This window comes from Triticum aestivum, chromosome 6D (genome assembly GCF_018294505.1).
Source record: "Triticum aestivum cultivar Chinese Spring chromosome 6D, IWGSC CS RefSeq v2.1, whole genome shotgun sequence".
NCBI lineage: Eukaryota > Viridiplantae > Streptophyta > Magnoliopsida > Poales > Poaceae > Triticum > Triticum aestivum.
This window is the reverse complement of record NC_057811.1, coordinates 38,494,596-38,564,543: the sequence shown is the minus strand read 5'-3', so window position 1 is coordinate 38,564,543 and position 69,948 is coordinate 38,494,596. Positions and strand designations below refer to the sequence as shown.

The 69,948-nt window shown below is 45.9% G+C and overlaps 7 protein-coding genes across 9 annotated transcripts; 2 read left to right on the top strand and 5 right to left on the bottom strand.

Annotated features, from left to right (window-relative positions):
- Positions 1-10,620: 10,620 nt before the first annotated feature.
- Positions 10,621-14,648, bottom strand: LOC123143349 (F-box protein At5g03970). The gene is made up of 3 exons (XM_044562238.1): positions 13,388-14,648; positions 12,308-12,407; positions 10,621-10,879 (listed from the first exon to the last, which is right to left on the bottom strand). The coding sequence occupies exons 1-2, from the start codon at positions 14,532-14,534 to the stop codon at positions 12,355-12,357; spliced, it is 1,200 nt and encodes a 399-aa protein (XP_044418173.1). The 5' UTR covers positions 14,535-14,648; the 3' UTR covers positions 10,621-10,879; positions 12,308-12,354.
- Positions 14,649-36,128: 21,480 nt separating this feature from the next.
- Positions 36,129-39,844, bottom strand: LOC123140961 (uncharacterized). The gene is made up of 2 exons (XM_044560218.1): positions 38,641-39,844; positions 36,129-36,666 (listed from the first exon to the last, which is right to left on the bottom strand). Exons 1-2 carry the CDS (start codon positions 39,794-39,796, stop codon positions 36,623-36,625), a joined length of 1,200 nt encoding a protein of 399 aa, XP_044416153.1. The 5' UTR covers positions 39,797-39,844; the 3' UTR covers positions 36,129-36,622.
- Positions 39,845-44,086: 4,242 nt separating this feature from the next.
- LOC123143348 (histone H3.2) lies at positions 44,087-44,814 on the top strand. The gene has a single exon (XM_044562237.1). The coding sequence runs from the start codon at positions 44,180-44,182 to the stop codon at positions 44,588-44,590; it is 411 nt and encodes a 136-aa protein (XP_044418172.1). The 5' UTR covers positions 44,087-44,179; the 3' UTR covers positions 44,591-44,814.
- Positions 44,815-47,052: 2,238 nt separating this feature from the next.
- On the bottom strand, positions 47,053-49,253 carry LOC123140960 (uncharacterized). The gene is made up of 4 exons (XM_044560217.1): positions 49,044-49,253; positions 48,531-48,555; positions 47,832-48,213; positions 47,053-47,730 (listed from the first exon to the last, which is right to left on the bottom strand). Exons 3-4 carry the CDS (start codon positions 48,204-48,206, stop codon positions 47,293-47,295), a joined length of 813 nt encoding a protein of 270 aa, XP_044416152.1. The 5' UTR covers positions 48,207-48,213; positions 48,531-48,555; positions 49,044-49,253; the 3' UTR covers positions 47,053-47,292.
- A 2,762-nt stretch (positions 49,254-52,015) lies between these two features.
- Positions 52,016-56,478, top strand: LOC123143345 (serine/threonine-protein kinase Nek3). Of its 2 annotated transcripts, none has more exons than XM_044562233.1 (15): positions 52,016-52,404; positions 52,578-52,718; positions 52,803-52,869; positions 52,976-53,041; positions 53,234-53,280; positions 53,364-53,409; positions 53,508-53,588; positions 53,677-53,719; positions 53,815-53,864; positions 53,957-54,038; positions 54,124-54,173; positions 54,309-54,382; positions 54,475-54,526; positions 54,635-55,090; positions 55,491-56,478. In XM_044562233.1, exons 2-15 carry the CDS (start codon positions 52,633-52,635, stop codon positions 56,067-56,069), a joined length of 1,779 nt encoding a protein of 592 aa, XP_044418168.1. In that variant the 5' UTR covers positions 52,016-52,404; positions 52,578-52,632; the 3' UTR covers positions 56,070-56,478. The 2 variants fall into 2 exon arrangements, with proteins under 2 accessions (XP_044418168.1, XP_044418167.1); XM_044562232.1 differs by having other exon boundaries at positions 55,488-56,478.
- On the bottom strand, positions 54,766-57,944 carry LOC123143347 (probable ribose-5-phosphate isomerase 3, chloroplastic). 2 transcript variants are annotated; one of them, XM_044562235.1, is made up of 3 exons: positions 57,435-57,944; positions 56,851-57,284; positions 54,766-55,049 (listed from the first exon to the last, which is right to left on the bottom strand). In XM_044562235.1, exons 1-3 carry the CDS (start codon positions 57,825-57,827, stop codon positions 55,043-55,045), a joined length of 834 nt encoding a protein of 277 aa, XP_044418170.1. In that variant the 5' UTR covers positions 57,828-57,944; the 3' UTR covers positions 54,766-55,042. The 2 variants fall into 2 exon arrangements, with proteins under 2 accessions (XP_044418170.1, XP_044418169.1); XM_044562234.1 differs by lacking the exon at positions 54,766-55,049 and adding an exon at positions 56,666-56,699.
- Positions 57,945-63,610: 5,666 nt separating this feature from the next.
- LOC123143344 (histone H4) lies at positions 63,611-64,190 on the bottom strand. The gene has a single exon (XM_044562231.1). The coding sequence runs from the start codon at positions 64,113-64,115 to the stop codon at positions 63,804-63,806; it is 312 nt and encodes a 103-aa protein (XP_044418166.1). The 5' UTR covers positions 64,116-64,190; the 3' UTR covers positions 63,611-63,803.
- Between the last annotated feature and the right edge of the window lie 5,758 nt (positions 64,191-69,948).

Here is a 69,948-nt window from a genome sequence, read left to right as displayed (position 1 = left end):
AATGGCACGGCTTTAGTTTAAATGTCGAAACCACGGCACTTTTGCCGATTGGAGGGAGTAGTCGGTACGGTATATCGTTACCGGCAAGAACTTAAACGAAGGCGATGATGCGCTATTGTGTCCTTGTCAGCTAAACAGATACTGCTAGAGTTGCAGGTGAGATGAATTTGACAGCTCAAGCCTCAAGGTCACAAGAATACGACGGTTCTAGCGCATCCACGTCCCCCGGTTATGCAAGCATGAGTATGATATGCTTCCACGTCGAACATATACTCGTTAAAAAGAGTAATCTCGCACGCTTTTCACCTCCAACCCATCGTCACGCATGACCACCTTCGATAGACTGGTAAATATATCTCATATAATAAGATCAAGACGTGCCATATGCCGTCAGCAGCAAGGAATTAGTATTTCCTTCTCAGCTGACATCGCACTTGGAGTTGGACATATCAGGCACGACAGAGCACTGAAGCGTACGCTTGCTCGGATTTGACACACCGGTGGCATGATGACAAAACCGGATCTGCACACCATGCCGCAATTCCAGCCTAACTTCTTTGACATTAATTAATTTCTAGGACATCGCATCACACGTTGACATTAGAGCAAAAGCAAAGCCAGCAGATATGTGTGTATCACACATGCTTAATTAGGCTGTGGATGGGATATTAGGATGTCTCAAAAAGTGGCTTACTTATGATAGAATTAGAAAAAAAAGTGAGAGCCGTTCCGTATCTTCTTACTCCAAAGTCCACGATCACAACAGCTCCGAAGTGAAGATCATGATGGTTACGCCAGATTAAGTTATATGATGCAGAATACGTCAGGCATCGACCAAATTCTTCAAGTCCAATCCTTCACTGTACAAGGGCATTTCACTATAATACAAATATATCGACCAAAAGTCTAAGGTGGGAAGGCATATGTCCCGCCCATCCGGTAATGCTTCTCCGGCGGCGTGACTATTGGAAGATCGTTCATCACGATGTTGATTGGAGCAAGAACTCTTGTTCTGACCACATAAAAAAATGGTCTTATGAAACTATCACTTAATAATATTATTCTGAATAGAATTTAAGATCACACCATGTGAAGCTCAAACATCCCTCGCCGCACTGAAAACCCATGTCCACGTTGAGAAAGATAGTAGGAGGAGAGCAAAGACGTGCCACGTGTCATGCTGGAAGAGCTCCGCGAGAGAGAAAATGAGATTTGTGAGCACTAGCACCTAGGACATATCTTTATAAAAGAAGCCCATCCGGATGAGATCGCAGAAATTCGCCCCTGATAGGAGTCTAACTCCGGTCTGCAAGGTGTGCCACAATGACCTTGCCACTGGGCTACTATCTAGTCCTCTAGTGACCGCTAGAGAGATGTGCCCTCTTTCTAGGAAAAGCAGTAGATGTTTCCGTTGCAAAAATGTTCCAAAATCGCACTGGATTTGTTACATGAAAGCATCTAAAAAACTTCTATACGATCCAAAATAGATTGGGTTCTACTGTCATCAGATAACGGAATAGAAATGCAAAAACAATACTCCCTCCGTTTCTAAATATAAATATTTTTTAGAGATTTCAATATATGGACAACATACGGAGCAAAAAAAAGTGAATCCACACTCTAAAATATACTAGTAGACTGCCCGTGCGTTGCCACGGGCATTTAAAAAAATTACCGGTTGCATATATAAGCATAAGCACTTAAAATTTCACATGTATAGAAAAAATACCCACAACAATTCTTGCACGCAATTGTATGTGGCAGTATCACTAAAGTGGCTGTCCTGACCTCCTAGGCTATGGGGCGAGGAGTTGGCAGCATCAACTCCAAATAAGATGTCAGCAAAATCATTATGGTCATCGTCCTCGATCGATGATAACATTGACTCAGTGGTCACTCCTCCTGTGTGCCTTCTTCCCCATGGTTGGACTTTCTCAAATAGCTTGATCTTCTTCCTCCAATCTAACAATGATGCATGTTGGCACGCTTCGGGCCAACTGGACATATATTTAACCCGTGCGAGACATACATGGGGTCTTGAAGGGCATCCATGGCGCTTGTGTCAATGAAGAAGAGGAGGTTGGCCTTGTCATAGTGGTCGTTGGCATTGAATCAGTCGATGCGCTCGAACCACTGTGGTGATGACACATACGTAGCAGGCGTGATCTCCACCACAGCCGAGCATATAACGCATCCCTTCTCGAGAGTCACCTAGTTGTGCACATAGTGATCGGAGGAATCTAAACCATGCCAGTAATAGCACACTACCGTCCATCGCCTCAAACACTGCCGCCACAAGGCTGAAGCATAGTGCCGCCACCGATAGCTCCAGTTGGAGCACACCCAACCGATTAACCTCCTTCCTCCCCCACAACGTAGTACCCACTTCCGTCATGCTCTCAGTTACAAAGTGATGATGCAATCATTGTCCATGTTGTCTCTTCCTCCTCCAATTCCGCTAACACCTTCGGTTCCCCCGGCCTCGTCCCCATGGACGACGGCGCAGAGTAAATCTCCGAAGAGGCAGTTGTTGCCTTCTCCGCCAGCACTTTACCTTCACTATGGATAGCATCAATGGGTGAGGGAGGTCGGCGCCCATGAGCTCATGTTTCTGTAGGGCCTCGCGAGCGTGTCCCCATCCTCCTTTGCGACCTCCACACCTGCCTCCCGCACCATGCTCTTCATCCCTAGCCATGCCCAATCTTGATCAGGATGTATGACATACACTGTTTACGTAAACATCTAACACGCACCTTCCATGCAGACATAATAATTATGCTATTCTTCTCCTGCCCCAAAGTTGCAGAAGTGGAGTAAGTGAGTGCTCGTGTTTCCGATCCCCGCTGATCTAGCCAAGGATGGCCCGAAGGAGATGGAGGACAGATGCAACCGCTGGGTGGTTGAGGGAGAGGAAGGTGCCGCTGACAATGGCGGTCTTCTAGGTTTACGCCATGATGGAGGGGTTGCTCTCTCATGTGGGGGAGAGGTGAGAGAGAGAGAGAGGTGACTGACTAACATGTAAAAAAACCATGGATGTCCTTAAACATCAGGTTGTGCCAAATATCACATCCATAAGAACTCTAAATTAAACCTAGACCTGAAATAATATTGACAGTACACCAAACTGCACTTGATAATTCCAAACTGAAGATTTATATCTAGCATATCATATGTCATGTATCTGTTCTATTCCATATTCCAAAATGCAGGAACACGCTACAACTCTGCAGCACACGACGCCATGTATATGTTTTATTAGGCTCCATTGCCATTTACTCTTTACATGACCTTCCGTTCACCAATAAATAAACTGTGCTCAGAGGAACTCAATTCCTTTTAATTCACAGTAAAGCTTGCGATACTGAGAAAAAAAAAGCAAGCAAGCAAGCAACGACCTTAATTTATTATTAGTAGGACCTCAATCTGGCGCTTACAAGCTTTCATACTACGACAAAACAATTCAGCGAGCATGTTGTAGGCACAAAAGCAAGCAAACGGCCAGCTTAATTGAACAGTAGGACCTTGATCGCTTAGACTTGTTTTATTGCAGCTGGAAGACACAAGACCAATTACCTACAGGCTGCAGGTCCGTTGTTGCAGAGACATTTATAGCTCTCTTCAACATCATTTACAGATTTGCAGCTCGCGACATTGTCCTCATTTACAAAGTTCTCTCTTGAACATCAGAAACATTGTCTGCAAAAGTTCATCATGAGCTTCTTTAACTTTAGCAAGTCTATTGAAGCTTGACCATGGATGCCTCATTCAGCATATGTTCCGGGCTTCCGGCATGACCACCAATACCCCTAGATGGACAACTAAGCTACGCAAAAATAGCATATGAATAAGAGATTAGCAAGTGTTTTCTCGCTCGACTCGAAAACATATCAAGCAATTTTTGTTCAAAGTAGGTATACCTTCTTTTTTGTAAAAAAAAGGGGCAGACACCTTCATGTCTAATAAAAAGTTCTATAGCAAATCAATCGAATCAATCAGGCTTCTCTTAACATGCTTATATGCATGATAGTATATTCTAAATTGGAACTAAAACCGACTTCAATATACGCAAGTGTTCAGTAAACTACATCTTTGCCGAATTACTCAATATACACAAGGATTGAGAGATCATCATGCAACGTAAATGGTGCACTGAAACAAGATTTGTGGATATCTGGTTAGGAGCATGAACTGCTAATCCTTACTTTGCAAATATAGTCTGGTTACAACATCTCAATATACTTGATAAGCCGTGTGAGAAGTATATAAAAAAAAGATGCATGCCCATTGAAAACTTCGAGTCTTCTGAAATCACAATTTCCACCCTTGTTTTCCTAGATATCTGCTTAAAGTAAAATGACATTATATACACTTGCATGTATTTTTTTGCTCGTGATCTTTCTATATGCCAGTGTTTTATGCAACTACATATCTAAGGGGAAAGGCATTCCTAGCACCGCGTAGGAATACCATACATTTTGAAGTAGCCACTATTCACTACTGGTTGTTGTAATCTATGTTGCTACGTTAGGTCAGCAGTTATAAACATGGGAATGACAGACTACAAGTTCAGTACAAGGGTGATCTAAATATAGTTATGTTACAGCTTAGTCGCAACTGACTGGGTTAAGCATCTCCGACAGTTCTAGCGCAAGAAGAAAAATACCTACAAGGGCTACAAGGGCAATACAGTTTTCAGAAAATAAACATCGTACTGGCTAAATAAATGGCGATATAGTTTTCAGAAAAGTGAAATATACAAGATTCACCTTATGCTTGGAAAGAGGCTTTCCAATCATCTTTATCGGTCACCAAACACCATCATAAGTCTTGCATTTGAGTGCATATCAATCTTCACCAATGACTACAATGCCACATGATGCTTGTGCTTCTTCTACAGTGGACCATCCGTTCTAAAAAAACATATTTGATTTATCAGTGGAATTGATTTGAACGTGCAAAAGTAATAGTAATAATAAGCATATATGAGTTTCATACTATACTTATTTATTACTACAGGGAGGTAGCACTGCAGTGTTTTTAAGATATGCACAAATTTAGGAGCTTGGAGCTGATTCAGTTCAACCAAATTGCCATTTCCCAGTTCTCATCTGGACAGACTGCAAAAAGGAAAACTGCGCAATAGAGGCTAGAGAACATACACCTGGTTCATGTAATTCACAGGAAGTGCTCAGCGATGCAATACCAAAATTTAATCTAATGAACGCACTTATCTCCGAACCTGATAAGGACAAGAATAGGCGCCCAAGACATACATATATATATACATCAAACTTTCATTGCTTAGATAGATCTATCAAAAACAACAACCTCATACCAGCAAGTTCGAAGAGAATTTTCTTCAAACAGGTTGTGGGCAATGTGAGTAAATATACTCCACTATATCTACTGAAATCCAAATGTACAGCTTGGCTGGTGAGCTTACATATCAGGTACGAGCTTCTGGTAGAAAGTAGAAATCAAGGATTCTGAGTCTTTTTCCATTTGCCAACACAAACAATCTAAAAAAATTAACAAGAAAAATGCAAAGAGGAAAAAGAGGGCACCTTCTGTGCGAAAATATGAAGGATTAATGGATTGTGTGCCCAGCCACAAACATCCACGCAAATGAGCTGCCTCAAAGTCTTGTAGACTCATATGGTCATGCCATCACGATTGGAACAGCGATGCGTCCGAGGAAACACCAGCCGGCGAGCCTGCTAACCCTCGTCGATCCATCTGCATCAGCACCGCGATCGGACCAAGGAGCCGCCGCGCCTGGCAGGGAAGGCCACGCCGATGCCATGGTAGGGATGGTTGTGCCTGACTTCTATACAAATCACTTATTATATTATTTGACTCTAACTTCTATAACCTGTATGAATCCGCTTTAAAATCCTTTCTAAATTGGACAGACTTACACCAGAATGAGCTATACAAATGTTGTGATGAATGTGCTATTAGTGATACCTGGTAGGAGGCATCATTAGTCGAAAGACATGAAAGTGTCACATGTATACTAACAGATATGGTGTACATTTCCTTGTTTGAATATTCCCGCTCCACTCTAAATATGCTTGAATGAATTATGCGGCAAGCTACTAAAGGAAAACAATAATTATCTCCTTGGGCTTACTCTCCTTGAGCCATTGATTTCTCATTTGTCAAAAAGCATCTTGATCTAATCCCACTTCCCTAAGCACATATAACAATTCTGGTCTATTTTTACTCTAGCCCATTTATGAACTACACCAAAGATGTGGAATAGAACCTTTAGTCTGCCAATCCATGAATGATGTGTGTAGAAAGGGTGGTGCACTGGCTTTGTGCAAAAAACTTTCGTTCACAGTTTACTAAAATCTAAATGAGTAAATCAAATCATGTACCACAGATTCTTTAGTTTTTGAAACTTCCTATACAAAATTAGATCGATGGATATCATAATTCAGTATACTTCTATGGATTGCAGACCACAGAGTTGCTACCTTATAATCAAAGTACCATAACCACAAAAGTATATGAGGAGGAATGTAAAGAAGACATAATTGTTTATTGTTCATCGGCGTATAAAGGATTTGCATGTATCAATAGAAACTGTCGTGAATGTAAACATGGCAGGGAGGTTGGACTCCGTCCAAAAAAGTTCATCTAAAAAATGGAGAGAAGACTTTTAAGCCATGGACACTCATAGGTGTATGTGGCAGTATAGCTAAGTGTCCGTGCGTTCAAGAATAGATATTTCAGAAAGTCTATAAAACATGTGTGCTAGACTGGAATAACGAATTGAAATTGTAGTCGTCAAGACTAAGCTGCAATGATTTTTCTTGTGAAGTTGTCTATAACCTTTTGTATCACAGAACAAAACCTAATGGACTCGCTCATCATTGGTTTTATAAGAAAAAATGTACTTCAGATAGTTCCACACTGTTGCACAGAGTTATCTAAATGCGGTATATCAGCTCTGCTTGATCTCTGTAGGAAATATACCATAATATATTTTCTATAATTATATTATGACATCTCTAAGTTGTTCAACAGTATAATTAAAATCAAAATTAACAAACGAGTCATTGAACAATCTCAATGTAACAATCACAATGTAGCAGGTTCAATTAAGCCACTCCTTACCTCGCCATGAAGTAGTCATGTTTTCCTTTCCTCTTTGAAGTGCCAGAGTTGCAGCCTCAATTCTACCGCATGGGCCGTTGTTGAACTGAATAGTCAGTTAGCAAGTAAAGAAACCTTAGATGCACCGCCTTAGTAGAAGAACAGCAAGTCATCATCTAGAAAGGAATGGCAGGTTAACATCTAAATAAAGGACTGACATGAACATCGAGCTCTAGTCAGGTTAACAAAATCACAAACTTTTGTGTAGATTTCATAGCAATTATGAGCTCAGAACTTCCATGGGTTCAACCAGTACCACCGGCGCACCTGCACCCTCGCACAAACTCTCCTTCTACCCCCTATAAAATCTGTAAAAGAACAAATATTAACATTAGAACATGAAAATGCAGAAACTTACAAGATTCACAAGAAATAGCTTACTTACTACCTATTGCAAAATCGCTTCCCGACCCTAGTGCAAGAGAAACGCCCCAGCCACACGCCCCCATGTTCCTCCTTGCTGCCCTCCTCTTCTCTGCTCAAAGTAATTACTTTTCATTGGTACAATTTAGAGTTGGGGGGAAATAAGCATTACTCAAAGTGATTCTTTAGGGAACTCCAAAGAGATGAAAATCAGTGCAAGAAGATGCATAGTCCTAAATCAAACTATAAATTATGTTGATGTTCATTGATCAAACCTTACCATCAATCCAGCTATTGCAATCCACGTACAGTATAGATCCTACACCGCCCACAATTTCCTTCGCAACCACAAAATGCAGTCCAAAAATTCTCACCAAGACACGCACGGCTTGATTTAAACCTCACCGGCTCATGCATCGACGAGGCGGCGTGCTCCATCTCGTGTAGACATTACATTATGAGATGCTAAGAGTTAGTCCAGTCAGAGTTTGGAGTATCACGTCTCCAGTCAGAGTTTGGAGTATCACGTCACTCGTGTGCTCCACCTACTTACTCCTCAAAAAAACACTGTACACAAAGATTGTAAGAACCACATCAATTTTGGTATTGATTTGTCCATGTTCAAAGGACTTCTACCACCAGATCCAAACTTCTCGCTTCACACATTAGGCTGCACTGCAGAATTTGAAAAGTAACTGGAATAAATTGGGCATTTATTTATGCTAATTAACTCGCAAGATGGATGGACGCAATTGTTCACGTACCTGATCCGGCAGCCGGCAGCTTCCGTGGAGCTGATAATTTTGCGTTTTGAGGTGCCATGTGACGTCAACGGCGGAGGGGTCATGGCCGTACCTGCCGTCGATGGCGAAACGGAGGTTGGGGCTCACAGAGCCCAAGAAGTCGCGGAAGAAGGCCACAACCAAGTCCTACCCTATCATGAATCGCGCTGCCGGGGAAAACGCAAATTATCAGCTCCTCTTACACGCAGTACCTCAGCTTAGTCCGCTCCCGCCGCCGGCCTCCACAGCGCCTTCCGCCGACCGCCAGTGCCCGCCCCCGGCGCCCATCACCCCATTGTCTTTTCGCTGCAGCTGCATGAGCACGACACAGGGGACAGTAAGCAGCAGCAGCACGAACACACAGGGCGGCCAGCCACAGAACAACATCATCAGTACGGGCCGGCCACAAGCACACGGGGCCACGGCGGGTAATAGCAGCACCTGCAACATGACGGGGCGGCGGCGTCTCGCTGGTAACCCTAACCCTAGCTCGCCGGCCCAGGCAAATTGGGTGAGCCAGAGAAAGAGGACTGACCTAGTCGTCGCCTCCGCCGAGGACCACGGGGAATCGCTGGGAGGAGCCGCCCTCGTCTTCCGTCGAGCACCAGCAGAGACATAGGGGCGGCATGTTTCGACTTTCGATCCAGGTGGATGGGCGAAGAGGAGAGCGAGAGGGATCTGTAGAGAGGCACGGGATCTCGGCGGCGGCGAAGGGCGACTCCTCTCGGATATCGATGCCGGCTCCTCGATAGCCTCTCGGCGGCGGAGCGGGAGGCGGGGCGGCGACGGTGGAGTGGGAGAAAGAGGGAAAGAGAGAGGTCGCAGCGGGAGGGGGTGGATCGAGAGGAGGGGTCGCGGCGGTAGGGAGAGAGAGAGGGGGAGCGATCGTTGGGTTTTTTTTTTGGCACCGGTTTTTTTCGCAGAAGGATAGCGAGTTAACGGAGGTGGGAGGAATGACGAAAATAAAACGCAGATGGGAGGATGACGAAAAAAAAACAGCGAAAATAAATCGCGCGGACTATTCATCAAGTCGTCCATTAGAAGTAGAGATCTATATACATCCATAATCACCTTCTGCTGCATGCACCGCTAGCAGGAGAAAGTACCAGCAGAAAAATAAAAGGAAAGGCGACAAGACCACCCCATCGTGACCTGGAAAGCATCTAAAAATAAATAAAATGTTTACATTTTGTACACAACTGTGATCAACATGTACGCAAAAACATAATACTGTGGTAGTTTCCCTTATGTCCATGTTTCGATGGAGGTCCTGTCATACGATATACGATATGATTTGCCCTAAAAATGAAGGACGACCCTAACGAGGGGCAACCGATATATCCCTTTTCAAATAAAAGAGGCGATAATCAATAAGATTTGTGCCGTTTACTGGTGTCACCCGTGTCCGTGTGAGTATGATTTGTAGATGAGCCACGCTGTTAATTATCTCCTCTTTGCTCAATTTTACTGTAATTGTGTTTTTCTCTGGGTTACACTTACCAATACGATTTGAGTTTGCGCTGCCAGTGCCAGTGCAGAGGCAACTGGTCTCACACCTTGTGCAGGTAAAACCGGGGCTAATAATACTATTCCCACATAAATATGAAGAGCTGATTTTCTTAACAGAGTAGACCTGGATTACCATGGTAAGCGCGGAGCGTGAGTTGTAAAATGCGGCTTGCATCATCACACCCAGATTGCGGTCAGCGATGTGTAGAAGCAAATCCGCGCTAATGTCCCGTCACAATACCCAGATTAAGAGCCTTCCCAGCATCCAAACTAGCACTGAAACAGGAGTATTTATGTAAGGTGTAGTTCAACAAAGAGGAACTGGGAACCAGGTAGAAATACTGATGCGATTCAACATTCATTACTCAGAATCATGTTTCAAAACACCAAGCTCGAAACCAGAGGGAAATTCCACACACTGCACGCGCAATGTGACATCATGGAACACGAGCAAAATACAAGACGCAAGATAACCAAACGCAAGCACACTTGCGCATACACCAAATGCAAGCAGGATCAATTCATAGGTGAGCTTGCTAATCATGCTTGCTTGGAAAGCAGCAAACTAAAGAGCGACAAGTACGGAGTACTAATTAAACGAAGCAAGTCAATGTTCCCTTCAACCTTCGACTGGCAGAGCACGGGGGTTGTCAAATTAAGCAATTAATTCCTACAAATGAACTTCACAGCTGACCGGTGCATGCTACATAGAGAGTCAATCTGCTCGTCGAACATAGAAAATAGTAGAGCCTACAGCCAAAACCCATTTCCCAGGTAGAGTACACCAAATGCAAGCAGACAATTCATAGGTGAGCTTGCTTGAAAAGCAGCAAACTAAAGGAATGACAAGTGAAGTACAGAGTACTAATTAAACAAAGCAAGTCAATGTTCCCTTCATGAAGAGCATAGAAATTGTCAAATTAAGCAATTGATTCCTACAAATGGATTTCACAGCTGACCGGTGCATGCTACATAGAGAGCCAATATGCGCGTCGAACATACAAAATAGTAGACACTACAGCGAACAACCCATTCCTTCATTTCAGTCACCAGAATGTAACCTGCGGAGGAAGCAATATCATATCATCAGTCAAACAATTTTGCACCATTCTTCCAGGAAAAGCCATTGCAGTTACTCTCATAATTTTGTATGACACAAAACAGTAAACATTAGCTCCACCATTGTGGAAATTGTGTCAAAAAGCTTCAAAGGCGAATGATTCAGAATTATTAGACAAAATCAACACTTGAAACAGAGAATAACAGTAGGAAATTTGCAGTGTAGTGGCACACCTTCAACTTCTAATATTAGAAGTATTTGGTTATATTACTCTGAGTAGAGGCTAAAAGAAGAGAAGAGTGGGCACATGAGGGGCTCAATGGAGTAAGAAAGAAGAAGCATCTAGTTTCTAGCTCGCAGGCATAATTGCATAGACAGGACAACACGCAAGTTACACTTTGACTTGATACTCTTAACCACATAAAAAAGTTTCACGTCAATGTAGCAATCAGTAAAAGTTAAAAAATGAAGCATAGTAAAGTGTAAGTAGTACATTTGCGAATATCCAATTCTGAGCCCGGCCTCATCTGCACCCACTCAAGAAACAATTCAAAAAAAATCCAAATTTTTTGTGCAAGGTAGATAATTTGGTGCGTGAGGTGCGCTCCAAATTTCAGAGCATTTGGACATTTGAGCAGCTCTCAGCGAAAAAGACAAATTGGGTCAGAACAGTATATGAACAGTACACTATTTAACAGACCCTAAATTTGTCTTTTTTGCCGAGAGCTACTCAGATGCCCAAATGATTTGAAATTTGGAGCGGACATCACGCACCAAATTATCTACCATGCCAAAAAAAATTGGAATTGTTTGAAATTTTCTAGTATTTGTTTTGATTTTTGTATTGAGCACAGGTGCAGATGATCCTGGGAGGCAAAACACCTCACTCGTACATTTGCTACTACTTATCATAATAATATTCTCATCTCTGAGAAGGCACAAGCATATACATAATCAGGGGATGGGGAAGGGTCCTAGTTTATCAGTCATTGCAGGGGCTAGAGGGAGAAGAACCTGACACTACCAGAAGGAAATGGGGGAGTACTTACGAGGAGTTGAACTGAAAGCAAGTCAGCCGGATGGGTGTGGAAGCGAGTGAAAGAACACATCCAGTAGAGAGGGGTTAAATGTAAGTAAATAAAACTGAAGGCAGGTGGGTGGGTGGGTGGAGGCGAATGGAAGAGAACGGAAAACTGCTGAGGAAGGATGAGGAAAGGATGAGGAAACAGTGCATCGAGAAAAGATTCAAGATGCAGCTCAGAGCATAGGAGGTGACCAGGTGGGCAACAGACTAGCTCAGCAAAAAGTTGTAGAGTCCTCTCTTGCAATTTGGTACTTGAAATGGCAGTAAAAAGGAAATCGTTACATTTATTTGAAGGAACAGTTTGCATTCCTAACAAGTCAACATACATGCAGAAGATGCGATTACCTGCTCAGCCAGTACATCAGAACAGAGTATTTAACCAGACAATCGCCTTATTTATTGTGCATAACATCAGATGCATCATGTCTACCACCAATGCCTGTTACTGCAAGCATAAGAAGTTAAACAACCAATGTCATTCCAACAAAAAGCCAAACAGATATGAGGAGGCATCAAGGAGATATTTAGATAAACTCATAGCTGTATCTTGAAAAACAAGCATAGTTTTGATACAGCATTAGGACAAGTGATGTGTCTATTCAGATTTAGATTATCCACTCGCAACAGACTCTTTTGAAGTGTTAAGATTAACTGTGAACAATTATTTGAATTTTTCATTATTGATTTAAGATCATTGCAAGATTGGCAGACATAATAATATAGAATGAAAGAAATAGAACTAAGTTTGAAGCTTCCAAATGTACCTATTGAGCTGCCTATTTGACATTTCAGTTGGTTCAAGCTAGTTTTTCATGTTGTCTTCAACTTCCAACTGATAGGTATTTTATCTTGAGAAAAACTTCGCAGCAGTTATACACTAAAAGTAAGTTTATAAAATTCTTGCATATGTCAATAGGCAGGCAACGGTGAAATATAGTTCAGTGAATTTGCTAATCTTGGTGTTCAGTTTTATGTATAGATATTCATATAATGAACTGATAGAAACAGTTTGCTATTTCTGACTGGAACAACATAGTTCAATGATAATAATAATAATATGATAACATAAGAACATCGCCACATATATGTTGAATGCATCATCGATGACAGCCCATCACCTAGGTACGGAAGCCAAACTGGTGACATAAAAAACATAACAAACACTAGCTATAGCCTATAATAACTATAGGTAAAATATGTGAATCCATATATAACCATCACATAAAAAGCACACACATGAGCATCATAACAGAATCAAAATCGCTATACGCTGAAGAGGCCATGAAGCAGCGAAAGAAATAAATGATATGTGACACTACTTAAAATTGTTGGCTTAACACAAAATGATGTGACCATAATTTCATCAGCCAATTATCGACACATAACTTGGTTTTTTTCTAACCTTAGTGTAGGGCATGGTATTACCTGCAGTGTAGACACTTTCGAATGGAAAATAGCGAGAAACGGTCGTAGTGTTGGAAAGCCTCTTGAACTTCAGTGACTCAAGATGGATCATGAAGAGGCCGATAACCGTTCGCAACAACAACACATTATTGTCTTGAGCAAACCCTACCATCTCTATGCCCCCTTTCTCCTCTGGTTTCAGGGAAAGTAGCTTGTCCAGTTGAATAGTTCTTGCAAGCACCCATGAAGCAACACCATCACAACCAGTTATCCTCTTCCATAACTGTGGGGCACAGCAGTCTGAGTGTGATATGAAGAGGAAACCTAGCACACCACCCTCTGCCCGCACAAGCTTGAAGCCATTCCGCTCCCGCTCGCCCCACATATGCACCGGCACCCGTATCACAGCTAGCCTCTGCTTCTCCAGATCAAACTCGAGAATTCCATTCAATTTCCCGGCAAGCGGCCAGTAAAGGGAATCTCCAGCCAGCGCAGCGTCCTCGGCACAAACGATGGCGGAAAACTGAGATCCATGAGCCTGGTATGGGAGCGGTGTCGAGATGAGACTTCCCCATACGCCGGTCTTTGACGAGTAAACGCAGGCGAGCGCTCGTCTAGGTTGTGCGCCGTGGCCGTCTGTCACCGCCAAGACCACCTGGAAATGTTGGACGTCTCCCGGAGGGCGATACACCGCCCCGCCGACCCCAATCTCCGCCGCACGTTCCGCGACCACCGGGGGAATGGCCACCCGGTGCCGGTCGCCGGCGACGGGGTCCCACACAAGGACCTCGAGAATCCCCGGAAGGAAAACGAGTAGGAGGCCATGGCGGCATCCGAGGGAGACGAAGTAGTCGCCGTCATCGCGCTGAAAGGGGAAGGGCCCGAGAGGGACACGGTCGGGGGCATCCAGAGTGGGCTGGAAGGAGAGGCGATCGAATCGGTTGAAGAAGCCGAGGAGAGGAGGGTTGCGGCGGTGGCGGAGGCGGAAGCGGCGCCGGAATCGGGGGTCGGAGACGAGGCCGCGCCAGCGCCTGCAGACGGCCGATGCGCGCGGGAGGGCGGAGGGCTGCGGGGGGAGGCGGAGCAGGATCTCGGAGAGCAGGTCGTCGTCCTCCAGCGGGGACGCCGCCGGCGAGCGGCGGCAGTGGCGGCGGCGGGGGCTGCTCATCTCGCCCTACTCACTGGTGCGGGAGGATATTTTGTTTTCTCTCCGAAAGAGAAGATGGTGCGGGTGTGGTGTGGACTGTGGACTCGAATCAGAAGTTCAGAACGTGGTGAGAACCAAAACCCAAACTGGGCTGCAGACTGAAGCCCACATCAGTTGCTAGATAAAGGGAGGAAGTTTTATTGCAGACACCACAAAAAAGAACTCTTGATTCATTAATTAAAATGACTGTTTCTAAAAAAAAGAATATATTCAGGAACTCAAGCCTATTTTTTGTGACCCACTTTTTTTACGCACGGGGGAGAAGAGGTAAAGCAAAAAAGCGCACACACCGACAATACACCTAGCAGGGAAAACGAAGAGGGAAACACAACAAAAAGCACCACCAATGTAATCGAACGGCATCGGTCAGCCGAGACCAAAACCACGGCACTGCACCATCGACGTAATTGAAAGGCTTCACACATCCGAGACTGCACAACGCCGCGACACCACCTTTGTCACAAGGCACATTCGAAGGATCATGCGAGACCGAGACGCCACTCACATAGTCGAAGGGCATCGCCAAGCAGACCAAACCACGACATTGCACCGTCGACGCAATCAAAAGGCGCCTCGCATCCAAGACTGCACAACATCGCGACACCACCTATGTCGGGGGTATATTCGAAAGGACACGCGAGGCCGAGACGATGCCAGGGTACCTGTGTGCCACCGGCGTAGTCGCAGGGCATCGCCTAGCAGAAACACACCAAGAAGCACCCGAGCACGAACACCACCAAAGAAGAGCACAAAAACCACCGTCGACCCCAAGCCAGCCCCACCACCACCGACATCAGCCACACTCAGAGCAGGAAGATGGCGGTGGAGTGTGGCTGATGGCAGGCAAAAAAATGGCAGTGATATTTTACCAATTGATAATCCCCTCCCAAAGAAAAGAGGTACTGATGATAATCGTTTGTGTTCACCCAGAGTCGCCACCTGTGAACATCCGAAGAATAATAAAACCAGAGCTCTGCTCAGTTTTACTTAATCATAGCGTCATCAATTGATAATTCCTTCTTTTTTGTTGTCCCTGCCACTAACCTAATCGTTTGTGCCTGCGCTCTCATTGAAAATAAGGTAACCGGTGTTAATCCGCTTCTGAATGTTACAAAACATGTTTTGCTTAAACGAGCAAAAGTTTGCTAATCACAACAACACAATTATTCATCTTTTTTCCTCTTCGCCAGGAATAAGTGAGACCTTTTTCCTTCTTCACAAATGTTGGGACTCATCTACTCACAAAATGCACGGCCATCAAGGAAGCAAGCACCTACTAGTACTATTTAACTGAAGCAAGTAACTCTATCTTATCATGCCCATACACAAGACAACAGAGAGAAATTGTAAAACTAGGATATCATAGTCTGCTTCTATCAGTTGTAAAACTTATTCCATCAAACCACTCATGCAAAACCTTTTGCAGGCAGTTGTATACAGAAGCATCTTCCAACTCCCAGGTCACACTCAATTGGATTGAACATCCAATGTCAGGACAAAGCCTATAAATTCTGAGTCAAGAACCAGATGGAAATTCAAGAAAAACACACGAAAATGGGTCATCACGGAATATGTTTTGCAAAATCGCACCACTAATGCAAAAGGTTTGCTAATCTCAACACGCAACGGCAGATCCATGGTAACATTGCCCTCTCATTGGTTTACCTATCCCTGTTCCTGATCGCAAGAACCGAAACTATTCATCTTTTTTTTCCTTTTGCCAGGAATAATAAGTGAGACCTTTTAATTTCTTAAAAACCTACTCACAATATCTCAAATGTTGGCCAACTCATCAAATCCTACATCTCATCTCAAAGGGAAAAAGAAGAAGAAGCATGCCAGTAGCAAAATGACATTGCCGCCATCCTGGTTGAGTCCAGCTGTGCTACAACAAATAGCACCACACAGCCAGCTGCAGTTCACATTCACTAGACAGAATCAGATAACAAAATCAACAAAAAGATACAGAAAACTGGAACATACTTGCTTGCAAATTAAGCCAACCGAGAGGGACAAGTACTAATTAATGGAAGCAAATTAATGTTCCTTCATGCCAGCCGAGAATGTCTACATAAGTTAGATAATAGATAAATCAAGCGATTAGTTCCTACAAGTTCATTTAACAGCCGACCAATGCATGCTACATGCAGGCGCAATCTCCGCAGTCGACATTTAGAATGGGAGAAACTACACCCAACAACTCGTTTCTACATCTCAGCCACCAGAATGTAACTGTAGATTCCTGCAGAGCAAGCAATATCATATCAGTCGAATAAACTTGGTACTATTCAATCAGGAGTTATTCTCATAAAGTTTTCTATGACTCAGCAGTAAACGTTTGCTTCACAATTGCGGAAATTGTGTCAAAAGCTCCAAAGTTGAACCATCTCTGCATTATTAGACAAATTAAACCAACATTTGAAACAGAGAACGATAATAGGTAATTTGTAGTGTAGTAGTGCACCTTCAACTTCTAATATTAGCAGTCTTTGGCTACATCTGGTCTGCGTAAAGACTAAAAGATAAGTGGGCTTATGAGGGGCTCATTAAGTAGGATAGCATAAGAGCAACTCCAACGCGCTGACCCATTTCGTCCGCGCGTGTCAGTTTGGATCAAAACGGACACAAAAGTCGGCCCAACGCGCCAACCCAAACGGACGCACGTCCACTTTTCGTCCGCCAGGCGGCCCATTCCAGGCCCAAATTTGGGCCTCATTTGCGTTGGTGCGGACACAAGGGGGACGCGCCCGATGCCCGCCTACTCCCCCCCTGGCCCGCCAGTCGATGGCACATAGGTCATTCTCTTCCTCCCATCGACAGCAAGCACCAGGCCACCCCACCCCGTCGCCACCGCCGCCCAGCTCTGGTGCCCTCGCTAGCCGGCCGCATCCACTTACCTCCCCCACAGCACGCCACCTTCCAACGTCGCCGCCTCGCTGCCGAGCCACCGCAGTTTTCCCGAACGTCGCCGCCAGCACCACCTCGCCCTCCATGCCCCCGACCAGCTCCTACGACGACGCACGCTCGCCGGATGCCGCCAGGCCAGTTACCTGGTCCAGAGGAGGTGCGCGGCTTCTTCGCCGGCCTGCTTCTTCGACAACGCCCGCGAGCTTTTCGACGGTTTGCCCACAAGGTACAAATGGACTCCGCTGACGAGTTCTTTTTCCACAATTTCATTTGCGACTCGGATGATTCTTCATCCGACGATGAGGAGATGGTGGCTGCTGTGTTGGTCGTCCATGACCACCTGAGTAGGCAGCGGCCGTTGTTCCGGGGCACACTCCGGCGCTGAATCGCAACCGAGAGAGAGGCCATTTCCTTCTCTCGAAGGACTATTTCGAGACACCCAACCTGCTCTTCAAGCATCACCTATTCCGGCGCCGTTTCCGTATGGCTAGGCATGTTTTCAACCGTATCCGGGAGGGGGTGGTGGCATACTTAAGTATTTCGAGTGCAAGGAGGATGCCCTTAGAAAGATTGGCTTCTCTTATCAGAAATCCACTGCCACTATTCGGATGCTTGCATACGGAGTTCCCGCTCGGTGATCTCATTGATGAGTATGTCCATATGAGCGAGTCCACATGCCTAGAGTCCATGTATAGGTTCTGCAAGGCTGTGATAGCAGTGTTTGGCTCCGAGTACTTGAGAGAGCCAAATGTTACAGATACAACCCGCTTATTGGCGATGAATGCCAACAAGGGCTTCCGGGGATGCTTGGTAGCATATATTGTATGCACTGGCAGTGGAAGAACTGCCCTTCTGCTTGGCATGGGCAGTATAGGGGCCATGTCAAAGCTTGCACCGTCATACTTGAGGCCGTGGCTTCGCAAGATCTATGGATTTGGCACTCTTTCTTCGGCATGGCTGGATCTCACAATGATATCAACGTGCTTCAACGCTCTCCGGTGTTTGCAAGGCTTGCCGAAGGCAACTGCCCGGAGGTGAATGTTAACATCAATGGCCACAACTACAACAAAGGATACTATCTAGCTGACGGTATCTATCCTCAGTGGACTACTCTGGTGAAGACAATCTCCAACCCTGTATGAGAGAAGAGGAAGAGATTTGCCCAAGAGCACAAGAGTGCTAGGAATGATGTGGAGCGTGCCTTCGGTGTTCTGCAATCTCGATGGGGCATCGTTCCATATCCTGCTAGAACTTGGAGCACCAAGAAGTTGTGGGAGGTGATGAGTGCTTGTGTGATCATGCACAATATGATCGTGGAGGATAAGGGCACGGAAGACGGAACATATCTACAACCAAGGGTTTCAGTTTCAGAGTGACAATGTTGTGCCTAAGTATGAGGAGTGCCAACATTTGCATAGTTCACTCAATCTCACCATCAAATGCATGATTGGGAAACTCACATTCAGCTGCAAAATGATTTGGTTGAGCATATGTGGCTAACGTTGGCAACCAATAGATGTATCTTTTTTTGAATGTATTTGAGACAAATTAATTTTTATTTGGCTTATAAACTATGATATATTTATTTGGCTTGCGAACTATGATACATTTGTTTCGTTGTGAAAGTGAAACCATGTAAAATGTTTGTATTTTGTTTGAATTATGTTTGAAAAAACACGGCATGCCGGCCGCGAGTTCGAAAATGGGTCTGCACATTGGGCGCACGGCCAACCCAAACGCAAAAGGGGGCGGACGACGTGCGGGCGGCCGACCCAAACAGACAAAAAGCGGACAAAGCGCGCATCCATTTGGGTCAGTGAGTTGGAGCTGCTCTAAATGTCTGGTTTCTAGTTCATAAGCATGCTTTTAGAAATGTACGAGCTTGCTAGTCAATAACAAATCGAAATTCATCAAATTCTTGCAGTACAAGCCTCAAACAAGGGGTCATGCATCATCTTACTAAGACTTTGGTCCAAAATGATTATTAATTTTTTACTCTCCAGTCTCTACAGCATCAAGTAGTACTTCCACCACTAACATGCCAGTAAAAGTAAAAAATGGTGTTGGTGATATGAGCAGTTTTTATGGTGAATCTAATCATGTCAGTTTGATCACTTGTTTCATATGAAGTTTTAAACATCAATGGTGGCAACCAATGAAGAAATTACAATCCAGAAAAAGCATAGCTACTGATAGTTTGGACCAACCAAATTAATATTACCGGAGTGCCAACTCAAGCTTGGAATCCCTTCGTGTCCGTTCTGCCGCCTCTACCTTCTTTTCTCTCCCACCTGGTGCTGACTACATTTGCTTCTGAGAAGATTGATTGCCTGCCCTTGTGTGTTCTAACAGAGAAAATGTTGCATAAGATTATTTCACTTCAGCGCATGTTTTGTTCTCAGAACAAACATGGAACTGAATGTGCCGTCGCAGGTTAGCTCCTCCGCGGGACGCAGGTCCTATTCTTGATGTTCTTATGTGAGCCTATTTTCTTGGAAAAATTCCACTTTTTGCTGATTGCAATTCAATGTCAGGGTGTGGACTGTAGGTTCTATGAGTGTCATGATGTCATGGTCGGTGACTAGCGCAACGTGGCGAATTGTCTGAAAAAAGAGAAGATGCAATTGGAGTAATCTCGCATCCAACCTGAAGCTCACATGGCGAAGGCAGTTCACGTGGAGATGGGCATGAGGTTGTTTGTGAATGAGATGCAATTGATGCACACAACAGTAGTAGAGATACGTGGAGATGGTGGCCGACGGCGGCGACAGCTACGACGTCAATGGTGGTGACGCAATTGCAGCAGGTGTGGACGGCGGCGCTGCGGCCCTTGCGATTTCTTCTCTAAAGTATGAACACGAAACAAGAGTGAGACGAACAGAGGGAAAACAATCTTATACGACCCGGGTCGTACGCCCCCGGACGTGAGACCCTCTCCATCGGCTGACACCTGGACAAACGAATCTTAAAGCAATGCTGAATCCTGTTTCGGCCCCCGACTCATCCTGCTCGCTCAGTTTAACAAATCCCCAATTCCATTCTGCATTCGCCGGCGCCCAAGCTCGCCTGTCGGCCGTCGTCGTCGTCGCCGCCGCCGCCGCTGCAACTCTTCCTGCTCGCTCTATCGCGGAAGCACCGGAGCACCGTCCCTGCTGCTCTCTTCCTCGTTGTCCACGCCTACGCTCCTCGGCTCCCTGGCAGATTGGACATGGAGGCACATCAAATTGCTTTAGGCCACATCTTGTATGAGAACAAATTCACAAGAAAACGAGGTGCCAAGAAAGTCAGGCATCAACAATATACAGGGAAAGTGCTAATTGATTCAACTAGTGACTTCAGGCCACGAGACAGAGCCAGCTTAGCAACACACCGTCGGCGAGAAGCTTGATTGCAGCCAAGGGGTGCGTTCATAGTGCGCCGCCGGTGCCGGAAGTGGAGGCGCCCAGGAGCATCGCAGTGGCCTGCGGGGATAAGCTCACCGGCGGCAATGTGAAGAGATTGAAGTGGATAGGAATCGTGATTTGGGAACGGGGAGTGGGGAACGAGACGACTGCTGCTTTACGATTCGTATCGCCAGGTGTCACGTGCGGGGCAGGGTCTCACGATCAGCTTTGTGCGACCCGGTCGCATAGGATTTTTTTTCCACGAACAGAGGCCCACTTATTTCAGCGACCTGCTGCCACATCATCATCCAAGTCAGCGAAAAAATAATGCCTAATCACAAAACCAGATACAAAACCACTCTTGATGTGTCACTAAACCACTCAGGGCTAGATTAAACCGGTATTGACATTTTTGGGGTCTAAATTAGACCAAAATTAACTTTGGGGGTTTATGGAGACATTGCAATGCATTTGAGGGTGAAAACTATACTTCTTTCCTAACTAAATGAAGGGATTTTTGTGTTCAAAAAAAATGAAGGGATTTTTTTTCCTAGACAAGTACATACCTAAGAGGGTGATCCCCGTGAACCAGCATGTGGTTGAATGGTTAGCGGGACAGTGGTATTCCCTGCCCACCAGAGTTCGGCAAACTCTGCATCGAGGGATGGTGCGATAGATGAGGGAGACCTTGAAGATCTCATGTAGCACTTGGGTCTCAAGGACGATGAATTGGATGATGTGGTCGTAGGGGAGGAGGAGGCCAAGGGTTTTGCGCAGGAAGCGAGATGGCTACCAATCGAGAATGTAATCACCGGTAAACCTTTCAGCTTATCGGCGTTGTTCCAAACTTTGAAGTTTGCCTGGGGTTTGGAACATACGCCGAAGTGCAGAGAAGCAGGAGAAAATGATGCATGTAAAATATGAAAAGATCTCGTTCTTTTGCACGGTTTGTGGATTGATGGGGTACGGGAGAACAAGGATTTCTAGTATGGACCTTGGATGCTTCAGGTGAAAAGGAGAACTAGCTATGCACCACCTAGTTTCTTAAGAGTGCCTTTTGGTAGGGCTCCTGTTAAGGCATATATCTCTAGATGTAGTTTTGGTGATTGATGACAACATGTTTGCGGACTAATGGTGTGCTTTGAGCATTTCAGAGATTCATCCTTTGGCACGTGACGATTTCTTTCCCTTCGGAGTGTCATTCAAGACGGTGTAGCTCTTTCGCTTCTATTTTGGTGGACTAGTTCCGTAGGAGTCACCGTACTATCAAGAGGGGGTCCGTTTTGGTAAGGCTAGGGTGGAATCAACACGTACACATCCTTTTCACACCCTCTGAGCCTTTCCGCTTCAATGGAGAGCTCTTCCCCCCTTCTTTGGGCTTTGTCTGGTCCCAGCGGTAGTACCGCTTAGGGGTCACAGGCGGCAGTACCGCTCCGCAGCGGTAGTACCGCCGGTGGGTCCTCAGCCGTAGTACCGCTGCGGTACCAGGCCCCTACCGCGTCGATTCGAGGGGGTCGATTCTCGTGTCGGATTGTGCGGTACTATGCAGCGGCAGTAGAGCGGCAGTGCCGTTCATGAGCGGTAGTACCGCCCTACCACCGCGGCAGTACCGCTCGGGTCCCTCTCTCTCCTGCCCTCCAAACTGCACGGCAGTATCGTCTGTGGGAGCGGTAGTACCGCTGTGCACAGCGGTAGTGTCGTTGCCTCCTGCGGTAGTTCCGCCCTCTGCGGGGCTGTTTTGGGGGGTAACTGTTGGATTGTTCCCCCCACTATATAAGGAGGTCTTCTTCCCCAAAGTTGACCTACCTCTTCCCCCAAAAGCTCCATTGTTACTCCAAGCTCCATTTTCGCCCGATCTCTCTCCCTAACCAATCAAACTTGTTGATTTGCTCGAGATTGGTTGAGAAGGCCCCGATCTACACTTCCACCAAGAGAAATTTGATTCCCCCCACTAATCCCTAGCGGATCTTGTTACTCTTGGGTGTTTGAGCACCCTAGACGGTTGAGGTCACCGCGGAGCCATAGTCCATTGTGGTGAAGCTTTGTGGTGTCGTTGGGAGCCTCCAATTAAGTTGTGGAGATTGCCCCAACCTTGTTTGTAAAGGTCCGGTCGCCGCCTTCAAGGGCACCAATAGTGGAATCGCTGCATCTCGCATTGTGTGAGGGCGTGAGGAGAATACGGTGGCCCTAGTGGCTTCTTGGGGAGCATTGTGCCTCCACACCGCTCCAACGGAGACATACTTCCCCTCAAAAGGAAGGAACTTCGGTAACACATCCTCGTCTTCACCGGCTCCACTCTTGGTTATCTCTACTTTCGCAAGCTTACTTGTGTTAAATCCCTTGCTTGCTTGTGTGCTTGTTGTCATTGTATCATATAGGTTGCTCACTTAGTTGCATATCTAGACAACCTACTTTGATGCAAAGTTTAAATTGGTAAAGAAAAGCTAAAGATTGTTAGTTGCCTATTCAACCCCCCCCCCCTCTAGTCAACTATATCGATCCTTTTAATTGGTATCAGAGCCTCGTCTCTTTATTAAGGACTTGACCGTCCGAAGAGTATGGTTGACGTCATAGATGGTGTGGAGGAGCACTCCGGTGCGAATCCGGTATCGTCTACGGGAGATGGGGTACCGTGGTCTCTCGTGAGGAATTCAATATGGCGTTGGACACATTGAAAACCTCCATGACGACCGAGGTCGAAAGCATGTTTAATAAATTTCTCGAAGGGCTTAAACTTTCCACCACACCGTTGAAAGTGGGTGATCCCGCTAACAAGGTGACGGATGCTACCTCCGACAAGGGGGAAGCTACTAGCGAGAAAGCTCCTTCTTCTAGTGGTAAAAATGGCACCGGCATCTTTGCCTATGTGGAACCTCCACTTGTCTATGGTGGACCGCTTCCTTCCACTCATTTGAATCATGCCGGCCCGGCCCCTAAGATTGAGAAGAATGTGGAATTTGATTCTTGGTCTATCGTTTTAAGCGTCATTTAAATCATGTGAACACTAACCTATGGAGAACCATTGAAGAAGGTTTCTATCCGCATGACCAAAGCAACTTCACTCCTAGAGAAGACGTGGACAATCAATTCAATGAGAATGCTCTCTTCATCATCCAAGAAGCAATCCCACCCGAAGATCTTCCTCATCTCCGGCCCTACTCCTTGGCCAAAGATGCTTGGCACCAAGTGGTTTCCCTCTATCGGGGAAGCGCAAGCATTCAACGCTCCAACTATGAAGTGGTGCAAGATGAAGCCGATGAGTTTGCAATGAAAGAAGATGAAGAACCTCGTGAGCTTTATCGGAGGGTAACCAAACTCGCGGTGTCTCTCCGAGATCATGGAAGTAAGGACACGGATAACAATTGGATCAAGCGCAAATTCCTCAAGGCAATGATGCCCTACCACAAAGCCATGTCCTCCGTCATTCGTCAAAGGCCGGACTTCCACACCTTGTACTCAAGTGATGTGTTGGATGAGTTCGTTGCTATGAGCATCTTGGACAAGACCGCCGACAATGCGATACTTCGCTCTTAAAGAGTAAAGAAGCCCAACCTTGCTCTAAGGGCCAAGGTTAGTATGGAGGAAGAGGATGAAGAGGAAGAAGAGGAGAGCAACCTCGAAGATATGAAGTATGCCTATCATGAACACATGGCCCTTGCTTCAAGGCAATTTTAGAGCAAGAAGAACTCAAGGCCCAACTTCAGCAAGAACAATTCAAGTGGCGCAAAGGGCAAGCAACGAGTGAGGACTTGCTTCAATTGTGGCAATGTGAGCCACTTTGTTGCGGAGTGCCCTTATGAGAAGAGGGAAGACAATGGTGGCAAGCTCATCCGAAAGGACAAGGCCAAGTCTTTCCCCAACAAAAGCAACTTCACCAAGAAGACTCCTCCCAAGGCTTTGGTGGTACAAGAAGAGTACAATGAGGATGATGATGATGATGATGAAGATGGTGAGTCAATTGCCATGGCCTCCGTTGCCATTGCGACGACTCCACGGGTGTCTCTCTTCGACTCACCCAATGAGAGCATCACCGCCAAGTGCCTCATGGCTAAAGCCACCAACAAGGTAACCCCCAACATCAAAACTACCATCATTAATCATCCTTCTTTGACGGATAGCATTGATGAACATGAGGGAACAAATGTGGAGGAGAATGAGTTTGAGACCTTTATGAGTAAACTCAAGGGTAAATCTAAGAAGCACTTCGTTGCTCTCTTGGAACAGCTTGGTGAAGCCAATGACATGATCGAGGCTCACGAAGATACCGTCTCTAGGATGGAGGGGCATAGTCGTGACTATGCCGATGAGATCTCGGATCTTTCCAATGCTCTTGAGGAAGAGCATGGTCTTCGTTTGGCTCTTGAGGAGTCACACAACGATGATCATGCTAAGTTAAAGAAAGATCTTGATCATGCTCTTGTTGTTTCTCGTGTGCTAAACTCTGAGAAGGCAAAGCTTGGGGTTGATCTAGCTAGACTCAAAGAGGAGTTTGACATTCTCGACAAGGCTCACAAAGTCTTGAAGGGTGTTCATGCTAGCCTCAAGGAGTCTCATGATCAACTTCAAGTGAAGCTAACCAAGGAGAAAGCCACCTTTCCTCATATGGTGTTAATTGATAATGCAAATGCTACTAACCCTTGTTGTGAGCATGTGCATCTTGTTGAGGAGAATGCTAAGTTGAAGGAGCAACTTGAGAAAGGCCTTGTGTCATGCATACAAGGTGAGAAGAACCTCAACGACCTTTTGAGCAATCAAAAGGAAGTTGTAGCCAAGGAGGGGATTGGGTTAGCACCCAAGCCCAAGAACAAGAAGAAGAATGACAAGACCAAACGACCTCCTCCTCTCAAGCAAACTTTTGTGAAGGAGGGAGAGGGTGCTTCCAAGGAGAAGAAGAACAATGCGAAGGGTGGCGGTGTCAAGAAGGGCAATGCCACCCCTCCCAACAAAGCCGGCGACTTTAACCCTTCTTATGTGTTATGCCGTGCTAGTGATGGGCATGTTTATGCCAAATTTGTTGGTTCTCCTCATGAGTATATTGAATGGTCTATTTGGGTTCCTAAGACCCTTGTTACTAACATCAAAGGACTCATTACAAAATGGGTACCTAAAACCAAGCATTGATCTCTTGTAGGTGTTTGCTTCCGGTGGGGGATCATGGTTGCTCGATAGTGGAGCTACAAATCATATGACCGGAAGCAAGGACTTGATGGTGGACGTGCACAAGATTTCATCTATGCCCACCAATGTCGAGTGGGGTGATGCCTCGTCTTCTAAGGTATTGGGACTTGGCAAGGTTGTCATTTCTCATGATCTCACGATCGAGAAAGTCATGCTTGTTGAGTCCCTTGCATACAATTTACTTTCCGTTCGTCAACTTGCAATCATGGGCTTTGCAACTTTCTTTGATATCGATACCGTGGCCCTCTTGTGGAGCAAGACTCTTAAAGTAGCCTTTGTTGGGCATGTCGAGAACGGTCTATATGTGATTAACTTTTCGGAGCGACCCACTAAGACCGCGACATGCCTAATGGCTAAAGTTGACGTGGGATGGCTTTGGCATCGCCGTTTAGCCCATGTCAATATGAGATCTTTGCAAAGTCTTCTCAAGGGGGACCATGTCCGTGGACTAACGAATGTTAGTTTTGCTAAAGATCGTGCTTGCAGTGCTTGTATCGAAGGAAAGCTACATGAGAAGGCTCACCCTCCCACGACTATCATTTACTCGAAGAGGCCTTTGGAGCTCCTTCATTTGGATCTCTTTGGGCCTCCATCCTTTGATAGTCTTGGGGGTAGGAAGTATTGCTTGGTGATTGTGGATGACTATTCAAGATACACTTGGGTGTACTTCTTCAAGAGGAAGAGCGAGACCCAACAAACCGTCATTGACTTTGCAAATGAAGCCCAACGTCAACACAATGCAAAGATCTTGACTATAAGAAGTGACAACGGCACCGAGTTCAAGAACTACACATTGGATGAGTTTCTTAGTGATGAGGGGATCAAGCATCAATATTCCGCACCATACACCCCTCAACAAAATGGTGTAGCGGAGAGGAAGAACCGGACGTTGATGGATGCGGCAAGGACCATGATGGCGGAGTTCAAGTCTCCCTACAACTTTTGGGCCGAAGCCATCAACACCGCGTGTCATGCATCTAACCGTCTCTACCTCCGCAAAGGCTTGAACAAGACTCCATATGAGATACTCACCGGCAACAAGCCCAACCTCAAGTACTTCCGGGTGTTCGGGTGTAAGTGTTTCATTCTCAAGAAAGGTGTCCGTTTGTCTAAATTTGAGGCTAGAGCTTATGAGGGCATATTTGTTGGTTATGCTACAAACTCTCATGCTTACCGTGTTCTCAATAAGTCCACGGGACTTATTGAGGAAACGTGTAACGTGGAGTTTGATGAGAATAACGGCTCCCAAGTGGAGCAAAGTGGTACTTGTGATGTAGGTGATGAAATTCCTCCCCAAGCCATAAGAAGAATGGGTGTTGGTCATATCCTACCCATTGAGGAACCCTTTGTGGCTGAAGGAGAAGTACAATGTTCCACTCGAGTGGAACCATCACCAACCCAAGACCCACACGCTTTCGAAGAACATAGTGAAGGCCCTCAACCAAATGAACAAGATCAAGGGCAAGATCACCCTCAAGATGGTGGTGAACCACCACATGATGCCCAAGGTCAAGTTCTCACCAACGAGCAAGTCCAAGATCAAGAGCAAGCTCAAGATCAAGAACAAGCTCAAGACGGCGCTCAAGATGATCAAATTTCCTCTCCTCATCTCACTTCCGAGGAGGAATTGGAGCGTCGTACCGCCAAGATTGCTTCCAAGCTCACCACCAAAGGGCACATCATGGAGAATGTGCTTGGAAGCTTAACAAAGGGGGTAAGCACTCGTAGACAATTAGCAAACTATTGTGAACATCATGCGTTTGTCTCTTGTGTGGAACCCCAAAAGGTTTATGAAGCCCTCGAGGATCCGGATTGGCTTAATGCAATGCATGAAGAACTTAACAACTTCGAGCACAACAAGGTGTGGAGATTGGTGCCAAGGCCAACGGGGAACCATAATGTCATTGGGAACAAGTGGATATTCAAAAACAAGCAAGATGCTCATGGAACTATCATTCGCAACAAGGCTCGTTTGGTGGCACAAGGCTACTCCCAAGTCGAGGGTATCGACTACGGTGAAACCTTTGCTCCCGTTGCTCGCCATGAGTCCATTCGCATGCTAATTGCCTATGCTTCTCATCATAACTTTAAGTTGCAACAAATGGATGTGAAAAGTGCTTTTCTTAATGGTCCCATTAATGAGTTGGTCTATGTCAAACAACCCGCCGGGTTCGAGGATCCCTACTTCCCGGATCATGTGTATCAACTCGATAAGGCACTCTATTGCCTTAAACAAGCCCCACGTGCGTGGTATGACCACCTTACCGAGTTGTTACAAAATCGTGGATTTGAAGTTGGGCTAATCGACCCCACTCTTTTTACTAAGAAGGTCAAAGGGGAGTTGTTTGTGTGCCAACTATATGTTGATGATATTATCTTTGGTTCCCCTAACAAAGCTTTCAATGAGGAATTTGCCACTCTCATAACCTCAGAGTTCAAGATGTCTTCCATGGGAGAGTTGAAGTTCTTCCTCGGGTTCGAAGTGAAGCAAAGAAGAGAAGGAACCTTCATCAACCAAGCTAAATACACTCAAGACATGCTTAAGAGATTCAAGCTAAATGATGTCAAGCCGGCTTCCACTCCAATGCCCACCAAGTGCCAACTTGACATTGATCCCAATGGTAAAGCGGTGGATCAAAAGGTATATTGCTCCATGATTGGCTTCTTGCTTTACCTTTGCGCATCTAGACCGGATATCATGTTGAGTGTGGGAATTTGTGCATGGTTTCAAGCCGCACCTAAGGAAAGCCACTTTGTGGCGGTCAAGCGAATCTTTCGATATTTGGCTCATACCCCAAACTTTGGCTTATGGTACCCCAGAGGAGCAAACTTCAAGCTTGTAGGATATTCGGACTCCGATTGGGCGGGAGACAAAGTGGATAGGAAGTCCACTTCCGGAGGGTGCCAATTCCTTGGTTGCTCTTTGGTGAGTTGGTCTTCCAAGAAGCAAAGTTGTGTGTCTCTCTCGTCCACCGAAGCGGAGTATGTGGCGGCCGGTAGTTGTTGTGCACAACTCTTATGGATGAGGCAAACTTTAAAGGATTACGGTGTCATTTGTGACAAAGTGCCTCTTTGGTGTGACAATGAAAGTGCCATCAAGATTTCTCTCAACCCGGTGCAACACTTCAAGACGAAGCATATTGAGATTCGGTATCACTTCATCCGGGATCATATTAGGCGAGGGGAGATCGAGCTCAACTATGTCAACACTCATGATAACCTTGCAGATATTTTCACGAAGCCTTTGGATGAAGCAAGATTTCGCGAGTTATGGCATGAGCTAAATATCATTGATTCGAGCAATGTTGCTTGAACACTTGCACTCCCCACCATACTCAACTTGTTATCTTGTTTAGGTGTAGGCATGGACATAGGGGGAGTGTTGTTCTCTCAATGAACTCTCCCTCCCCCCATTATGCATAAATTGATCAACTCTTTCACATTAGCCATTTTTGATGGTACTTGTGCTTCAAAAACAAGTTTTGGTCATGGGCCCAAGGATAATTTTTCGTGGTGCCATACCAATTGACTCAAACATAGATGGCTCCGGCCACCGCCCTCTCCTTGGAGAGGTTGTGTCTTGTGGTTGGTCCTGTCTTGTGGTTGGTCCTCGTTGTCTCTTGCCTTTCTTTCTCTCTGCCTTGTCTTAGTTTCCTCCTCTTACCGTTTGTTTTTTCCGTTCCTTTTGAGCCAAGCCTTCTTGTCTAGTAGTTGCGTCTCGCTGGGCGGTACTACCGCTGGTGGTGCGCGGTACTACCGCTTATGTTGACAAGCGGTACTACCGCCCACCCGAGCGGTACTACCGTTGGGGGGGACCAGGGGATTATGTCGGGGCAGGGGGAGGTTTCGTCTCTCCCATGCCCATTCACACCGCCCCCTCGTTCCTCTTCTTCTCTCCAGCGTCGCCGCGGGAGGGCTCCAGCGGGCCGCCGTCTCCGGGCCATCCCTCTCCATTCCCTTTGGTGGAGTCGATCCCCACCCCGTCCTCTTGCCATGGATGCCGGTATTGCCCCCGTTCCTCCTCTCTTTTTTTCTAGTTCTCAGATCTAGCGTCTTTGGGGCAATAGTGGTTGCATCTCTCGATTTTTGGCTAAATCTCGGCTTGAGTAGTTTGGAGAAGGCGTCTAGACTGTGTGGATTAAGTTTTGGTAGGAGTATTTTTGAATTTGGCAGTCCGGTAGTGCCGGATCTGACCACGGCAGTAGGAACCGCCGTTTCCCAGTCTTGAGCGGTACTACCGCTCCCACTTGAGCGGTACTACCGCTTGTGCGGTACTGCCGCCTATGGCCAGCGGTACTACCGCTGCTTGCCCGATTCCATCATTTTCCTACCACTGTTTGATCCATGTTGTTTTGTTTGGAGGCTTATGCTCTTTCTTTCGTGTTGGTTCTTCTGTTCGTGTGTTTGGTTCCAGGTGATGAACATCCTGAGCAGCAAGTCCGCCGTGTCAACCCCGGACGTGCAACATCAAAGCGCTACCGCACCTCTGAGTCAGCAGGTGCTTCCTCAAGTGCGCCACCTCCGCCTCAACTCCAGAAGAAACCTGCCAACAGGCCGAAGCCAAGGGGCAAGACTGTGACTGAGTTGACTGCCAAGGAGTTCTGGGAAAGGCGTCGCCGCAACCCCTATGCGGAAGCCCAAGAACCCAATTTGGTCAACCGCCCGTTCTGGAACCGCTTTCAGTTTGCCATCTACTTTGATGTGATCAAGGCCAAGAAGAATCTCTATGTTGATGTTCGCTCCATCGACACGGATGCCATGGAAAAGGATCCTGAGTACTTTGGTGAAGCTCTTCAGATGTGTTCTCAGCTAAACATTCTCAGAATCATGCAGTTCAACAAGGACTTTGATGCAGATTTGGTGGCTCAATTCTATGCTACTGTCCATCTTGGAACTGATGAAGAAAGGACTCTGACCTGGATGACAAATGGCAAGTTGCTTTCTGTCAAGTGGAAGGCCTTCATGGAGTTACTTGAGGTGGAAGATCACGGGCTTGAGACTCCTGTCGGCTTTCGCCCTCACCGCAATGCCAACTCCACTCACAAGCAAGCCCTCTGGCCCTACTGCACTGTGAAGGTTAACCCTGTGACTAAGAAGGAAACCTATGAGCTGTCTACCTTTCTGGACATCCTTCATCGTGTCTTTCGAGAGACCCTCTTCCCTCGCATCGGGAATCTGGATATGGTCCACTCCTATCTCGTGGATATGCTTCTCTTCTGCCAGCATGAGAAGGAAGCAAACACTGGCGAGTCCCTGGACATTTCTCATGTTATGTGGTCTGAGCTTCTTTCTGCCGTTTCTGAGCGCAAGTGCCCGATCTATGGTCCGTTCATCATGCTGCTCATTGAGAAGGCCCGGGCACGTGTCTATCCCATGGTTATGCTGGAAACTAGAGAATTGGTTTCTCATGAGATCAAGCGTCTGAGGAAGAAGGACAATTGGGGCACCCCAGCCCCTAAATCCGGGGGTCCATCTACTGCTGCTGACATGGAGACCGAGGACGGGGCTGAGGCCGATGATGACGATGAGGACTATGAGCCTTCTGGGACAGAGCCCTCTTGGGCAAAGAAGCTCAAGCGCAAGATGAAGAAGCTCTTCTGCATGGAGTCTCATGGTCAGTACATGACTCATGTGGCTGAGAAGAAGGCCAGGGGCGTCACAAGGAGCTCATGCGTCAGCTGGGTGCGACCGTTGTCAGTGGGTCTGAGGGCCAGATCACTGAGGAAGAGGAGTGGATTCAGCAGCACTGTCCGTGGACCGATTCCGACACCGAGCAGTTTCCGACTGAGGATGGCAGTGCAGATGACCCTGCCAGGATGTGATGAGAGAGCTCCTCAGTTTGCTTTCACCTGGAGCCGTAGCGTCGCTCTTTGCCCTTTTGGTGTCTCGATGCCAAAGGGGGAGAGAGCTTAGGGATTTGTGCTTTGTGGTGTCGTCGTTTCCCGTCGTTTCTTTGTAGTGTCGTTGTGTTTTCTCGCCATTTGCTTTGTTTGGTTTTGTGCCAGTGAGACCTAAGTTCCAGACATATGGTGTAAGACATATGCTACCTTATCTTTATCTATGTCTTTCTAGTACTTTGGTATCTTACGAGTTGCTTGTCTATCCTGTTATATTACCTGCTCTCATGTTTCCTATGCTTAGGTTGTTGGACTATAAAATATAGGGGGAGTGTTGATCCTAATGTGTGTGTCTTACATTCCAAAGGCACTACTAACTAGGTGCACACATTCAGGGGGAGCCCGTCTATATTTTGTAGTTCTAAGTATCTTTACTTCCAAGATATATCCTTGTGCAAATCCTTGGTTGTCATCAATCCACCAAAAAGGGGGAGATTGTTAAGGCATATCTCTCTAGATGTAGTTTTGGTGATTGATGACAACATGTTTGCGGACTAATGGTGTGCTTTGAGCATTTCAGAGATTCATCCTTTGGCACGTGACGATTTCTTTCCCTTCGGAGTGTCATTCAAGACGGTGTAGCTCTTTCGCTTCTATTTTGGTGGACTAGTTCCGTAGGAGTCACCGTACTATCAAGAGGGGGTCCGTTTTGGTAAGGCTAGGGTGGAATCAACACGTACACATCATTTTCACACCCTCTGAGCCTTCCCGCTTCAATGGAGAGCTCTTTCCCCCTTCTTTGGGCTTTGTCTGGTCCCAGCGGTAGTACCGCGGTACCCAGCGGTAGTCCCGCTTAGGGGTCACAGGCGGCAGTACCGCTCCGCAGCGGTAGTACTGCCGGTGGGTCCTCAGCCGTAGTACCGCTGCGGTACCAGGCCCCTACCGCGTCGATTCGAGGGGGTCGATTCTCGTGTCGGATTGTACGGTACTATGCAGTGGCAGTAGAGCGGCAGTGCCATTCATGAGCGGTAGTACCGCCCTACCACCGCGGCAGTACCGCTCGGGTCCCTCTCTCTCCTGCCCTCCAAACTGCACGGCAGTATCGCCTGTGGGAGCGGTAGTACCGCTGTGCACAGCGGTAGTGCCGTTGCCTCCTGCGGTAGTTCCGCCCTCTGCGGGCTGTTTTGGGGGGTAACGGTTGGATTGTTCCCCCCACTATATAAGGAGGTCTTCTTCCCCAAAGTTGACCTACCTCTTCCCCCAAAAGCTCCATTGTTGCTCCAAGCTCCGTTTTCGCCCGATCTCACTCCCTAGCCAATGAAACTTGTTGATTTGCTCGGGATTGGTTGAGAAGGCCCCGATCTACACTTCCACCAAGAGAAATTTGATTCCCCCCACTAATCCCTAGCGGATCTTGTTACTCTTGGGTGTTTGAGCACCCTAGACGGTTGAGGTCACCGCGGAGCCATAGTCCATTGTGGTGAAGCTTTGTGGTGTCGTTGGGAGCCTCCAATTAAGTTGTGGAGATTGCCCCAACCTTGTTTGTAAAGGTCCGGTCGCCGCCTTCAAGGGCACCAATAGTGGAATCACGGCATCTCGCATTGTGTGAGGGCGTGAGGAGAATACGGTGGCCCTAGTGGCTTCTTGGGAGCATTGTGCCTCCACACCGCTCCAACGGAGACGTACTTCCCCTCAAAAGGAAGGAACTTCGGTAACACATCCTCGTCTTCACCGGCTCCACTCTTGGTTATCTCTACTTTCGCAAGCTTACTTGTGTTAAATCCCTTGCTTGCTTGTGTGCTTGTTGTCATTGCATCATATAGGTTGCTCACTTAGTTGCATATCTAGACAACCTACTTTGATGCAAAGTTTAAATTGGTAAAGAAAAGCTAAAATTTGTTAGTTGCCTATTCACCCCCCCCCCTCTAGTCAACTATATCGATCCTTTCAGCTACTCATGGAGGATGGGGAAGAGGAATGTCGGGATGAAGAGTTATGCCAACAGGAGGTGGAGGGGGCAATGAAGATGGAGGTGAAAACTGCAGCTCAAACATACGATCGTATGAGGATTGAGAAGGTTGATCTTGGTAAAGACAAAGGCCTTTTGGATAGGGCAGAAAGCCCCCACAAGTCAGATGAGCAGATGACCAGTGAGCTGCAGGAATTGGCTGGCGGGGGCGCTCCAGTGCCGAGCAGTAGAAGGAAGCTGGATATGCAAATTGTTGCTCAAGATCATATCGTTGTCATTGAGAAGGCGGCTCTGGTGGGTATTTCGCTGCCACCATTGGAGTGTGTCTCACTAAGGAAAAATAAGCTGAAGACAATATGCAGTCAGCAGGAACGAAACACCACAGTACCATCAGCGGCCTCCCTCGAGGAGGGCCACTGCCACCAATGACTAATGAGTAACATCTGCTAGAATTGTTGCGGCCTTGGCAACGCCGCGACTATTCGAGAGTTTCGCGGCATAGAGAAGAAATTTGCCCTCGTGATTTTTTGTGTGGTGGAGACACAAATATCAAAGGCATGGGTAGAGGGATTGACAAGAAATTTAGGCTTCCATGGTTGCTTGTGGTTAGTGTTGGGAGGACCGGCGGTTTGGGTGTGTTCTAGAAGGAACTTGTCCAGTTCCTTGGCAACTCTTTTTCCTATCGCGGGACTTCGACATCTCCATGCCGCGTGTTCAAATAATTGTGCGATCTGGCTACAACCAAAGTGGACGATCATGAGAAACAGATGGATTGGATACCTAAACTCTTTAGGTATGAAAGTATGTGGAAAACGCATGAGAATTTTGATGAGGTTCTGAAAAATGCATTAACGTTTGTCAGTGCAGGTGATGTTGCTGCTATGAATGCAAAACTAATTAGGTTGTTAGGGGGCTAAAAGAGTGGAGTAGGGAGGAATTAGGCAGCATGGCTAAGGAGATTGATTGCCTTTAAGCTAAGTTAACACAGCTTCAAGCCGCCGCCGCCTCCTGGCAACTCTTCCCTAAAATAATTTAGGGTTCCACTATCTCCCGCTGGCGCTGACACTGGTCCGCCTCGTCTCCCGTGGCCTTAGGGCCATGGGTTCACGGTGGATCTCGGCCCTTGCCGGCGGGAGGCTCCGTTTTTAGATGTTCTTTGAGTTTTGTTAGGGTGTGTGTCCTGCTCAGGAAGGCGAGACGATGACGGCTCCCTGAAGATGGAATAAGGTTCTCCCCGCCTAGCCCCCGTTCTGGTGGTGCGTCTAGCATCGTTGGTGGGCATGTGGAGGTGTGTCTCCGGTGGATCTGCTCAGATCTGGTCGTAATTCGTCTACGTGAGACATTCAATGAGAGTAGCGATGAACTCGGCCAATGTGGACCCGCCTAGTCACTGAGAGTAGCGATGAACTCAACCAGGATTGTTCCATTCCCGGTGTGCCAAACAGGTGTAGGGTTAAGCTTGACCGGGATTCATGAGTACGGGGTACCGATTTTAGGGATTGAGAGGTCGGGTTTCATTTTCGACGAGCCATACGAATTCAAGGTTTAAAATAGACTTTACTCCTGACGAATCTTGTGGCGATATCTAGCTAGCCATCCCCCCCCCTATCTCTGATATGACACACTCTCTCTCAGACCATCTCTCTCAAACATACATGTGATATCCCTCCATCTCTCGGCCTCTTATCTTTGTTTTCTCTCTCGCAAACATCGCGCGCTCTCTCTCTCTAGGTATTGCTCGCACACAATTGTCTCTTCCTCCCTAGCTGGTACATTCTTGCGGTGTTTCTGTTACACACACATTCTTTCGATGTCCCGCTCTCACACACGCCCTCGTTTCCTCTTTCCGGTCCACTTCTCTCTTTCTCTCTCTCTCTCTCTCATTAAGCCACACACACTTTCTCTCTCCCAGCTAGAACCGCATTTGACTCTCCCCCACCCCCCTCTCACACACAGTTTGGCCTATTCGCTATCTTTCTCTAACAAACACACACATGCAATATAATCCCTCTCTCCGGGCCTCTTGTCTCTCTCATTCACTTACTCTCTCTCTCTCTCTCTCTCTCTCTCTCTCTCTCTCTCTCTCAAACACACATACACACATACACACACACGTTAACATGTTGTCTTTTAAAATAATATCCTAGACGCTTCTAAATAAACATAATTGTATGATTTGACAAAAAAAAATTGACAATACGGTTGCATGTTAACTATTTTTGCCACCCTTTAACGTCATTTGAAAAACATAAAAGTATAAAACCAACACCGAGACTGAGTGTCAATGTTAACTTTGCAAGATAGAACAGCGAAAGACCCCACATGGTAGCCTAGCTCAGTGAAACATTAACCAAACAGCAACTGAAACATCAAATACGCCCCGCATATTTGATGCTTCTACAAACTTTAGGCCTATATAAGGATCAGCACAAATTCGACTAAAACATCCACGATTGACCCCCGTAGCTCTGGGACGCCCCTCTCAGTTCATTTTCCTTCTACATTTCTTACTTTGAAATCAGGACTAGCTAGTTGGCTTGGATGGATGAATTTTGGGTCGACCTGTGACCAGAGGATACAAAACCTGCAGCCCTCGCATATCATAACGACCTGCACCAGTCATGCTTCAACTACTCAAGAAAATAAATAAAGGACCTCCCAAGACTTCAGGAAGCCACCAGCAGCAGAATTAAGTTCGGTGAGTGATTCGCAAAAGAAGAATTGAGGTAGTGACGGATTCGTCCATTTCGCCAGGTCCTGCCCTTGAGTTGCACGTCAGACATCAGTGAGCCTTGCCAGCGATGACAATGTACCACGGTCTGAAAAGATAGCATGCACAGAAATCAAAACCAACACCTAAACTTAGCATTTTACAGTCTGATTTCATATATATATACAACATGTGCCAGAAATAAAAGAACGATTCTAAGAAAAATCTGGAAGAAAGTAACGGCGTAATAATACAATATTTACCAATGAATAGTTGAATACCATCAGTGAGTCATGTATTCAGTTTGCACTAGTGCACACAAATGGACTAGCAACATCGACATGTCAATGAGTATTGATTACAGCATGACTTTGTTCCCAAACAAAACCAACAAGCTAAGCAAAGATGCAGAGGCAGTAAAGAAAATGCAGGCTAGCGGATAAGCACAAGGTTGCTTTAATATTTAGCAATAACCTAGCAGCCCGCTTCGCTCTTCATAAATTACATAAAGTTCGAAAAAATTCTAGTCATTGGTTTCTTTCTCTCGGTGTGGCCTGCTATGAGAGGCTTAAACTAGTGTTTCATGTTTCCTATTTACTTTCCATTCCCATCCTCTACCATTCTTTTTTCAGCTTTCTTTGTATGGACATTTTATTCCTTCTTCAATACAATGATATGTGGCGCTCCTGCGCATTCAAGACGAAAAGAAAAACACGACCATCAACGGCTCTAGAGATAAGTAGAAATTTAAGGGGTAATGATGCAATTACCCCTGCTTCCCATGGACCGGTCCATATAATAGCCCAAGAATAAAATGACTTGAGTCCATAACTCACAAATGACCACACAATTTTTTTGCTATATGACAGGCTGACAGCATAACCTTGACAATGTAAAATATTTGACTTCCACCTATTAGATGACGTTTTCAATCTACTTAGAAATGACAAACATTTTACTGTGAAATCAAGGGTGTGTTTGGTTTATGCCCAAGGTTGCCCCACCAAAGCATTGGCTAGCCAAAATTTTGGTTGAGGTTTTGGTTGCCCATGATTTGTCCAACATTGGCAAGAAAAATGAACTATAGTTGGCTAGAGTTCATTTGCATGCCAAAAAATTGGCAACAATCCAAACATAGACCAATCTTTGGGTCATGACCAAAATTTTGGTAGGGTGCACTTTGGCCACAATCCAAACACAGCCCAAACTGTGACTCAGATTTTTAATCTCCAATTGCTTTTCCAAAAAGTCTGACAGTGATGCTGCTACTTGACATCCCATCTGAAGACAAGACCAACACAGAACCTGATATACAAATTACATGAAAGGGAAATGGAAGACAGATAGACTACACATGATTCTAGTTCCAAGTAACTCAGTTGAGCATTAGCTAACAGAAATATGGCTGACATGCTAAACAGAAGTACAACTTCTAAATATTATGATCAGGGTGAAATTGATCATAATGACCTGCACCATCTGTATGTAAACTCCTAAAAGAAAAAAAAAATGACTTGGTAGTGGCAAATCTAAAAGAAAACAGCAGCGGCGGCAGACTAAGAGATCAAGTAATATTTGCTGACGGTAGCAATGCCATGATCTGAAAAGATACCATGCAGAAAACTCATAACTAAGTCTTACTCAGCATTCCACTTTGGTAAGCTATGTGCCAGTGGTAATATCAGAGGTTATAAGACTGAGCTTAAGATGTGAGCTTTAGCTATGCCCAGAAAATAAAAGAATGTTTTTTCCAAGAAATTAGAAAGTCTGAAGCAAGGTAACAGGAACATACTAGATTGACAAGGCTTTATGCATATTTGGCAATTCAACCAAAGCGTGTCATCATGGTACTTAACAGGTAAATCTTATAACAAAATCATGTTCTGTTTTCCAATGACACATGTTACATTTTTTCTAGCATACACAAATTTGAATTGGCAAGGTCTATACAGGAATACAAACTAACAAACAAAGAACATTACTTGCAATATGACTGACTGTTCACAACCGAGAACCAACTATGTAAGCAAACATATGGAAGCTGTAAAATGAAGGGCAACAGAATCAACGGGTGGTACCGTACCAGGAGTGTAGAAGCTCATGTAGGGTAAAACGGAAAAGTAGACCCCAAATTCATCAACCTTCTTCACCAGCCCGGACTTGAGCTCGAGCGTGAATAAGCCAGCATCTGTTCTGACGAAGATGACACCGACACCCTCTGCGAAACCAACCACATATGCTCCATCACCTTCGCGGGGATTGGCCATGGGCATGGCTTTCTCCAGGTCAATGACCATGCATTGCACCCATTTTGCAGCTCCCTTCACCGTCCTCGACCAGAGATGCAGACTGGAAGTGGAATCCTCAACACCAGCAAGCCCCAGTGAACTGTCCTCCATGACCATGAGGGAGACGAAACCACCGTACAATTCTGTATCTGGTGGTGGTGGGTCAATCACAGACAGGTGATTCTCGGCCCAATCGTACTTGGCAATGGCAGCGGACCGCGAAATTGTGAAGTAGACCGCATCCCCAATGGCGGCCACTCGCCTGGACTGGACATAGGGTACGTAGGAGGAGAAGAACATCATTTCTGCAGTTGCGTCTCGCTTGTGCCGGGCATAGCACTCACAGCTGTCGTCAAGAGACACCGGCGGGCTCCACGCGCCTGTCGCCGACGAGTACACGGTTGCCTTGACGACCTCTTCGCGGTCATCGGTGGCCAGGAAGACCACGCGGAAGGGCCCGCCGTGGCAGTCGAGGTGGTCGCAGCCGGCGGCGGCGCAGGACACGGCGGCGGTGTAGACCATCCAGTCCACGTCCACGTCCGGATCGGGCACCACGCGGCGCTCTCCGGTGACGGGGTCCCAGACGAGGAGATCCACATCCGAATCGTGGGACATGTGGAGGAGGACGCGGCCGTGGCGGCAGTCGAGGGGGCGCGCGGGGCGGCCGCCGGAGCCTGGGTGGGGGAAGTCGGGCATCGAGGTGGTGGACGCGAAGCGCGGGGCGGCGTCCCCGTCGCAGACCTGGTTCCGGTAGAGGAGGCCGAGCAGCGGAGGGGCGCCGTGGAACGCGCGGTACTGGCTGCGGAAGCAGGCGGGGAGGCAGATGACGCAGAGCCAGGGCTTGCAGACGAGGGCGGCGCGGAAGAGGTGCTCGGGTTCGTCCGGCGGCATGCGGAGGAGGATCTCCGCGAGGACGTCGTCGTCGATCAGGTTCATCCGCGGCGGCGTCATGGCCGTGGCGTGGGGTGGGGTTTGGGTGGAATGGGGAGAGGAGTGAGGGGTTCGGCCTCTGCTACTTGGTTGGGCTCGACTATAGCTGGCCATATGGGCTGAATCTCACGGGCCAGTTTGCTAGCACATGTAGAGCATGCATGTTTTGATTGTTTGCACTTAATTTTATTTTTTTGTCTCAAAAAAACTTAATTTTATTTTTTGACAGATTTTTTATTGTTTGCACCTAATTTTATTTTTCGCAGAGAAAAATATATTCAAATGTGTAGTTAATTTTCTCATCCGCATGACGCAATTTTGTGAGTGTCTATGAGTTATATACAATTTTTTGTGTGTGTTTGTTCGGCTCGGCTCCCATCCGCATCAACATATGTTCATGTTCGTGCCCATGATCATAGTCGTTGGTAATTGCTGACGCGGATGGTGGTATGTGTGCATGGCGTGGTGGTGTTGGCTCCCACACGCCGCCGACCATGCTTCTTGACAGATTGGTCCTGGAGTATTCTTATTCCTATCCTTCTAAAGCTAGCGTTCATTTTTGGGAACTCCTAAATCTAACTCCTAGTTCAAACCCATTTGAATTAAATTATAATGAGTTTGAATTCAAATTCTTCCATCATAAACAAACCCTATGTTTTGGATTTCTTCTGATTTTTTATGATATATAGCAAACATGCCCGTGCGTTGCAGCGGAAGAAATAAATACATCAATCTTAATAAAAATTGTTCAAGACCCCACACAGGTACACGCCCACCATTTCAACACGGCAGAGAAGCACTAATAGCAAAAAACGTGAATATGAAATATTACTAAAGCTTAATTTTCCAATTCAAGTTTAATAGTGCCAAAAATGGTTAGAAAGACATGCATTGTTTTGTACATAGATTGATAGCTATAGAGTATCTACTGCTAGTGCGGATTTTCTAGCTTGTAGTTGTACCCTTGGTGCATAGGATAAGAGATTTTTATGATGCAAAATCTCATTTCATGACAATTATAACAAAATTTTAAAACCTTATCCTGCTGCAACAATTTTAAATTGATGAAATATAAGAGGGTAATGATTCTTTTAGGTGATCCCATATTCATTTTTTTTCTTAGGAATATTCAAAATCTCATTGTTAGTTTATTTAATTTTCTGAAATGAAGTCTTATTTTTTACATGGTCTTCCTTGGTCATTGTACCCGAAATATGACTGTGTTTGTCGCAAAAAGAAAACAAAAACTCAAATCGTTCAAGTAATAGTGATGGACGGAAGTTGCTGAATGATTTCCCAGAACTGAATTTCTGATGCTTTTCGGCAAACCGAGACTGAGTAATGATTCGTTTCTGTTGTGGTGTACTACTACTAATCTCTGTATGCGATTGAGCTTTTTAGTACAATGATAAGATTGATGATCCACTGACACTAGGGTATAAGAGCCCTGATTAATTGCTTGCTGTGATTGAGCAGCCTGAGCATTGATGCTGTGATGATCATAAACATGGTTGCCAGTGCTTTGTTGGCTCGTCGGTGGTGACTGAATTTGCGCTGCTTCTGTCAAACTGAATTTGTGCTGCTTCTGTCAAATTGATAGTTACTAGTAGTACTCTGCAAAATGAGTGTGCTTATGCAGATTCATGACCTGCCGATGGTAGATGGGTGCAGAACAGAATGTTGTCCATTAACGTGGCATGAATAACGTTGCTTATTCTGTAGTAGCAACTATTGTTAGGCTGGATCAGTTTAGTGCTATACAAATGGTGTTACTCTGAAAATGTCTAGTGTATGCCAATTGTACCTGTTATCCATCTCTCCATTCTCTTGCCGGAAGTCATTTCTTACATGAGATGAAGTTGAGACATGCTTATCTTATTGCCTCGCTGGTTACTGAAGAGTGTTCACATTTAGTGTATCCATGGAAGATATGGTCTTCTGACCTGTCGGTATCATGAACTACTAAAAAAGAACGTGGATTATCTACGGTTAAATTGAAGGATCAATAACTTCCGTGAGCCGACACGATAGTATATGCACCGCTATATAGTGTGCGGGTAACTTTGAATATTGGTCGTTGGAGGTGAGAAACGGACCCTGCGTCCTGCCTTGTAGGTGACTCATGGCTGATGATCCCACCGACAGTAGGTTACGCATATGCGTTAGGTGCAGAACTGAGTACATTGTTGAATGGCCCCGTTTCATTGCCTGTTGTCACTGAGCATTGCCGCTGCGATGATCATTAACATGGTTGTCGATGCTTTGTTGGCTCGTAGTTGGTGGCTGAATTTGTGCTGCTTTCGGCAAACTGAGATTTCAAAAACCGGTGATACATTCCTGCTACATGTTTACTGATTTTCTGCTGTGATTTGATGGTTACTAGATGGTTCTCCTGATCTATGCAAAATGATTGTGCTATTGTGGCAACGTAAATGTAAATTTTGCAGTTTCATGATCTACTGACAGTAGGTTGGTGCAAAAACAAAGTAGTAGTGTTCATTAACAGAGCACTAAATATAACTCTCTGCACTTCAAATGAAGGATTCGTAAGTGATGTGAGCTGCCACAATAGCATCTACACCTGTACCACTAATTTTTTTGACAACATGTATGTCTATAGACCTATGTAGAGTCTAGGAATAATTTTGAATATTGGCTGTTGGAAATGAGAAACCGACCCTGTGTTGTCCTCATTCGGCGACTCAGGGGAGCTAAGAGCCTGTTTGGTTTCTGCCCAGGACTACCTTGCCAAATCATGGGCGTCGTTGGAGAGCCAAAAAATTGGCGACCAATTTCGCCGCCCGTGTTTCGCCAGCAACTGGGCGCATAAAGTACAGAGAGAAGGCTGGGGCGTTGTGGGCTTGCCAAAGTTTTGGTTCCCATCCAAACACGATGCAACCTCCCAGTCAACGCCAATATATTGGCAAGGCACGGGATGGATGCAATTCAAACAGCCCCTAAACCTAGTGCCGCTAGCTACCCTCGTTTACCCCCCCCCCCCCCGGTCCATGTCGTTGGCATGCGACATGGCTATACCTGGCCATACCTCGGGCCGGGCTGGGCTTCGGGCCGGGCCTAGCCAAGCCCGACGCAAAAACCCCAGGGCCGAGCCCGGCCCGGCCCGGCTGTCGGGCCTGTTTTCTGGGCCCGAGCCCGGCCCAAATACGTAAAAGTCCGTCGGGCTTTGGGCCGGCCCGGCCCGTCCTTCAGGAAAACGCAAAAATGATGGGCCCGGGCCCGGGCCGGTCTCCGGGCTCAAAATCTAGGCCCGAGCCCGGCCCGGGAGCGGCGTCGGGCCGGGCCGGGTCGGGTCGGGCTTTTTCGGGCCGGGCTGCCCATGGCCAGGACTAGACATGGCACCCCCCGCGCGCAGCCCTGTTTCTCCATCGTTGGTTCTCATCCCAAAAAGCGAAGGTGCAATTCCGACGGGATCTGACAAAAAAAATGACACACGCACCCATGGTTTCCTCCGTGCCGAGGACTGTCGTCGGAGTGGGTGAGTTGCGACGTGACCGACGTCGTTTTCTCCACTAGCAAGCCCGGCGAGCCCTTTGTTATCGGCGCTCCTCTCCACCTTGGGGCCCCTCCCGCCGACAGGTCGATACCCTCGAGCCCGGGCGAGAGCGGAAGGGACTTTGGTGTGTCGGTGGTGGTGAGAACCCGGCACTTCGGCCAGTCTTGTTCTTTTGTGTGGGCAACTGTTGTTCTATCTGTGCCATGGTTTCTTCATTCGTGACCGTGCTCAACAGTTTTCATCTTGCCGTGTGGTTAATCCATGGATGCCGACGTCTGTAACTCTGTTTTGTTTGTAAACGTGGCATTGCTGGGTGATGCTAGTGTACAATACGAGAGGAGTGCGTGTCAAAAATACAAATATAATTTCCTTTCCTTTATATTAAAGCACAAACATACTCCTGCAAGATGACACGAGCCAGCTCGAATTCTCGAACATGCACAAAATTGTGCAGGGACGACTCACGACGAGCATGAAGGGAGTTGCATCCAAGTACTCCCTCCGTTTCAAATTACTCGTCGCTGAAATGGATGTATCTAGAACTAAAATACATCTAGGTACATCCATACGTGCGACAAGTAATTCGGAACGGAAGGAGTACCCTGGATACGACGCCCATTTATGATCACGGCTGGATCACCCCCTCCGCGTGAGACCAGATCCTCACCGTCCACTCCCGCGGATCCAACGCTCAAAACCCACCTCCCCGCCCGAAACACCAGAGCGCCGAAAATGAAAATTTTGCCAGGCTCGCCCGCGCCTTCCCTCCTCTGGTTAAAGGGACCCCCGAACCCCTCTCTTCCTCCTCCACTCCGATCCATCCCCAGATCTCCCAGTCCAAGAAATCCTCCCCTCACCACCACCAAGGAAGAATCCCTAGCCCAGCCCCGATGGCCCGCACGAAGCAGACGGCGAGGAAGTCCACCGGCGGCAAGGCCCCGCGGAAGCAGCTGGCGACCAAGGCGGCGCGCAAGTCGGCCCCGGCCACCGGCGGCGTCAAGAAGCCGCACCGCTTCCGCCCGGGCACCGTGGCGCTCCGGGAGATCCGCAAGTACCAGAAGAGCACGGAGCTGCTCATCCGCAAGCTGCCCTTCCAGCGCCTCGTGCGGGAGATCGCGCAGGACTTCAAGACCGACCTCCGCTTCCAGAGCTCCGCCGTCTCCGCGCTGCAGGAGGCGGCCGAGGCGTACCTCGTGGGGCTCTTCGAGGACACCAACCTCTGCGCCATCCACGCCAAGCGCGTCACCATCATGCCCAAGGACATCCAGCTCGCAAGACGCATAAGGGGAGAGAGGGCCTAAGATGGTGTCTGCCTCATCTCATCTGCAGGCGTAGAGATTAGCACGTGTTCGTGCTATGTTGGCTGTGTCATGTTCCAACTGAATGTAGTATCTGATGTTACCATCTTGTTGTCATCAGCAATCTGAATGAAAGTTGTCTCTCAGATCTCTCCATTTTCTGCTTTTGTTGTTTGTAGAACCTCACAAATCAACGAATGGTTGCTTCATCCACGGCGTTTCTTCAATATTTTCTTGGAATTTATTTAAGCCAAAAGTACCAACCGAAAATTCAGTCTGTTCCATCTGATGTCATGCTTCGGTTGCTTCTCTGTCATGCTAATGTCACAATCGGTGTACTTCGAAGATTAGTGGACTGAAATTTTTGTTTGACAAGTACAGCAACTGAAGTTTCCTTTTGAAACCGAAGCAACTGAAGTTTCTGAAATTTCTTGCAGTACCATCTACTGAATGTCTTGGTGTTATTCTGGACCGTCTGCATTTGCTGTATTTCGTTACCAGTGTTCATTCTTCATTGGTGGCTTTGTCAGTAACTGTTCTGGCTGGGCAGCTTCTTTCAGTTAATATGATGGCTTGTTGCGTTTCTACTGATACTACGTATCTTTCTGCTTGCAGACTTTATACAATAGGAGTAGTAATTTATATGCTTATGTAGTTATGTCACGAATATCCAATCTTTCGAAGACTCTATTTTCCTCTCCTGAAAAAGTAAAAGCAAGACCATTGCATATTCTTCCTGACTATTAAACTGTAGTTGTAGTGTAATTCGCATACTTTCATCAATTGTTAAGCCAGTCTTTGATTATAATCCTCAAGCCAGCAGAAGTAAGTCTTTACATTTCATTATTTTCCAGATACGTCTGAACAACTGCAAGATAAATGACAGTGAGATACAACTGGATAGATTTCTCACTGAAAATGTTTCCAAAATTGCCCGGGTTCCAGCTTCAGTGAATGTCTTGGCCGTGTCAATTTTCAGCACCATGTTTGCTGTACATGGTGCCAATGAATCTGATGAACCTGAATGACGTTCATATACTTCAGTTCAATTCAATGTATAATTGTGAAGCTGCTGACTCGGGCTCCTCGACTTAAGACGGCGTCTTCTTACTGACGATGTTGCTCCAAAACATTTCAGGTTGCTGTATGATCACGCCGTTCAGTATGCACCTGCTCACTTAATTCAGGCACGCGTGGCCTCTTCTTTGGCTGTCATGACTCTGGTATTCAAGAACTACAATTACGTGTGCTGTGTGTTTGGCCGGCAATCTTTGGGAGACTGATCTCTCCTTGTTTCGACAGTTAATGCAAGATCATGACCTGAAAAAACGAGGACAAGGGGGGGGGGGGGGGGGGGAGTTCCCTCCCTTGAGTGGAAACAGGGCACACTCGCCATTGCGCTGGGAGGCTCTCCCTTGCAAGTGACCTGCCTTTTGAAATGACATAATGAAGTGATAACTCCATAGACCATAGCATGGAAACAGTTCAGAATAACGAACACTGGTGATGAAATAGAAACTGATGTTGTGCTAGGAGTTTGTTGATAGGAGTTCTTCATGGGCGATACACAAGCAAAATATGGAGGGGTGAAACCTTATTGGTGGATGATTCGGTTGCCAGACTATATCTGAAGTTTGAGGTTGAATTATCTTGTACCAAAATTTTTACAGGTTAACTGCCGCACTGTAAGAACAAAGCTAGAAATGAACGCCCTCACCTGCCTAATTTTTACAAAATTGTCGACTACAAAAATATTTCTATTGTGTTTTGAGAAAATCAATCTATTACCAGTTTGTCCATTGTGTTTTTGCTTATATCATCATGTGTCGACTGTGTATGCCATTTTTTCTGTCAAGATATCAGTTAAGATTTCACCTCATGGTTAAAATGCAATGTTACATTTTTTTGGTGTTGGTTTGTTTGTTTGTTTCTGTGTGCAGAAGCTAATATACCATATTGACTCTGTATGCCCTGTTAAGTACCTCTATTACGGCTTATCTAATGTACTAGTTGAACCATGATCTTTACGCTATGTTTGGATGTAGACATTCAAGACCTTGGTATTGCATTGGCTCCAATGCATAATATCCCAAGGCATTGGTATTGTGCTGCAATGCCACACTTTGTGTTTGGATGTTCTTGTATTGGGCACTTGGAATTCAAGGGAAGGAGCAATGCCAAATCTTATTTGGATGCGCATAGTGTAGAATTGGACATTGTGAAATGTATGAACAATATAATAATTGCTTGTACAAGTTTGGTAATGAAATCTGATCATCATGCCATATACTTGAGATTATGTATTATAATACAATAAAATCGCATGGAAATAATTTAAAAATTGGTACAGACAACATCAATTGTCCAAAATACATGAAAAATAGGCTGAAAAGTGTAGATAGGCAACAGGAGCATATAATCATGCATTGGACAATATCAACTATTCAAAAGCGTGAAAAATAGGCTGAAAACTGTACATTACAGTAGTATATTAGAATTAGGCTCAAAACTGTAGGTAGCAGCAGCATATTATGATAGCCTTGCCAACACCATTACATATTATAACATGTCTCACACCATCTGGAACACATAACAAGTCCTGTGCATCAACCATGCAACTTTAGGACAAGTTCAAAAGTCTCACACAAACTAGGAGAACTAAAAGTAGTAGTACACATACATATTATCCATCAAGAGCCATTCTACTATTCCAACATCAACAACCATTCCTTCCTGAAGTTCATGGGAAGCTCAAGAAGCGCTTGGTACAAGCGTTCGCTAAGGATCAACTTACCATAAGATCGCAATATGTCACCACGAGCCAAATCAGGGATCATCTCAAGTGTCGCGAGGATTTCAGCAGGAGGTGTAACTTGGGGCAGAGGTAAAGGCTCAAGTGACTTCAAAGCATCATTAAATGAGCCTTTCATATCCCCAAGTAGGCACAGGATGGCATCACCAGTCCGCTGTTTTTTGTGTGGCACTTCAGGAGAGGCTTCATTGGGTTCCATAGTTGGTTCTACAACAGTTTCAGCACCTGTGACAGCACCTTCACCATTTGCATGATCTTTTGAGTATATGGTGGTGATAGCATCCCAATTCTTAATGACCTTGTTCTTGTAAAATCCTACTTTCTTGTTAGCCTGCACACACACACACACACACACAAAGATAGAATTGTCAAAGAAAGGTATATCTTACATATGTGCAATACAATCAAATGTGGAACGCATAAATTTCTTACCGCGACATATTTAATCCACACATCTTCACTATCAATCGACAACTTGTTATTGATCCAATCCCACCCAAATCCACTTTGACCAGCCCTCTCACGCAACATGGTGCATAAGTCATGGAAGTTTCTTTTAGTTAAACGTAGCTGATCATAGCATGTTACTTCTGCCCCATCATACAATCCTTTTAGCAAATACTTCCGATGAATGTTTTTTTCCTCATCGTCACTAAAGCTTCCTAAATCCCTTGGTGCCCTCTGCGTACTAAGATATGCTATCCCAAGAAGAAACGATTCAAAGTGCAGTTTGGTCAAAACTATTCGCCTCCTCTTTCTTCTTTTGTTCTCCTCGTTTATGTAAGCAACCAAGTCCAAGTCAGACATGGTGCAGCTACATTACATTTCAGAAATTAGACATGCATGCCTCATTCAATTACACATGGTGCAGCAAGCATTCTAAAATTATGTATCATTCCATCGCACAAAAATTATGCATCATTCTATCACAGAAATTAATAAACCCTGACTTGGCACACCACATCTGAACCATTTGAGGATAGCAAGCAAACATCACATATGAAAGGATAGCAGGCAAACATCACATATGACAGGATAGCACAAATTATGGCAAGGCAAATTTATTTGCTTATTCTACCAGCAAACAATCATCACATATGACAGGATAACACAAATTATAGATGAACAAACCTTGAATCTGCCTCAGCTAAACAACCTGCAAATTTATGAGAGACAATTTGTTAGCATCTGAATACGTATCGAAGTTCAGTGCTTGCACTGATGTATTTACAATATGGCAATATTCACATCTGGTCGAGATATGGTGGGGATGTCATCAGATCTGAAACATTTGATGAGGCAGAGGGATATATGGGAGAGACGGTGGCTACAGAGGAGGTGACAAGCGACCAGGTAGGGGCTAAATCGGGTGGGGAGAAGGCAGGGGATATCAGTGAGAGATGCATCGGGTGAGAGGGACGGGTTCACAGAGGCATGGAGGAAGAGGTCTGGCCGGATGGGGCGGAGGCGGAGAGGAAGGAGACCGGCGGATGGCCGGAGATGCAGGCCGACCGGGGAGATGGGGGCGGGCCGCATGGGCGATGGGGGCGGGTGCCGGGGGTGCTGCGGGGGAGATGTGGAGAGGGGGGACGCCAGTGCTGGCCGGAGAAGGAGAGGAGGGGGAGGGGCGAGGCCGGGGCTCACCTGCGCCGCCGCGTGCCGCCGCTTCTCCACCTCGTCCCGCGCGAGCCCTTTTCGCTTCTGGGGCGGTCGAAGGGATATGGGGGTGGAGCGCTCGGGCAAAATCAGCCCAAAACCGAGCGCCAGAGCAAAGAATTCGGGAAGAGCGCGCGAAGTGTTCCCGGGCTGCTTCCAATATCACGGTCCAATGTCTACGACCACCCAAACGCTGGCATTCGGGGGTGGCTAATGCCAATACACAATTCCACCCCTCAATCTCCACATCCAAACACAGCGTTATTGTTTTTATAGGGAGATATCTAACCATGGTATCGATGGCATTGTTTTATTCTTCTTCCAGAAATTGTGTTATCAGTTAACATTAGATTAACGTGAGAACTGAAAATCAATTGTGCTGAACTATTTGGAGAGTGTTGACCACTCTCAATGATATTGGTTTTTAGGAAATGGAGTGGATGCCAACTTGGATGAGAACAGCAAGGAAATATTTACGTCAGGTGGATACAGATGGGCTGATTGTATATCCACAGTTGGAAGACTGAACTGTTTCTGCTATTAATCTGTTATTTGTTTCACTGAACATCATGGTTCTGTTATGTCGTGTAATAAGGCTAAACTATGGGCTTGAGTTTGCACTGATAGTGCCTCTTACTGAGCCCAACCCCTGAATTTTCGTTCTTATTTGTTATGACTTGTATCAAACTAAGTAAGTTTGCTAAATATTCATGAAAAGATTAGGACAATTGTGATGTTGCTTTTGTCGTGAATAAATAAACAAATGTACTTAGAGTTTCACATGACAGGTTGAGTTGGAGGTGGAAGAAAACCTCCTTTTTATAGTCCATCCCACTTGTGACCGTTGCATGCCGACAGACCCCGTGCACACGGGTTGTAGTGATTTACCCTCTAGACACCCCATGTGCATGAGACAAGTTGGCCTCATCCACAGAGGCCAAATCACTACCCCGTGTGCACGGGGGCCTGAGACCCCATGGGCGCTGGGTGTCCAGAGAGTGAAGCGCTACCCTGTGTGCATGGGGGTCATGTCTAGAGGCTAGGGCACTAGCCCATGCGCACAGGTGTCCAGAGACTTTCGACCTCACCCCATGGGCACAATGAGATGATAATCAGATGAATTTGAGGATTTTCTTTTTGGTGGTACGTGTAGGGTGGCTGCCGTTTATGTTTTGAAGTGTTCCTACACCGTCATTCAACTACCTCGGCCCCTCTTGATAGTGCGGTTGCCTTACGAGTTACGACTCAAATAAACCGAAAAAAGGCTTCAAGTCATCCAAAATCCCATGCCTTTGACCTTTTTGAATTGGGGGAGGGGGTCAACCATCTCCTAATTCTCCGAGGAACCAATGACCTGAGACAAACCTTAACAACCATCATTAGTTCCACTAACCACATTTTCATCACACCAAAACACCATTTAGAGATAAATGCACTTTCACATTTGTTCTATTTTCACTTCACTATCTAGAACCTCCATGCCTTCCACCCCCTTTTCCTCCTCCTTTACATAGTAAATGTAATCATCCACTCCATAGTCCCCAGTTTCAATTAGTGCTATCATATAAGTAAATTTATGTCTGTTAGGGAAATTGTTCTTTCCAATTTGTATTTGCCTTGGAAATGGAACCTTATCCCCATACTTCATCATACAAACTAAAAACAAAATGCGGTAAAATAAACTAATTAGTTGCTAGTTAACACTTATTCCTTAATTATTAACAGTAAAGTAGTAAGTAAAACAAATAAACTAGCAACACACATATAATATCATGTCTAGCAAATACATTGACTAATAGGAGTATATGAACTTATTTAACCCTAACTGTAACAACTTCAATGCCAAAATTATAAAGAATTTAATAGAAAAAACTATTAATACTAAATCAAACACATAAATAGATACATCGATAAACAAATACTATGAAAATAAATACCTAATGGAAACATAATTATCCCATATCAATATGAACAAATACAACAACGATTTTATCTTTTCTAAAATCTAATTCCCAATATTTAAGCACTAAACCTTCATCCCCAATTTTGAAACACTAAGACTCAACCACAATCCCCAATTCAAGTACATGTTCCAATTGCACTTAAACCATCTGTATAGAGAACATCAAACCATTTCCTTGATTTACTTGGAACCCAAAATCCCAAATTTTCCCGCAACCCTAAAATCTAGAACAGAGAAGGACAAACGAGGAAGGAGAGAGGAGGAGGACTTACTCGACACTGTCGAGTGGGGAAGCCCAGTTGTGGCCGTTGGCAAACTAGCCGCAATGGCGTGATCCAGACCCGTTGCCACGCATATACTGGCAAAGGCTCGGGCGGCTATGTGCAGAAGCTTCCGCTCCCGAGCCGGTTGTCTACCTCAGAGTAATCACCCTCGCCGCCGGTCCCTCCACTGCCTACCGACTCGCCGCCGAGCATGGGCTTTGCTGCCGCCATCGCCGACAAAGGGATAGAGACACACGGGAGAGAGGAGAGAGTGAGTGGGAGCGGGAGAGAAAGTGCAAGTGTGGAGAAGATATGGTCCGACCGGTTCAACAGGCTAACGGCCGTTAACCACCTATCATCTCCTCTTTGCTACGTGGCCATGACTTGTGGGCCACGGCTATCAGAAAATGGTTCAAATTTAACCAAACCAGTCATCGGTGTTTTCTGCAATTTTTTGGTTTTTATGCTATTTATTCGGTTTCTCACACTGTGCTCAGATTCGAGCAAATTTTGAACAACCCCTCCATCAACAATCAAGTGACGCGTTATTACAAACTAGAACGTGTAGATATTGATTATTACTAGATTTTTTTACTGCAAAGCTCGAGATCTGGCACTCAAAAGAGCACCACAAAACCAGTGTCGCCCAAAAATAGGCGTAGCCCAATAATAGACTTAATCGCTTTTTTTTAAGCAGTGGTACTTGCTTCCATGTCCTGGACCATATCTTTCCCAATAAGAAACCCTGTAATTTGTCTTCCACTGCTTTATAGCCGGCTTGTACAGGAAGCGCGTAGGAGCTCCGCCATCACGTATCAGCGATACGGAATAAGCCCATAAACAATGCTCCGTAGACGGGGTTCGCATTAACAATTTTAGTCAAATCTCTCTCTCTCTCTCTCTCTCTCTCTACACACTGTTCGCAGCGCGCGTGTGTGCCCCCCACCACTCTCTCTCTCTCCCCCCGCTTTGAAAAAACTGCAAACCTCTCGCTCTCGCGGGAGCACGGCCGGCCGTCCCTCCGTAACCAGAGGCAGAGTGCACAGGCTTTCCCTCTCTAAAAATAGAACCCAGGCGAGGGCGACGAGGGCACGGCCTTCTCATCAATTGATCATCGGTCGAGGTATCGATTCCTGGCTCCCGCCGTCCATCAGCTTTGCTTCGGTTTTTCTTTTCTTCGTTCCAGCTAGAATCGATTTCGTCTTTGGCGTGGTCCGTTGAAATCTTCTCCGATTTCCTTGGGTGTTTTTCTTGCGATTCCCCTTTCAGGGCCGTTTGTTTCTTCTTTCTTGGCAGGGAAGAAGCTGTTCTATTTGGCTGAATCAGATTAGGGAAGAAGAAGAAGAAGAAGATGGATCAATACGAGGTGCTGGAACAGATTGGGAAGGGCTCCTTTGGCTCTGCGCTCCTGGTCAGGCACAAGGTTGAGAAGAAGAGGTTGGTGCAATTCTACCCTCGCTTGTTCATCCTCTTATGCTCTTCACAATCCCTGGGGCATCTCTCAAGCATGGCTTGTTTCAGGTATGTCTTGAAGAAGATCCGGCTCGCCCGCCAGACCGTCAGGTGCCGTCGATCCGCGCACCAGGAGGTCTCGCTCTTTCTTCCCTTTTGGGTGTCATGTCACATGTCAGCATTCAATTTAGATGGTTTGTTTGACCATTGGATGAAATTCACCATTTTGTTCGTTCATACAGATGGAGCTCATCGCAAAAGTAAGGAGCCCTTACATTGTGGAGTACAAAGATTCTTGGGTGGAGAAGGTGAGCACGGTCCTCCCCTCTTCTCTTATCTGCACATATTGGCGGGTCCTAAGAGCAATCTTTGCTCTTGCTCTCTCCTTGCATGTTTCAATGTTCCTACTGAAAATTCTCTTTCAAGAAAAAATTTGTTTCAACCGAAGGATTCATGTGATCGACGTCGCCTGAAATGAGTGTCTTTGTTGTTGTCGTCAGGGGTGCTATGTGTGCATCGTGATCGGTTACTGCGAGGGAGGGGACATGTATGTGTGCAACTTGTGAAGCAAGCTCTGAACTGAATTTGGAACCCGTGACAAAATTGTGGATATTTGTTTTCCCTGTGCAGGTTAGAGGCCATTAAAAAGGCCAACGGTAGCCATTTCTCGGAGGAGGTGCTCAACTACTCTGTAATATGTGTTGTTCAGTACGTAGCTGCAAATTCCGCTTACTGAATTTTTCCCCGTTGCCGTGTCCATTTCTCTGGATGCAGAAACTCTGTGTGTGGCTTGTGCAGCTCCTGATGGCGCTTGATTACCTGCATGCCAGTCATATCCTTCATCGAGATGTGAAGGTTGCTATATTCGTAGCCTTTATCTGATACTCGCATTTCATTTCAGTTAAGCCTAGCCGGTTACTCACCATGCATTGTACTTTTTCAGTGTTCAAATATATTTCTTACAAAGGACCAAAATATACGGCTCGGTAAGTATGCTCTGATAAAAAACAGTTAGGGACAAATACTTGAAATAACTGACGGCGATATGTTCTGTTCCTAACATATATCTTGTCTGAAACAGGTGATTTTGGGCTGGCTAAAGTATTGACTTCTGATGATTTAGCTTCATCGGTAAGTTGTTCTTGCTCAACCCGTACGTAGGTAGGTGTTTCTCTTTCTAGTATAAGTTGCTTATGATTCGATATACCGTGTCTCTTCTGAAGGTTGTAGGAACTCCCAGTTACATGTGCCCTGAACTTCTTGCTGACATTCCATATGGCTCCAAGTCCGACATATGGTCGCTAGGCAAGTACTCCTATCTGATATTCAGTTGCATGTCTTAACTCCGAATGTTGCATTCTTCTCTTGGCTAAACATCTGCAATCTTCAGGATGCTGCATCTATGAGATGACTGCGCTGAAGCATGCATTCAAAGCATTTGTAAGTTGACATGTTCTTTAAGTTACAATTCCTTCTTCCCCGCAAAAAGAAAAGTTACAGTTCCTTCTCGTAAGTTGTGACATATGATGTTTCACCAAAATTTGCATTTCAGAAGATATTTTTCTTTCCTAACAGGATATGCAGACACTGATAAACAAGATTAACAAGTCTGTTGTCGCTCCTCTACCGACTATATATTCGGGTGCATTGTAAGCACTTGCAACGCATTAACCTGTACGAAGTTCTTGAGCTATTCATGACATCTGAAAAGTTTATAACATGTTTATTTTCTGCCATGCAGTAGGGGACTCATCAAAAGCATGCTGCGCAGAAATCCAGATCACAGACGAAGTGTACGAGTCATTTTTCTAGAGAATATTTATTTTATTTTAATGAATATATACTCTTGTTTCTGCACTTATTTGCACATCCCATTGCCTCATACTGATTCTGATTTTCAGGCTGTGGATCTGCTAAACCACCCGCATCTTCAGCCCTATGTGTTGGAAATCCAATCGAAATCAAGTCCGGCTCGCAATATGTTCCCAGCTATACTTCCTAACAGACATGAGAAAAACAAGACAACATGTTCTGATGATGAAGACAATTGCAAACCCCAATATATTAAGAGTCAGTCATTTAAAGTACAGAGGATTGTGGAACTTGACAATGCCACTGCTAACCATGGCCCTCCTCAGTCTACCAGAACAGCAAAAGATTGTTCAGAACCACTTCATCAACAGATGAGTCAGTTACCAGTCCAGGTCACCAAGGAAGTTGTCAAAGAAGCGATGCATGATAAACATTCAAAAGAAAAAGGATCACCGGCACGTACTCCACGAAGGGCGTCCTCGACTCCTAGGAGACGGCTAGAACCTGCAAAAACATTTCATGCTAGAACAGCTCACAAAGAGGAGGTATGTAGTATCTGGCCATACAATAGGATAAAAGTAGGGGCAGAAAACCCCGAGTATACACACACAAACACCCTTAGTTAACATCCAGCTATTATTCATATTTCATTGCATGCTTTGTTAACATCACCAATCACATAATCAACATAGTACTAATTCTTCATCAGAAATATTTCAACAACCTTCAATCCCACAAATTAAAGTGTCATTTTATCGCCCCTTGCCGGAAATCCTACATCTCATCCGGATATTACTTTTAGCTGCCTTCGTAAGCCCATGTTTGAAGAATTCCTTTTCCTTGTAAGTGCACGTGTGAAACCTTATGTGTAGTACATCTGTGACGCATGGTGTGTACTTTGATCAAATATTATGCATTAACCTTTTCTTGTTTTCACACCAGCAGCCTCCCCAATCAAGGTCTTCAGAAGACCAGACAGAAGACCAGACAAGACAAGCTACACGGCGAGCATCACTTTCCCCACACATGTTCAAAGCTCCTGAGAAGAAGCGACTTGTCGACATTCTCACCAGATTGAAGTCTCCTGATGTTTCAGTTAACACACCTCGAATCGACAGAATCGCTGAATTCCCACTGGCATCGTCTGAAGATCCATTGTATCCCATCATGAATCTCTTGCCACCATCTATCACTGACAAATCAATCACCAAGGACAAATGCACTTTCCAAGTGCTCCGGGGGGACAGCGAAAGCTACACCAACACTCGTGATCTGAACCTGCTCAGTATCGACAATAATCAAGTCGGAAGTTCATCCGATTTGAGGCTGAAGAGATTCGACACAACGTCCTACCGGCAGCGAGCTGAGGCTCTAGAGGGCTTGCTTGAGTTCAGTGCCCAGTTGCTCCAACAAGAGAGATTTCAGGAGCTGGGGATCTTGCTAAAGCCTTTTGGGCCTGGGAAGGCGTCTCCAAGAGAGACAGCCATATGGTTGTCAAAGAGCTTCAAAGAAACGGGATTATAAGGAGAGGCCTCAAAAGGAAAAAATAAACCCACAATAATTTTGCATCTTTATTAGCTTCAGTCTGTACCGTTCCACTGTGTAAACACCCCACCCACCTCCCTTGTGGATCAGTACTCCAATTTTCTGACCTGAAACTGTCTTGTGAATACAACTCCAAAACCATGTTGACATTTTGAGAAAAGAACAGTTCTTGGATGTACTTCAATACTATAAGTTATCTGAAGATTTTGCTGATATCTGAATAAAGTTGTAATTCGGCTGTTCTTGTTCTTGTATTTCTACATTGATAAGACTTTCAGTGTTGGCCCTTCCTGGCTTGAAAGATCACATGGATATGCAGCCGACACTTCTTCTCCAAAATAATAAGGGAAAAAAAGACCTTTTAACAGGTACATCTATAAGCCGCACATTATATTTTGCTATTTTTGCTTGCTTGAGTTTGTAGCATGTTAGGTAATGAATAAGCTTGTGGTGAGCTGTATTCTGAATTATCTGATATACATGCAGGCTCCCAAGTTTATTCAAAGTGCTGTTCTGATTGGTGCCCAAGAAGATTAATATGTCATTGAGTTGTCATGATCACAAGGGCTCCAATCAATTGAAGTGGTGTTTTATCCGCAATCTGATTCTCTTTCAAGCCAAAAATAAACTGTGAGAGCCAACGAAACATAGAAAAACTATATTTATAGAACAACATAATTTCCCCATTTTACACGGATAGCTTATTCACTGAAAAAACGTAAATTCAACACATCAACAACAGCTGACCCAAAACACTCACTTTGTTTTGACACTGACGCCGTCCGATCCAGCAATGATCACTGAAGTTGCCATGTTCAAGAACAACCCGTGCTCAACAACTCCTTCCAAAGCAGCAATCTCTTTGCCCGCGCCCAGCGCGTCCTTTATCGGCGTCTTGAAGTATAAATCGACAATGTAGTTCGAGTTGTCGGTAACATAGGGCTTGCCATCCTCATTCAGTCTCAGCTTCGCCTCGCAACCTTCTTCGTTGAACAGATCCTGCAGCCTTACTTGGTTGTGCTTCCAGCAGAACTGCACGACCTCCACTGGCATGGCAAGGCCGCTCCCTCCTAGGCCGGTGACTAGTTTCGTCTCGTCAACGACGACGACAAACTTTCCTGATGCGGCCTCGACCATCTTCTCCCGGAGCAGGGCTCCACCCCGGCCTTTGACAAGGTTAAGATCTGGGTCGACCTGCTTGGTAAAAAAATTGAAACATGGTTAATCATAGATGGTTCTTGGGGAAAATTAAGTGGACAATCTGAACCTCGCTAAGAGCCGTCAGAAGTAGAATGGTACAGTACAGACAGAGAGTCAATGGCGAGGCAAGAGGGAGGAGAGGACCTCGTCGGCGCCGTCGATGGCGAGGTCGATGACGGGGTGGTCGTCGAGGGTGGAGAGGGGGATCCCCAGCGACGTGGCCTGCTCGAAGGTGCGCTTGGAGGTGGGCACGCCGACGATGCCGGAGAGCTTCCCGCTGGCGAGGAGCGCGCCGATCTCGGCGACGGCGAAGGCGGCCGTGGACCCCGTCCCGAGCCCCAGGACCATGCCGCTCTGCACCTGCTCCACCGCGCGCACCGCCGCGAGCCTCTTCAGGTCGTCCTGCGTCAGCGCCGTCGCCGCCCGCGCGGCGTCCGCGCGCACCGCGAGGCGCGCCGGCCGGCGCGGGGCGGCGCGTCGCGTGGCGGCCGCGTGGAGGCGGACGGCGGTGGCGGTGGCGGTCGCGGCGGCGGCCATGCCGGGTGGGAGGGTGGCGACGGGTGGTGGGAGTTCTTGGAGCTCGGTGGGGATGGATGGGGAGCTGGTGGAGAAGGAGAGGGCGGAGGAGATGTGCGGGGGGTTGGTGCCTGGTGATCAACGACGGGTTGAGGGTTGGTGGTGAATTGGAGGGTCAGCGCCGCCCGAACGTCAGCTTCGAACGAATCCTGCGCGACGCGACGACAGCCGTCGGATTTATTTATTTTTGCACGAATCTTGGCGCACGATGACCGATGACTCGGCTTTTTGCAATTGTTCGCTGGTTTTCTATTCCACGCAAACTGGATTTATAGCTGTGGTCTCCCCTCCTTCGAGTCTCCCGAGATCCAATATTTTGCCGGGTTCTGCTTCCATTCAATGTCGACGGAGACAACAAATTGTTGTCGGTGAGTCATGGCAGACGGGCGTCGCAGCTGGAGGTAGTGGGAGGAAAGGAGCATGTTCTGTGGGTGGCGCATCTACCTGGCCTCTCCTCGTGCGACGTGGCGCGCTGCCGCCGGTGGGCCGGGGGTAGCGATGGGCACTGGAGTTGTGCGGGCTCGAATCGGGGGGCAAGGCCGCTATGTTGTCCTTGGCGAGGGGGTGGGAAGCCGATATCGATGCGGCTATGTACCTTGGTTCACGGTGTCATGAAATTCGTGAACCGAGATTGCTATGCGTGTTTCATTGTTGATTTTGGAAATGGCAGACTCAATATGTTTGACCACCAGAAGTTTGATAGGTGGTTGAAGAGGGGAAGCGTCGGCGATCCCCTCCACTTTCAGGCTCTACAAGGAGGTGCATGTCCCCGGCTTTCATATGTGCATCCTAAATGACGGATGTAAAAGCTAAAATCAGTTCCTGCACACACCGTGTGCACCTTACGTAAATCTTGGAATTTTTGGGCAGTTACCCTGTATGTAGCCATGAACTTCCGAGGCAAATTTCTACAATTTATTGTTTGGCTTCTGAAGTTGCATATGACCACGGATGAAGATGACCAAAAAATCAAAGTTGTTCATTTTGACACGAAGAACTTTCATGTTATAAACTTTTTCATTTGAGTTTTAGTTACATTTTTTGCCATGTCAAAACTTGGTGCCAACAGAGGCAAACCCATAACACCATTTTTTTCCTTGGCTACGATATATGTATTCTTGTTTGGACCATATAATAACCAAATTGTTTGCCTTATTTTCTTGTTTTTTTATTGCCTGGAAAATAATTGAGATGCTTTATTTCTTAAGAGGTACTCCCTCCGGTCCTTTTTAGTTTGCATATAAGATTTGTCTAAAGTCAAGCCTTGTTTTTTTTCGAAAAGGGGGATTCCCCGGCCTCTGCATCAGAACGATGCATACGGCCATCTTATTAAAACAAATAAATATGTTCCAACAAGGTCTTAAAGTCTCCAAAAGAAAATAAAAAATAGCTCACACAGAGCCAAAAGGGCTAGAAGACAAACTAGCCAAATAAAGGACGCCACAACCGGCTGGCAAAAGAGAGATAGGTAAACTAATTGCCTATCCTATTACATGATCGCCATCCAAACCGGTTGAAGATATCCCGAGCTACCATCTCCCAGCGGATAGATCCAGTAACCAAACGCACCCTGCCTCCGTCGGAGTGAGTAGTGACCACGAACGGATCAACGCCGTGGCTCTGAAAATAACCTACAAAAAATGAATGCGTGTTGTCCTGTTAAAAACCAAATCATTTCTGCAATTCCAGAGCGCCCACAATATGGCGCAGACTCCGACGCGAATATGCCTCGCTAACTCGGGCTCTATCCCGTTAAGCCACGTTCCAAATAACGTGTTGACAGAACTCGGTGGAGTAATATTGAAAACAATATGGACCGTTCGCCATAAAACTTTGGCTAGCGGGCAATCAAGAAACAGGTGTTTGTGTTGGAAATATGCCCATGAGGCAATAATAAAATGATTATTATTATATTTCCTTGTTCATGATAATTGTCTATTGTTCATGCTATAATTGTGTTATCCGGAAATCGTAATACATGTGTGAACACAAAGACCATAACATGTCCCTAGTAAGCCTCTAGTTGACTAGCTCGTTGATCGATAGATGGTTACGGTTTCCTGACCCAATCATAAGCATAACACTAGATCGTGTAGTTCGTTTGCTAAAGCTTTTCTAATGTCAAGTATCATTTCCTTAGACCATGAGATCGTGCAACTCCCGGATACCGTAGGAATGCTTTGGGTGTACGAAACGTCACAACGTAACTGGGTGGCTATAAAGGTGCACTACAGGTATCTCCGAAAGTGTCTGTTGGGTTGGCTCGGATCGAGATTGGGATTTGTCACTCCGTATGACGGAGAGGTATCTCTGGGCCCACTCGGTATTGCATCATCATAATGAGCTCAATGTGACTAAGTAGTTAGTCACGGGATCATGCATTACGGAACGAGTAAAGTGACTTGCCGGTAACGAGATTGAACGAGATATTGGGGTATCGACGATCGAATCTCGGGCAAGTAAAGTACCGATTGACAAAGGGAATTGTATACGGGATTATTTGAATCCTCGACATCGTGGTCCATCCGATGAGATCATCGAGGAGCATGTGGGACCAACATGGGTATCCAGATCCCGCTGTTGGTTATTGACCGGAGAGTCGTCTCGGTCATGTCTGCGTGTCTCCCGAACCCGTAGGGTCTACACACTTAAGGTTCGGTAACGCTAGGGTTGTAGAGATATTAGTATGCGGTAACCCGAAAGTTGTTCGGAGTCCCAGATGAGATCCCGGACATCACGAGGAGTTCCGGAATGGTCCGGAGGTAAAGATTTGTATATAGGAAGTCCAGTTTCGGCCACCGGGAAAGTTTCGGGGGTCACCGGTATTGTACCGGGACCACCGGAAGGGTCCCGGGGGTCCACCGGGTAGGGCCACCTATCCCGGAGGGGCCCATGGGCTGAAGTGGGAAGGGAACCAGCCCCTGGTGGGCTGGTGCGCCCTCCCATGGGCCTCCCCCTGCGCCTAGGGTTGGAAACCCTGGGGGTGGGGGCGCCCCACCTAACTTGGGGGTCAAGTTTCCCCTTGGCCGCCGCCCCCCCTTGAGATTGGATCTCTAGGGGCCGGCGCCCCCCCAGGGTCCCTATATAAAGAGGGGGGAGGGAGGGCTGCGCACCCAAGCCCCTGGCGCCTCCCTCTCCCCCCGTAACACCTCTCCCTCTCGCTGAGCTTGGCGAAGCCCTGCCGAGATCCCCGCTGCTTCCACCACCACGCCGTCGTGCTGCTGGATCTTCATCAACCTCTCCTCCCCCTTGCTGGATCAAGAAGGAGGAGACGTTTCTCCCAACCGTACGTGTGTTGAATGCGGAGGTGCCGTCCGTTCGGCGCTTGGATCATCGGTGATTTGGATCACGACGAGTATGACTCCATCAACCCCGTTCTCTTGAACGCTTCCGCTCGCGATCTACAAGGGTATGTAGATGTACTCCTCCCCTCTCGTTGCTAGTAAGCTCCATAGATTGATCTTGGTGATGCGTAGAAAATTTTAATTTCTGCTACGATCCCCAACAGTTTGATCGTCTCATCCCGATCACAGAAACTACACCTAGTAGGTCCTGTCGAATTACGCTTTGTCAAGTTGTCCTTGGTTAAAATAACTTGTTTATGGACAAACCACATGAACACTTTGATTTTCAAAGGGACTTTGACAGCCCAAACATGTTTGGAGCTAGGAATCGAGCTTGAATTGATAACATCAACATACATTGATTTAACTGTAAATACTCCAGACCTAGTAAGCTTCCAGCGTAATTCATCGGGTTGTTGAGAAAGCTGAACCTCCATCAGTCTACTTACTAGACGGAGCCAATCTTCCCAACGATTGCCCACTAGCGCCCTTCTGAACTGAATATTAAGGGCGGTAGATTGAAGTACCGTTGCAACAAAAACCTCATGTCGGTGAACAATACGGTACAAAGACGGGTATTGAATGGCTAAGGGTGTCTCTCCGAGCCAAGTATCCTCCCAGAATCGCGTACTAGCACCGTTACCAACAATAAACTATGTTCTATTAAACAGGGATAGTTTGACTTTCATAAGCCCTTTCCAAAAAAGGAGAGTCAGTCGGCCTTACTATCACCTGAGACAAAGTTTTGGTTTGAAGATACTTGCTACAGAGAATTTGCGCCCAAGTGGCATCAGTCCCACTAGATAACTTCCACAGCCACTTGCTGAGAAGACATCTGTTCTTAACTTCAAGATTCTCAGTACCAAGACCCCCTTGGTCTTTCGGTCTACAAATGATATCCCATTTGGCTAAACGGTATTTTCTTTTTAGTTCATCACCCTGCCAAAAGAATCGTGAGCGATAAAAGTCCAGTCGTTTCCTAACTCCAACTGGGACTTCAAAGAACGACAAAAGAAACATAGGCATACTCGTGAGAACCGAATTTATCAGAATTAATCGGCCTCCATATGACATGAGCTTGCCCTTCCAGCAGCTCAGTTTCTTTTCAAATCGGTCTTCGATGCACTTTCATTCTCTGTTTGTCAGCTTACGATGGTGGATTGGTATTCCTAAGTAAGTGAAAGGTAAAGCCCCCAAATCGCACCCAAACAATTGCCTATAAAATACCAAAAATCAAGCCTTGTAAAGTTTGACCAACTTTATAGAAAAAAAATACCAACATTCACAATATGAAATCAATATCAGTAGATGTGTCATGACTTCAATTTTCGTATTGTATAGCTTTAGCATGGTAGATGTTGATATTTTTTTTCATATAAATATGGTCAAACTTTATGAAGTTTGACTTCAGACAATTCTTATATGCAGAGTAAAAAGGACCGAAAGGAGTAGAGCGGCTAGAGCCATATCCAAAACAATGTTAGTTTCACTTTAATTGAGCCAATCCTTGCCTCGATCAAATATATGTTGTTGTTTTTCCTTTGTGGGGAAATGAAAAAGTTCATTTGTTAAGATAACGCATGAAAGGATTGAAATTCAAATGTTAGCCAACTCATGAAAGGCGTGTGCACTCGTCATCAAAAAGGAGAAAACAGGAGAAAAACATGTCCCCGTAGCAAAATAGCAGCTGACAAAGTGCTAGCACAAAATGATTGTAGGATATTATTATTTTTCTTCCCATGTCAGTAAGTTAGCCAGCTTCTATGTTGAGCAACGGGCAATTCTGTAACCATTTGACTGAACTAAAATTCTGCCATTGGCAGAGTTTTATAACACAGATTAGTATGAATGATGAAAATACACTTAAATTCAGAGAACGTTTCTGCATAACCTAAAGTTGTGGCTATCGGGAGGATCACTCCCGGCTCCATTTTAATTGTGAAGATCATGATCAGACACTGAGTATAGCGTTCCGACGCCCGAAAAGTAGTGAAAGTATTACAGAACAGAATCGTGACACATCAAGGCATCAGAGATAGCATCTAGTAGGATCTACTAGTAGACAGCAGCAGATTGCAACTCCTCTTCAGATAGACAGTGGCACATATTTCTCATGAACTTGAGCAAGCGCTTGTGAGTTGCAATATAAGGCAGTATGTTCAAACAAGCACAATCCGTCACCACCAACCTCGAAAGGGGGGGTTGGTCAGGCTACACTGCATAACCAAAAAATAACTGTAATAGTATACCGCGTGGTATGAATTTTGTGAGGCGGAAATTTTGGAGCCCATTCAGCAAAAAATCATAACGAAAATTACTGAAAGAGTCATCAGCGACGTTCTTGCTGAGAAATTTTAGAATGTACAGGAACAAGCCAGGAGGTACAATCATATCGAGAGATGAAGTACAACTTCCATTTCATTCAGATTCATTTCTTGCAAGAACCAACAACTCCAGTACATTCAGATCCATCGCCTTCTACTAACTACACAGACCTATGGAACAGCAGGACACGCACTCAGAAACGAAACCATAGCAGAGGAACAGCAGCATCCAGCAGAGTCGACTCGATGGAGCAGCAGCGGGCGCAGGCCTAGCCGCCGAAACCGTAGAGAGTGCGTCCCTGTCGCTTGAGCGCGTAGACAACGTCCATGGCGGTGACGGTCTTGCGGCGGGCGTGCTCGGTGTAGGTGACGGCGTCGCGGATGACGTTCTCCAGGAAGATCTTGAGCACGCCGCGGGTCTCCTCGTAGATGAGCCCCGAGATGCGCTTCACGCCGCCCCGCCGCGCCAGACGCCGGATGGCCGGCTTGGTGATGCCCTGGATGTTGTCGCGGAGCACCTTACGGTGGCGCTTGGCGCCGCCCTTGCCGAGGCCCTTCCCTCCCTTGCCGCGGCCGGACATGGCTGACGGCTTGGAGCTGACTGAGATGGAAATGGAGGAGGAGCGGTGGTGGCGGCGGCTGGTGGGAGGATTGGGGGGAAGCGAAGGGGGATTTAACAAGGGAGGAGTGTGCAGCCTGCCGTTGGATCAGCACGGGATTGGACGGGCGGGATGGCGATCCGGGAGAGAGATGGCGCGGATCGGTGACGTGGCTCTCAAATTTCGTTCTCCGTTCAGGCGGGCGGCAGCTCAGATTTTGGATTTTACCGGTTCCAAGCGAGCCCTTCGTGCGTTCGTTCGTCCGTCCTCCGTTCGAAACTTGAGTACAGCAACAACGGATGAAATTACATGTAACACGATCATACCTTTTTTTTTTATTATCAAAGAAGGGTTTCCCCCTCCAATTTCCATTCAGGGAAACCAACAGCAAACTACGAATACCAGTTCACTTACAAAGATAGAAGGCCCAAAAGCTACTAGAACTACCTTGCGCAACGCATCATAGCTAGCAAGCGCAAAACCCAACTAGGAAAAATGTCACCCGCAATAAGAACCACAGTCATGCTACAACGACACACAAACTAAGAGCAGGTCTATTACAGATATTAAGATAGAGACATCCAGAGCAAAAGCACAAAGCAAAGTTCTTTGCAAGTCTGCCACTGCTTTGAAGTGGAGGATGCCACCACGCATATCCATCAGTCTTCTAGTCGCGGCACGTTATACCTCCACCCCTGCGCAGACCTGTAAACTTCACTTGCTACTCGTTCGAGCAACTTTGATCCCAGCTCCAGTTCCTTTTTGTTTCGGTCCTTTATCTACAAAATAGACCACGCCATGATCCAATATGTCATCATTTGTATCTATGTCATAGGATCCTTATAGATTTTATGCTAAAAAATGACAACATTACGACTCTTCCAAATTGCCCAAAACATAGCTGATAAACCCACCAGAACTAATTTTCGTTCTACTTTTCTAAAGGTTTTGAGCCACCCTCCAAAGCAGTCATCAACCAAGGTGGGGATGGTTCTAAGACCAAAAGTGCATTTCAACAGACTCCACATTAAAGATGTAGCTGAACAAGTAAAAAATAAATGATCTATTTGCTCTTCCTTACCACAGAACACACAATCTTTAGATCATTTCCATCCTTTTCTACTCAAAGAATCTTTAGTTAAAATGCTTTTTTTGTTCATTAGCCAAAGAGACACTTTAATTTTTGCAGAAACTTTCACTTTCTAAAAAGAACTGTGGATAATTGCAGTTTTCAGCTACTAGTTTCCTATACAAGGTTTTAACAAAGAGTTTTTTTATCAGCGGTGAGAGTCCATTCAACTCTATCTCTACCCCTCCCCATTTCAACTTCTTCACATCTTCTTTTTAAATTGTTCCACGGCTCTAGAGTATCTTCATGTAAGGTTCTCCTAAATCTAAAACCCTGCCACCCTTTACAGATAGCCTCATCCACAGTAATATTATGATCAAACCAGAGGCTGTATAGCCTAGGATAATCATCTTTTAAAGCATGGTCATCTACGCATATATCCTCCCAGAATCTAGTTCCTTTTCCATCTCCCAATTTCTTCCTAGCAAACTTATAAAAGATCTCTTTTACTTTCAACAAGCTCCCCCAGAATTGGGAATCTCCCTGTCTTTTCTTCAATCAGGAACATATTTGTCAAACAACACCTTTTGCCACAAACCCTCATCTTGTTCCATTTTCCAGAACCATTTCACTAGTAGAGCTATATTCATAATTTCCAAATTTAGAATCCCCAATCCCCCACAATCCTTAGGGAGACAACATTCTTTCCACTTAACCAAATGATATTTTTTCGTCTTCACCTTCTTGCCAAACTAGTCTTGCTCTATAGAAGTCAACCTTTTTCCTTACACCTACTGGCAAGGGATAAAAGGATATCATAAATAGGGGCATGTTGGTCAAGCAAGCCTAAACTAGAGAAATTCTTCTAGCTATAGATCCTAGCAGCCTGCCTTTCCAACATCTACATCTAGTCTCAATTTTTTTCAACCACCCCATCCAGTGTTTGTTTCTAACCTTAACATTAGACACAGGTAATCCCAAATATTCCATGGTAAGATCTCCCATTTTACATGTAAAAATTTTCTGATATATTTCTTTTCTATCATTAGCTTTACCAAATAGGAGCAATTCACTTTTATGAAAGCTGATTTTCAGCCCAGACATTTGTTCAAATGCACACAAAATGAATTTTAAGTTTTTTGCACTTCCCACATCATCCTGTAGTAAAAAAATAGTATCATCAGCATATTGCAACATGTTGACTCCTTTATTATCATTTCTCCCAAGCGCACCCCTTACTATATCATTTTCTCATGCCTGTTTTAGAATAATAGCCAAAGCATCAGCAGGTAGGTCAAAGAGTATAGGGGACATTGCGTCACCCTGCCTCGGTGCTTCAAAAGTTTTAAAGTATGGGCCAATTCTATCATTAACTCTAATCCCCACATGCCCCCATCTCATAGTTTTCATAACCCAATCACACCACTTATCTGGGAACCCTTTCATTTGCAACATTTTAATTACAAACGACCATTTAATCTTGTCAGATGCTTTCACAAAGTCAACCTTGAAAATTAAGGCATCTTGTTTTTGTACATGTATAGTATTTAGAGCTTCATGCAAAATCACCACTCTTTCCATTATATATCTCCTTTTTATAAATGTTGTCTAAGTTGCAGATATGATTGGGGAGACACACACACTTTACCTGGTCATGAGTAGTTTAGTAATAATTTTGAAACTGACATTTAAAAGACAAATGGGTCTAAATTTCTGTATTTGTTTAGCATCAATTGTTTTAGGCACCAGTGTGATAATTCCATAATTGTGTCTAGAAATATGTATATCCCCACAAATAAATTTGTCAACTAAATCTTTTAAATCCCACTTCACCAAGTCCCAAAAATCCTGATAGAAGTCAGCAAGGAAGCCATCAGGTCCTGGGCTCTTATTCCTTTTCATTCCAAACACTACTTCTTTAATTTCCATCAAAGAAAAAGGTGCTATGAGTTTCTCTCTCTCATCTTTAGATATTTTCTATAAGTTTTGATCATCCAAAGAGACATTAGTGACTTCAGGATGTCCAAAAAAATCTTTGTAAAATTTAGTAACACTAGTGCAGAATCGCGCTTTAGCGCCGGTTCGTAAGGGCCTTTAGTGCCGGTTTATATATATATATCATCGAACAACCACCATTAATTATTCACACGTACACATGTATATATATACAATTTCTCCTACATGTTGCCTTGGTGCCTTCGGAGCATGATGACAAGTGGTTCATGGGGGCGGTAGCGGGTAATAGTATTCTCCTTTGGGATCTATGACCTGGTCGAGCAAAAATCCCGCTATTTTCCTCTTTGAAGTGTTCGTATGCGCTCTGTTGGTAGGAGCTGGTCCCGCACGTATTTGAACTGTTAAGAAGGAGATCAATATGCATGTGTATTAGTTGTGTGACTAGATCTGGACAATCATGTAAGATTTGTGAATAGTGTTCTGGCAAACGTACCATTGATGTCTATCAGATCTGCTCCTTTTGGACGCCATCATGCGAATGTTCTCGCAAACGTAGTATGCACATACTTCAGTCCCCGGCGCCTGCTTCAGGGCCTTTACGAGAATAGAATTTAATCAGATAATAATTAATCAAGCATGATAATTAATTAATGGTATTGAAACAAGAATTAAAGGGATGATAGCTAGCTAGCTAGTACTACTTAATTACTTACCTTGGGTCGCCACCAATACAGCTTTTTTTCCAGTTGCCTGGAGTCACCTTGATGAACTTTGCCCAAGCCCTGCCCGCCAGCAAAGAAAATGAATAAAGGGGTTATTAAATAGTTGATATCAGGAAATGACGAACTAATTAAATAGGCCGAGATATAGTTAATAATGATTGAAATTACCTGTCGACTATCCCCTTCAAGATGGCGAAGTCACTTTCTTCCTTAAGTAGTGAGTCCAGTACTTCAACTATTCCTTCATCAACTTTAATGACTAACAAGATCCAGTGGTAACTGCATGCACACACGTTTGCATGTCTTAATTAAGCGGGCATGTGCACAACACTAATCAACTACCCTAAACCCTATACACTTAATTATTAACATCTAGCTAGCTAGTAAGCAAAAACAGAATTTGTAGTACAAGACAGTGTGACTTACAGGAAGTTGTAAGGAAGTAGTATATCTTCATTGGTATTGTGGCGCTTGAAGAACTCTAGCATGCTTTCCTCTAAACTTGCTCGACAACTTGGAATTTTCCATGTGTGTTCATTAACGGTATTTGGGTCAATGGATCCAATGCCATAGCGTCCAGATTTTTTCATTTCATACATCTTTATCCTGCATAATACCACAGAAAAGAATATAGTGAGGATAATTACAGGTAATGATTGATCAAAATGATCACTACAACTAGCTTGAGACTTAAATTACAGAAAGAAATCACTTACAGACAATAGCAACTGACGATAGATTTGTTGAGTGCGTCTTGATTGAATAATTGAAACAGTTCTGTATACTCAACAGACAGAGCTTTATCATGGAAGTAATGCTCCTCCTTGACATTCACCATGAGGGACTCTCGATTGGAAATCTTGGTAATGTTCATGTACCATTGATGCAGTTCATACATTCTCGTTGGGAGGTTCTTGACCTGCTCGGGCTCGACCGAAGGTTGACCGCGGACATATTTCCGTTTTATTTCCTCCTCTCTAAGCGGAGACATGGGCACGATCTCGAGGAGTTGTCCAACGCTGATACCGAGCATTTTAGCCTGGCTTATATGCTCCTCGGTTATTACCAGATTGTCCAGCTGGGGAACGGTTTGCCCACAATAATATAGGGCGCGCATACTCTCATGTGTTGTTGGCACAACAAGCGGGGGGATCGATTGCGCCGCCTGTTCTCTCAGCTGGGGAACGGTTTTCCCGCATTTTTTGCCAGCTGCTTGTTGGCTCGAGCTCGAGCTCGCTTCCTTTTGTAGTCGTGCTCGATGTGCCTTCCTGATTTGGCGCTCATAGTTTGAGTCAACAGGCTTGGGAGCTGGTGGTCTAGCCATACGAATGAAGTGGTCAATCTTTTCCTCAGGCACTTTCTCCCTTGGCGGCGGTGCCGGTTTCGGTCCAAAATGGGCGTCCAGTTGGGCCTGCACTATGGCTGTGTTTTGCTCCTCGGTCATGTCGTAAGGCCTCTGGGGAAGTGGAGCGAGGCTTGGACCATATTTATACCGCTTGCCTCCGCCTGTACCTCCTGTACTACCTCGACTCGTACCGCTACGCACCATAGTTGCGGCGGCTCTCTTCTGCGATTGCTGAGGCGGCGGAGACGGCTGACGTGGCTGAGTTCGAGCAGGAGTCTGCTCACGCATTGGTGGACTTGGAGGAGCGGGAGTGTGCTGACACGGTGGCGGACTTCGAGGAGGAGTCGGCTCACGTGTTCGTGGACTTGGAGGAGCGGGAGTCTGCTAACACGGTGGCGGACTTTGAGGAGGAGTCGGCTGACGCGGTGTCGGTGGCCTTCGAAAGATGATGCAATCCTTTCTCCATAGGATGATACGATGTATGGCCTCTTCCAGTGTGTTCTCGTCGTCACCTCCAGGAATGTCAAGCTCTAGCCCTGAATATTGGTCCACCACCTCATCAACCAAGACACGAGCATAGCCCGCTGGAATCGGGTTGCAATGGAAGGTTGCTTCTGGGGGATTTGTAAAAGCAACGACGTCCGCCACCTTCATGGATATGTTCTTCATTTTGAAGTGTAGCTCACAGTTAGTGTTCTCTATGATGTCATCCACAGGGTATCT

What these genes read in the sequence shown, in the direction of transcription:
- LOC123143349 (XM_044562238.1), bottom strand. Translation starts at nt 14,534, where the DNA reads ATGAGCAGCCCCCGCCGCCGCCACTGCCGCCGCTCGCCGGCGGCGTCC. An exon ending in CGAAAGTGTCTACACTGCAG is followed by an intron (nt 12,408 to 13,387) that starts GTAATACCATGC and finishes TTATGCTTGCAG; the next exon opens with TAACAGGCATTGGTGGTAGA.
- LOC123140961 (XM_044560218.1), bottom strand. Translation starts at nt 39,796, where the DNA reads ATGACGCCGCCGCGGATGAACCTGATCGACGACGACGTCCTCGCGGAG. An exon ending in CATGAGCTTCTACACTCCTG is followed by an intron (nt 36,667 to 38,640) that starts GTACGGTACCAC and finishes CTATCTTTTCAG; the next exon opens with ACCGTGGTACATTGTCATCG.
- LOC123143347 (XM_044562234.1), bottom strand. Translation starts at nt 57,827, where the DNA reads ATGGCCGCCGCCGCGACCGCCACCGCCACCGCCGTCCGCCTCCACGCG. An exon ending in CCATCGACGGCGCCGACGAG is followed by an intron (nt 57,285 to 57,434) that starts GTCCTCTCCTCC and finishes TTTACCAAGCAG; the next exon opens with GTCGACCCAGATCTTAACCT.
- LOC123143345 (XM_044562232.1), top strand. Translation starts at nt 52,633, where the DNA reads ATGGATCAATACGAGGTGCTGGAACAGATTGGGAAGGGCTCCTTTGGC. An exon ending in TCCTTCATCGAGATGTGAAG is followed by an intron (nt 53,589 to 53,676) that starts GTTGCTATATTC and finishes GTACTTTTTCAG; the next exon opens with TGTTCAAATATATTTCTTAC. An exon ending in ATCCAGATCACAGACGAAGT is followed by an intron (nt 54,527 to 54,634) that starts GTACGAGTCATT and finishes TCTGATTTTCAG; the next exon opens with GCTGTGGATCTGCTAAACCA.
- LOC123143348 (XM_044562237.1), top strand. Translation starts at nt 44,180, where the DNA reads ATGGCCCGCACGAAGCAGACGGCGAGGAAGTCCACCGGCGGCAAGGCC.
- LOC123140960 (XM_044560217.1), bottom strand. Translation starts at nt 48,206, where the DNA reads ATGTCTGACTTGGACTTGGTTGCTTACATAAACGAGGAGAACAAAAGA. An exon ending in TGTGGATTAAATATGTCGCG is followed by an intron (nt 47,731 to 47,831) that starts GTAAGAAATTTA and finishes GTGTGTGTGCAG; the next exon opens with GCTAACAAGAAAGTAGGATT.
- LOC123143344 (XM_044562231.1), bottom strand. Translation starts at nt 64,115, where the DNA reads ATGTCCGGCCGCGGCAAGGGAGGGAAGGGCCTCGGCAAGGGCGGCGCC.